Raw genomic sequence first — 51,530 nt, 5'->3', positions numbered from 1 at the left:
TGTGGTAAATACATGAGGGGACACTGTGCCTGTATATACCCTGAGGTAATATTGCAGTATGACGAAGGCTAGCGTCGAAACGCGCGTCGGGTTGCCGGGTTGGCGCCTTCCCCACTTGTCTCTCCTACACTCTCATACAGCATGGGTGAGTAACTTTGGATGTGCAGCTTTTTTCAGTGCATATATTGCCAATACAAACTATGTGAGTCTATCCATTTAATCTCCCTGGTGTGTTATAGCAATTTAATATATGGGATACAATTCTTAGGTGTGTATATAGCCACATTACTATATGGCTGGTTTCTGAAATTCCAGTGATGTGAGTGTATACAATAGTAGCACTTTCTTTGCCTTTATAATAATCCCTATATGTCCCTATTCACACCATACTCTTGCCATCACAGTTTTTGCACGTTGGGTCCAATTCTTGGAGATTTAAATTACCACCTGGTTCACATATAGATCTACATTGCCACCTTGTGGCGCTTTGTATGTAGTACATTCCCATTACATTGTGTTTTGGTGAGTTACATGTGGGTTTATTTTGTATACTCTGTTTTTCCATTTGTAAAATAGTTTTTGTACATTTAATATACTCCAATCCTGGCCCATCGGGATAGTGTGTTTTTGTACTTTTTGAGTGGTTTTGCTTATCTCAAAAGCTGGTTTCCACTTTTTTTGTGCATTCACGTTTTCCAAGTACTAGTCTTTTTGTTTTTATTGTTTGTGTGTTAAAGGGGCTCTGTCAGCAAAATCATGCTGCTAGAGCCCCACATATGCGTGCATAGCCTTTAAAAAGGCTATTCAGGCACTGTAAATGTTATATTAAACTACCCCCCTGTTTTAAAATAATAACCTAAAAAAGAATGTGCTCTACTTACCGAACGTGCACCCTGGGCGGGCATTCAGGGTGTGTCTTCATCTTCATCCCCGCCTCTTCTTCCTCCGATGTCCTCCGGTCCCGTCTTCCACCAGCGCTCGCGAACGGGCAGTGATAGCCGGGGCGCATGCGCAGTAGCCGTACTAGAAGCCGCATGCTACTGCCCATGCGCCCAGGCCGTTTTTTCATATCAGTGTCCGCGAGCGAGACACTGGTCTATGCAGACCAGTCTAGGCTGGTCTATGCAGCCTGCAAAAGAAAGGCAGATTTTTTGCAATGCATTAGCATTGTAATGCATTGCATTAGTGATCAGACCCCTTGGGGTTCAACACCCCTAAGGAGGTCTAATAAATGCAAAAAACAAACAAAAAAAAAAAACACATATAAAAGTAGTTCAAAACTGTGAAACCCATACATGTTAGGTATCCCAGTGTCCGAAATCGCCCGCTCTACAAATCTATGAAAATATTTTTCCTGTTCGGTAAACGCCGTAGCGGGAAAAATAGCCAAAAGTGCCAAACCGCCGTTTTTTTACTGTTTTGATTCGGATAAAAATTTGAATAAAAAGTGATCAAAGCAAGAACATTTCCCGAAAATGGTAGAACTAAAAAGTAGACCTGGCCCCGCAAAAAAGACGCCCTATGCATCCCCGTACACTTATGTATAAAAAAGTTACGGCCGTCGGAATATGGCGACTTTTAGAAAAAAAAATTTTTTAACACAGTTTTGGATTTTTTTTAAGGGGTCAAAATGTAAATAAAACCATAAAAATTTGGTATCCCTGGAACCGTACCGAAACACAGAATATAGGGGACATGTCATTTTGGCTGCACAGTGAACGCCGTAAAACCGAAGCCCGTAAGAAAGTCGCAGAAATGCATTTTTTCTTCAAATTAACCCCATTCTGAATTTTTTTTCCTGCTTCCCAGTACATTATATAGAATAATTAATGGTGGCATCATGAAGAAAAATTTGTCCCTCAAAAATTAAGACCTCATATGGCTCTGGGAGCAGAGAAATAAAAATGTTATGGGGTTTAGAAGGAGGGGAGTCAAAAACGAAAAACGAAAATCAAAAAATGCCATCGGCAGGAAGGGGTTAAAAAACATATTTAATGTCAATATTACGAATTATAATGCACAACAATAGCTATAGTTTAGGATTATATTTAAGCTAAAGTATTAAGAAAACACATTAGTAAATAACTATATTACATTCTGTTATACATGTTTGAAGAAGAAGTGGCAAAGAAAAAAAAAAAAACTTGTTAGTATATCGCAAACCACCTGTTACATAGTGGCTTGGAAGCACTTGTATCCGTCCCACTCCTAAGCAATCATATCATTTAGAGTTACATAATAAGGCAAGGCCAGTGACAGTAACAAAGTAAAACACTGGCCTAAAAATTGGAGCCCCAGACACACAAGGTCCTCTCTTCTACTCGTACTAGATCACTCAGCTAGTTAGACATGTATGTACAGTATTGTACTTATGCTGGGACTATGCATGAAAATCCCTATATATATATATATACTGTATATAATATATATATATATATATATATATATATATATATATATATATATATATCAGCATGAAATTAAAGGTGCTCTAAAAGAAACAATAACTTACATGGCTCACCCTAAATACTGTACAAGCAATAATACTAAGTCATACCAGCTCCAGAATAATCCAGAGTTATGTAGGTAATAAGGAAAGCCCTAGCAGCTGTCAGTGAGTACATTACACTGTTATAGGACCCCACTGAGAGATATCCCATCACATAGTATATGCCATAGTAATGGGGCCGGCTGCATTATATGATGTAACATAATGGTGATCCATATACTTATCTGGATACAGACTGTACATGCTCTTAAGACACCGGCTACATGCAGACTAAGAAATAGAATAATCCGGTGCAGTATTTGTCTGATATCCATTGTCTAAGTGTGTTGGGCCCTAATACAGAGGTCATCAATAGATCAGTAGACGCCAAATAAAGTAATAATAACACAAGCTCTTAATTTTTCCGGATACAAACCCCTTCCTCTTGAAGGGCAGGTCCTTGGAGCTACAAAAATCTGTTCCACCACACCAAATTACCCCCAGCCACAAGCACTGGCTCAGGGGCCCCAAACACCCAGAATGGCAGTTTTCCATATATAATAAGCCACTCCCCGGGACACCCCCAGCAAGAGCCCAAAGACCAGGCAGACCAAGAGAAATAATCCTAGGGGAAACTAACCACCATGTTTCCCCACTGTTTACAATTTCAACCAGCTCCAAGAACCCCTTACCAATTAAAAATAACCTGTATACAGTATAGCTAGTATATACAGTATGACCTGTATACAGTATAGCTAGTATATACAGTATGACCTGTATACAGTATAGCCAGTATATACAGTATGACCTGTATACAGTATAGCCAGTATATACAGTATGACCTGTATACAGTATAGCTAGTATATACAGTATGACCTGTATACAGTATAGCTAGTATATACAGTATGACCTGTATACAGTATAGCCAGTATATACAGTATGACCTGTATACAGTATAGCCAGTATATACAGTATGACCTGTATACAGTATAGCCAGTATATACAGTATGACCTGTATACAGACCTGAGAAATTACATAGAAATGATTAACTTTAACTTATTCCCAGCATGGTCAGTATTATCAGAGCTGGAGGTGTATACAGGGAGTATCAGTGCGGCCGCCATTACCCTCACCACACTGTACCAGGCTGTCCCTCTCTCACCACAGGACCTCCATTACATGTGTCCTCTCAGCTCCACCATAGAGTCACCCTCAGTCCCCAGGAACAGTCTGTATTATATAGTAGTATTTATGAGATATCAACTATGTCTGCTGTGTGAGGTAAATACATGAGGGCACTCTGTGACTGTATATATCCTGAGGTAATACTGCAGTATATATGATATATCAGCCAGTTGTGTGAGGTAAATACATGAGGGGATTCTGTGACTGTATATACCCTGAGGTAATATTGTAGTATATATGATATATCAGCAGTGTGTGAAGTAAATACATTATTATACATTAGTATAAGTAAATACATTATGTATTTACTTCACACACTGCTGATATATGATATATACTACAATATTACCTCAGGATATATACAGTCACAAAGTCCCCACATGTATTTACCTCACACATGGCTGATATATCATATATACTACAATATTACCTCAGGATATATACAGCTACAGAGTCCTCTCATGTATTTGCCATAGACACTGCAGACATGGCTGAGTCCCCTCATGTATTTACTTCACACACTGCTGACAGTTTATCAGTCTTTTATCTCAAACCGTCGATAAACTCTTGTCACAGCTGTCTCATTCACATGGGTTTATGAACAGAGATTGTTGTTAGAGATGAGCGAACGCTGTTCGTTCGAATAGGTATTCGATCGAATATCATGGCGTTCGATGTATTCTTTCACAATCGAATACCAGGCCGCATATGCAGTAAAAATTTGTATCCCCTCCCACCTTCCCTGACACGTTTTTTGCACCAATAACTGTGCAGGGGAGGTGGGACAGGAACTACGACAACGGAGGCAGTGAAAAAAATAGAAAACACCCATTGTCTGCCGAAAACATGTGACCTCCCATTCATAAGAACGGCCGCCGCCCTATTCATGTCATTTCAGTTTTAGAGTGATAGAGAGAGTGTGGTGTCAGACTGTCAGTGCAATACAGGGCTTTGGTTAGGCAGCAATTGACAATAATAACAGCTCTTTTCAGAGCTCAATAATAGCTAGCTAGAAAATCATGCAACGTGGGCGAGGACGTGGACGTGCATACCCAGCTGGGTGTGTAATCCACAGTCCAGGTACTGGAGAGGGGCTGCCAGCAGTGTCCTTCGTCATTATGAGCAGGGGACGTGGGCTAGGATGTGAATACCCAGCTGTATATCCACTCCACAGTCCAGGTACTGGAGAGGGGCTGCCAGCAGCAGCAGGAGACATGGGTGCGGACGTGCATACCCAGCTGGGTGTCTAGTCCACAGTCCAGGTACTGGAGAGTACAACACTGCTGCTGCATGGCTCTAGTCACCCCAAGGGCATAAAACACTGCTTTATAAAGGCTCTACTCACCCAAAGGGCCAACAAATCTCTGCTGGTGCAAGGCTGAACTAAGTTAAAGGGCCTAAAACTCTGCAGGTAGAGGCTGAAGTCACCTAAAGGGCCTCAATCTCTGCTGGTAGCTCAGCTTAAGGGCCTGTAACTTAATTTGGAAGGGCTCATGCTAAGGGCTAGAAAAGTGAATTTTGGAAGGTCTTACCACATCACACACACACACACACACACACACACAATGACAGTTGAGGGTGGGTACTGTTGGATTTCCCATTGCCTATTCCATCTGTGGTTGTCATGGGCAAAGTGATTTAAAGGGGTGCTTGTTAATGTTTATTTAGCTTAAATTGGGGTTTGTGTCCATCCATTTTGGGAGTAAAGAAGGTTTCCAGATATTTTCCCACTTTGGTAGAGGTTTTTTGAGTGTGGAAAGTGTGTAGTTGTTAGGCTGTGATAGTGGGGTAATACAGGGACTTTGGTGTGTTAGATGCCCCCAGACATGCTTCCCCTGCTGTCCCAGTTACATTTTAGAGGTGTAGGCATAATTTGCTGAGGTTTCATAGTGGACTTGGTGACTCTCCTGAGTCGAATGGTGGGATCCCCTGAAACGAAGCATTTTCTCCCATAGACTATAATGGGGTTCGATATTCGTTCAAATAGTAGAATATTGAGATGCTATTTTACTGTTCGCTCATCTCTAATTGTTGTAACAAGTGGTCGTCATGCCAGAAGTAGTATGGTAACATTGTAACATGCCGGAAGTAATATGGTAACATTGTAATGGTAAAGCAGGGTTTGCACAGAGTCCACAGGTGTTGAAATAGGGTGCCCACCTGAACAAAAATGTAGTATCAATGAATATTAATGCGTCCTAGGAGGGTTATGACTTATCTTCATTCTCAAGTAGTAAGTAGAGGTGAGGTAATCAAAAAAGATTAATTTAAGGTTTGGGTCCAACAAGTTCAGTATGATGCGCACCTACTAAGAACTATCTATATAAAACATAGTGTAGAACACTCTTACAGCTTGTTAGGACAGTGCGGCAGCTGCGGCCGAGGGGTCAGGTCACAATCCGCTCCTCAGTTGTTGCGTTTTGCCAGCTGTCACATTCCCTTGCATCAGCTGGGCGTGGTTGGTTGTCTGACTGACCAGGGTGTTAGCCAATGTGCGCCCGGCGTGGGCAGCTGGGCTGGATGGTAGGGACCGCCCTTTCCCTATTTAAGGAGCCACGTCGCTCAGCCTGCTGCCCTAGTCTCATTCCAGATCCTCATTTCTGTGTGTGTGAATGGGTTCCAGGCTCCTCAGTTGACCTTAGCTAGAATTGCCCCTGAGATAGAATCACACGGTTAGTTGGGCAGTAAGCTGCCTTATTCTGAATGCTCTGGTAGCAAACACTGTGTACTAGTCTCTGTCTAGCTCAGAGGTTCTGACTAGAAAGTCTTGTTTGCTGTAGCGGCTGCTCTGAGCTGCACAGGCCGCATCTGTGATTTAACATAGCACACCCGGTTGGTGTAGTGATCTGGCAGTGACACTTACTGCCAGACCTTGTTCACACCAGGCTGTTCCTGAAGTTCAGAGCCCCATTGGGCTCCTCAGGGATTTTGTTTATTAGGATTTTTTTAATAACCCTGCTGACCATAACACAGCTCCTAGGAACCTATCTATAAAACATAGTGTAGAATACTGTCAGGACTCCTAGGAACCTATCTATAAAACAGTGTAGAATACTGTCAGGACTCCTAGGAACCTATCTATAAAACATAGTGTAGAATACTGTCAGGGCTCCTAGGAACCTATCTATAAAACAGTGTAGAATACTGTCAGGACTCCTAGGAACCTATCTATAAAACATAGTGTAGAATACTGTCAGGGCTCCTAGGAACCTATCTATAAAACATAGTGTAGAATACTGTCAGGGCTCCTAGGAACCTATCTATAAAACATAGTGTAGAATACTGTCAGGGCTCCTAGGAGCCTATCTATAAAACATAGTGTAGAATACTGTCAGGACTCCTAGGAGCCTATCTATAAAACATAGTGTAGAATACTGTCAGGGCTCCTAGGAACCTATCTATAAAACATAGTGTAGAATACTGTCAGGGCTCCTAGGAACCTATCTATAAAACAGTGTAGAATACTGTCAGGACTCCTAGGAACCTATCTATAAAACATAGTGTAGAATACTGTCAGGGCTCCTAGGAGCCTATCTATAAAGCATAGTGTAGAACAGTGTCAGGGCTCCTAGGAACCTATCTATAAAACATAGTGTAGAATACTGTCAGGACTCCTAGGAACCTATCTATAAAACATAGTGTAGAATACTGTCAGGACTCCTAGGAACCTATCTATAAAACATAGTGTAGAATACTGTCAGGGCTCCTAGGAACCTATCTATAAAACATAGTGTAGAACACTGTCAGGGCTCCTAGGAACCTATCTATAAAACATAGTGTAGAATACTGTTATACATCCGCCCGGAATGAGGGATGGACTGAATGTTCCCTGAACCCCACCTTAGGAAGATAGCTTACAATTAAAGCTTACTTCCAGTTATACAATACATGAATAATATGGGGGAATATAAGAAACTTTGTAATACATTTTAAGAAATATTTTTCCCTTCAAGTTCCGCTTCACATACAGATGTAGCCAAATGTAACTTGACTCTTGATATGTTAAATAAATAAGAATAAAGAAACAGTTTTCTTCTCATCAAGGAACTTATTGGCATATTGTTTCCCAGAATTCCCAGTAAAGAATATATGACCTGTCCGACTCTGCACACCTGAAATGTGGCCGACAAAGGAATTCTCCTTACAGAGACTTAGTATTCCCCCTGACCCAGGTAACGGGAATCGGAATATTGTCTATTGTGACTGCAGGTTTATAGGATATTAACAGCGAGGTAAAGCACAAATCATCTGGGATTTCGGTGCATTTGTTATTCCAATGTCAGGTGTCATGTCCACCTCAGTGACCCCTGGGGGGAAGGAGAAGGTGAATTTCTGCAGAAGGATTGTGAAAAAGATGAGAAGCTCCATTCTTGCAAGTGTCTCTCCGGCACAGGCTCTACGACCTAAAGCACAAACATGACAGATGTAGCATAGACAAAAAAAATGTACAAATGATGTAAAAACCTACAAACCATATTAGATGTGTGTACATATTACATATACATACAAGGGGTTGGCCAAATAAGGAAACAATATTTACTAAAAGCCCCAAAACTCTTTGTTCAGTCCCAAACAGCCATCATATGTTTCCTCCATCACCCAGATGAAGACTCCTGATTCCCCATCTTTGGGCTGTATAAGCACAACAAGCTGCGCTATCAATATTAATACTGTGAATGGCCGCCATGTGATTCACCCATGTGCTCACTTTTCTAATGTGTCACCAGTAACAACTTGGCCAATCCCACTATAGTCTATAGGTCCGTGGGTGTCTGTGGGTAACCGTTTTTTTAAGCAGACAGGACCCTCCATCTTTCAGACATAGGAATACATAATGTCTATGTGTTACACTATATTTATGTATTTTATATGTAGTCTAGGCAAAGGGGGAGGGGGATTTATATTTGTAATTATTTTGCATTTTATTTATTTGTCATTGTTAGACGCTCTTGGGGTCTTGAATCCCAGGGAGTCTTCTGATCATTAATACAAATCCTGTATACTGTATGTGTATATTCCATATTCAGTATATGTTTGCATATCTTCCATAAGTGTGTATATTCTATAGATGTGTGTGTATATTTACAAATTTAAGTAAATTCAAAGTGAGTGAACCCTTAATATTTACCCAAAATTGGCAGATTGCATGAAAGAAAGAATAGATTCTGAAGAAGCAAAGCATTATAATATAAGGAATAATATACCGCCAGCTATACATTATACGGAATATGAGAGTCACCTGCAGATCTATATGGTCACATAACTCCACTGAGCTCTATTAGACTTCTAGTTCACAGGAGGGAATATATTGTCCCATATACTGAAATATTTTTATTTAATTTTTTTTTGCACACACACACACACACACACACAGTCACATGACCTTACTTCTGTGATGTCATAAAACTAGGCTCTGCTTACCTATTATGTGAGGTTCTGTTCACATTTGCATATGATGATGTCATAATGCACATATTTGCATATGATGATGTCATAATGCACATATTTGCATATGATGATGTCATAACGGAACCCTGAGGGTATATAAACCCTGAGCGCTGTGACATCACAGCCATTTCTTGAGTTGATGCTTTTGCTGACACTTCACTTTGGTTCTGGAAGAGCGAACTAGTTTGTACTACATATCTAGTGATTACTTCCATTCATTCTTACTGATCTTTGATCAGGGCCCAGTAATATCGGAGCCACCTGAGAACTTAGTTCTCTAATATTTCATCAGATCCGCCTTGGTAACTAAGCCATGAGCGCCCGAGAGCTGCGTCAGCTGATAGCTGACAATGATACATGGCTGCGCCGACCGGAGAATCAAGGTAAGTGAATTGTTCAGGAAGAGAGAGACAATATTCCCCCCACCCTAGAGGAGATTTCCTGGGAGGAGTTATCCCTGGGGTCTGCTGAGCAATGTTTCAGGGTAAACAGCACATTTTCCATTCCTAGTCGTTTGGGGTGGGTTTTACTTTCCTCCGAATTCCACCCCTGCCCATGATAGAAAACAGAAGTTCTTTATTCAGGCAATTTGACAAACTGGGCCCCATAATCACAAAACAATAACCCGTCTAAAACATAACTGTTATTCCCAATAAATCAATAAAAGAAATCCCAACAACGTTAAACCCCCCACTCTAACGGTATGTTCACACGGAGGAAAAGGTCACGGAACATTCCGCAACAGGAAAAGACAAAAGGATATATCCAGCACTCGGAATCCGGCCTAATAAAAATAAACTTAACTTTTATTAAGAATTGGTCAGTCTTCCATTAAAAAATTTTTGATCATTAGGGGGGGGTAAGCTAATGCCCCTTGTATGATCATAATTTGTTAATGGAAGAATGACCATTTCTAAATAAAAGTTAAGTTTTATTTTTATTAGGCCGGATTCCGAGTGCTGGATATATCCTTTTGTCTTTTCCTGTCGCTGCATTTTGGCTTAGCCGAGAGAGCCATTATCCGTGCACCGATCTTTTGGAATCCTGCTACAACGCTGACGGCTCTGACACGTGAGTAGTGCACTTCTAAATTATTATCATTTTTTCTATATTAAGAGCTGTGACCTTCATATCTTTTTCACGGAACATTCCATTTGAACATTCCGCGACGAAATGCCGATGCAGCATCAGCTTTCTATCGCGGCAACCCACTTCTGTGTAGGCCCGAATAAATGGTCAAACCATGGAATTCACGGCTGATTCTGCGCAGATAGGGCATGTCGCTTATTTTTTCTGCTACTAGCTAGCGTTCGGTCCAGTTTCTTCATATCTCCCATCACTACCTTGTTCAGAAAAGAAACTGCCACCCCCCAGACCCTTAAAGAGGACCTTTCACCGATTTGGGCGTAGGCAGTTCTATATACTGCTGGAACGCTGACAATGATCTGAATTCAGCGCACTGTCGGCTTTCCCAATCTGTGCCCCGGGTAAAGAACTATCGGCCCTGGTACCGTAGCTCTTTACAGTCAGAAGGGCGTTCCTGACAGTCACTCAGGTACATCCTTCTCCACAGCAGTGCCTATTGCGCTGTACTGGGTGAGCTGGGAGGAACGCCCCCTCCCACCAGATAATATTTGTCTATGGACAAGCACTGTCAGCTTTCCAGCAGTATATAGAACTGCCTGTGCCCAAATCGGTGAAACGTCCTCTTTAAAAGGGGCATCCTGAAGGGGGGCAGTTCCTCTGTATACAGAGTAACTGTTCAAGCATACATCAATATGATCAGCAAAGTGAGTTTTTGCTGAATAGATTTCTGGCGAGAGGTTACCCTCTTTGAACGGGCACCGGAACAAACAAGGCTAACCCCGAGAGAAACTGCTGCTATTATTATACCCTGGGGTCTTTTCAGACCCCGGAGTATAATAATCAGAGACTCAGGGGAGGTGAAGAAGCATAATAAACAGTGTAACTCACCTCTCCGGGATCCATTGTTACTCCTAGCACAGCCTTCAGGAATTTAGGGCAATGTCCCAGACGTGACGTCCCCACGTGACATCTGGGACATTACTGCTCAGATCTGTTTTCAGGGCATCCTGTCTTGGGCTGGTTAAGAGAAAAAATAAGGAAAAAAATAAACTGGTAAAATTGCCGCCCCTTTGAAAGTGCTGCCTGAGGCGGCTGCGTGTCCTCGCCTCAGAGGTGCGGCCCTGGTTGGGGGAAAGCTAGCGCTCACCTGTGTGGAGAGGGAACTTATGGGCTTTAATCCTTGGTGGCCAGCGCACATACAAGTCTATGACAGGGAGAGGCTGTTGCTTGTGTTTCCAGTTAATTTAGGGAACTAACAGCCCATTGGGGTTAGTGTTTACTGGGGAGAGTGCCTTCTATGCCTCCCTGTTGTTCTTAATGGCATATGCTATGGACATGCATTAATCCCCGCAATTATCAGGTTGGGCAATTATATCTCCCAAAGATCTTTGTTTGGCATTAGATTAGGCTTCTAATAATCTCTATAAATCCCCATTAGATTATTATTGTTTTGGTCCCTGTATGATTACTATACACTATGAGCAGCGGGACCGTTAGGGCTGGTTCACACGGGGGGCAATGAGGCAGATTTTGACAGCAGATTTCGCCTCAAAACCTGCCTCCATACAATGGTGGTCTATGGAGACTGCTAGCTTTCGTTTTTCTGCTAGCAGTTTTTTGCTGCTAGCGGAAAAAAGAAGCGGCATGACCTTTCTTCAGGCGGATTCCACCTGAGGAAAGCAATAGAAGTGAATGGGAGGCGAAAAACGTCTAGCATTTTTTTTTGCAAAACAAAATCCAGACCGAAAACGCCTAGCGTTTTTTTTTTTTTTACAGTCTATTCACTTTAGGAAGCGTTTTTTTTTCGGGACCAAAATAAGCCAGGCGGTTTTTACGTGTGAACTAGCCCTTAGCATTGGGGATTTAACATTGCTGGGAGTTCTTTTATTTATTTATTGGGAATAAAAAAAAAAATTCAGACGACTTATTGTTTTGTGATTATGGGGCCCAGTTTGTCCAATATTAGTTGATGGCGTCCCTTCATCCAGTGAATGATATATATCTTTATTCAGGTTACTGTTAAACTTAACTATACTGGGGTCTCTTCTCCTCAAAACCCTTAGCAATAACAGGATCCATTCCTATGGGCTAAATGTGTTACCTTTATATATTTACAGGTCAGGCAGCAATTGTCCATAGACTGAGGTCATCCCAAGGACATCGTGGAGAACCTTCTACTGGACATCAAAGAAGCAGGAATCCTATCACTGCGAGGACAGGGAGACGCGACAGAGCTCCTCCACAGCACAGAGGACTAGAAGAGAGCAGGGAAAGAAGCCGCTCTCCATTAAGACCCGCCCCTGCAGAGCCCTCCAGAATAATAGGAGAGAGTAGCAGTGATAACAACCGTCCAGCAAGTGGATCCACAGCTGACACCACTGAATTTCAAGGGCCAAATCCGGTTCCACCCCCTGAAGATCCAATTCCAAGCAGATCTCCTGTATACTCCTACCCTGCAACCCGTGCATTCAGTAGATTCATTCAGCTGCTGGACATGGGTGGGATGACCCCAACGTCACCGGCAATGCCACAGGGGCAACCACTTGAACCACATGCACAATATCTACTTTGGCACGAGAGACGGCAGGAGAGACGGCAGCGTCCGCCCAGCAGGAGAACTCTGCAAATTCAGAACTTACCCACTAGAGAGGTAATACCTCAGGAGGAGGCCCAGTCATGTGTAATCTGCATGACTGAATATGACATCGGAGAGCAAGTCACAGAGCTTCCCTGTACTCATAACTTTCATCAGGGTTGCATCTCGACCTGGCTCCGCTCTCACTCTCAGTGCCCCCTGTGCCGTAACCACTGCTTCCAATGAAGCCCCATGAAGGGCTATAAACAGAGACATCCCAAAATAATGGAAGGTAAGCCATCTATATTTCATCTTTTCCCTCCGCCCTATCAGATGTATGTGACATGTAACATAGAAATAATAACATTTTATCTTTTTCTATCCAGAAAGAATATCCAAGCCTGGAAAAAGAACAGCCTGAACTACAATCCGTTACAGGACACGGCAGCTCCAGACCCGGATGGTGCCATATATTTTATTCCATGGCAAATTCTTCCTAAAAAAAAAAAATGTAAATAAAAAAAAAAAAAAAAAAAAAAGATTGTGTAAATTGTTTTTCCTTTTTTTACTGTATATAATAATATTTTGTGATCTAGGAGCCTATAATGATAAGTAAGACAGAGGTAGCAGTTACACCAAATACACGACCGCACCAACAGATATACATGGGCCTAAGTGCACAAGGAGGCTCAAGGCCCCTCTGTTATTCTCCAACTCTCTCAAAACACCTGGGAGGGGCCCTCAGAAAGGTTGACTGCCTGGACTCCCAGGGTGGACAAGTGTCCTCAGCCCAGCAGAATAACATAACATGAGCACTCTATGTGCCAGTCATATCAGAAAAGCAATGTGACTGACACATTTAGCATTAATGTCACAAAAATGGGGAGTCATCTGCAAAAAGGGGGTCTTCTCCCAAAAGGGTTCGGGCCGCCGGACAATTTTTACAAAACGCTTTGTGCACCAGGTCTCCCAGAGGCCAATATGTCAAATTTAGCAAGTGTTTGTATATGTAGACACAAGTATAATAAATGGCACATGGTAGGTGGGGCCCTGTTTCAGATTTTGAAACTGGTCCCAAAAACTGCCTGTATGATGGTGAAGAGGGGACTAGAACACATTCACATTCAGACACTACAGACTTACACAATTCTGGACTCCTAAAAATCTGTTACAATCGTTCACCCCCTTCTGCTGCTCATACAGATGCTCCAGCATGTTTAAGGGGGAGTTTCATAAAATCAGAAGATGGCAGATAAGCCAGTCCAAGAGCAGATTATTTGTCACTGCTAGAGATGAGCAAACAGTAAAATATTCCATGTTCGTTATTCGTTACGAATAGCATCTCAATATTTGACTATTCGAACGAATATCGAACCCCATTATAGTCTATGGGAGAAAATGCTTTGTTTCAGGGGATCCCACCATTCGATGCCAACACGTCTGCAATGCAACTGGGACAGCAGGGGAAGCATGTCTGGGGACATCTAACACACCAAAGTCCCTCTATTACCCCACTATCACAGCCTAACAACTACACACTTTGCACATTCAAAAAAACCTCTATCAAAGTGGGAAAATATCTGGAAACCTTCTTTACTCCCCAAATGAATGGACAAAAACCCAAATTTAAGCTAAATAAACATTAACAAGCACCCCTTTAAATCACGTTGCCCATGACAATCACAGATGGAATAGGCAATGGGAAATCCAACAGTACCCACCCTCAACTGTCATTGTGGATGTGTGTGTGTGTGTGTGTGTGTGTGTGTGTGTGTGTGTGATGTGGTAAGACCTTTTAAAATTCACTTTTCTAGCCCTTAACATGAGCCCTTCCAAATTAGCTTACAGGTAGGGTTGAGCGATCGTGTTCGGAAAGATCTGATTCCGATCAGCAATAGAGAAAATTTCACGATCACCATCGGAATTCCGATCACGATCTATTTATGTGGGATCGAGATCGATGAACTTTTCCCACAATGCTTTGCTTTGCCTTCACACTGAGTATACGCTGTATACTCAGTGTGAAGGCTCCGCTACAGTTCCATAGGATTGAATGGAAGCAGCCGGCACACAGCCTTAACCCCCTGCGCGCCGGCTGCCTCCATTCGTTCGAATGGGAGGCTAAACTAAACATTTCTAGCAGCTACTTACCTCTAGAGATGGCTGCTCCGGTGCCCTCCTTCTTCTTGCCTCGCTGCCCCGCCTCCCAGGTTAGTGTTTAAAGTGCTAGGTAGGCAGGGCTTGCGACTTAGGAGAGTGTGGGCAGGTACAGGGTGGGGAGACTTGATGTCTTCCTTCCCAGTACCCGCCCACACTCTCCTAACCTGGCAGGGAGGGGGCAGTGAAGGGAGAAGAGCAGCGTGGAGCGGCAGCGAGGCAAGGAACAAGGAAGGCACCGGACCAGCCATCTCTGGAGGTAAGTGGACACCAGGGGGGAGTAAGTTCACCATCATCATCCTGCTGAGATGGAGCCACTAAACGAACCCTTGCCTTCAAAGGCATGTCCTGGAGCTGCGACTGAGCCAAATCTAAACACAGAGTCTTTTGGAACTGAACAAAATTCAAAGTGTCCAAAGACTTTAGAGACTGTTGAAAGTAATGGGATCCAGAATGAGGAGTTCATCACAAGGCTGACAGACACAACTCCACATGCTGCAGCACAAGCAACCAGCAGTCAGACTAAGATGGTCTCTTCTTCGAGCAAAACACAAGATTCTTTGGCAGCCTGCTTTGTCTCCCCGCCCAATATTCCTGGCAGGAGTGCTGAAACACCACTCTCTTCCTCCTCCGCCGTTGAATCGACCTCAGCTACTGGCGTGGGGAGACGTCAGCAGGCCGCGCTGAAGCTCATCAGCTTGGGGGACAGACAGCACACTGCCTTCAAGGTCAGGGATGCCATCCTGGCTGAGATGGAAATGTGTTTTTCCCTGCTGCACCTGGGGCCAGGCATGTTTGTCATGTGTGATAACGGCAGGAACCTGGTAGCGGCTCTGGAGTTTGCCAGCCTCCAACATGTTCCATGCCTGGCCCACGTCTAACTTAGTGGTGCAACGTTTTTTGAAAACATATCCAAATGTACACGAGCTACTGGTCAAAGTGCAGCGGTTGTGCGCCCACTTTCGCAAGTGTACAGGAGCTTCTGCTAGCCTCCGAAGCCTCCAGCAATGCCTCCATCTGCCAGAATAGAGTGTGTGAGCAGCAGAGACCTTTGATGGAGTACCATGTCCAAAACCCAAAGGTTCCTCAGAGTCAGCTCTCCCAGTTTCTGCACCATGAGTTTCCATGGGTGGCAGACTTATGTGAAATCCTTTCCCATCCTTTCCACTGGACACAAAACATTAGCATGCGCTCATCACAACTCCGGATATGGCAGCTGCGTTAAGCAGGGTGTAGGGTACAACGCAGACCAGGCCTGAGCTGTGGTTATGTTAGGGAACCCTGGAACGAGGACACAAGAGACAGTGAGCCCTAAGCTTATGCCCCCATCTGTCCCTTCCTATTGCCAGGCCCTATTCTAAGTAATAGGCGACAACCACGAAGACAGACCCTCCCTGAGTATGTGACACACAAAACGCAGACAAGACAAACAACAACAATGGGAAGTCAACTTAGCCAAGGGTCAGTAACGAACGAGCGATGCAGTACCAAATCAGAGTCCAAAAACAGAAGTCAGTGAGGAAAGCCAAAGGTCAAGTATAATAGAGTAATCAAAACAGAGACAGTAAGAGCAGGTATGCGCACGGCAATAGCAAGCACTGGTGTGAATAGGAACCAAGGTTAAATAGGGAGGAAGAACCCACCCCTGGAGTTGACAGGAAGGCAGCTGTCAATCACAGGGCAAGGCCAGATTAACCTCTAGAGGATCAGAGCAAGGTGAAGGAGATGGGTGCGGTGGAAAATCAATTACCAAGGTGAAAGAATAGGGCAGTGTTCAGACAGTGCAAGGAGAACCAAACGGAACAAATCACAACCAAACACATCTCCTGCGCTGCAGCATGCGGCCGGATGTTACAGTACCCCCCCCTTTTACGAGGGGCCTCCGGACCCTCGCCAGATGGACCAGGTTTCGAGGGATTTTGGCGATGAAAAAGTTTGACCAAACGTGGCGCATGGAGATCCACACCAGAAACTCAAGTCCGCTCCTCTGGACCATACCCCTTCCAATGTACGAGGTATTGGACTGAATTCTGCACTCGACGGGGGTCTAGAATTTTTTCTACTTCATATTCTAGTTCCCCTTGAATCACCACAGGCACAGGTGGACTGGACAAAGGAAGGACGGGCGAAACATATTTTTTCAAGAGTGACTTATGAAAGACATTGTAGATACAGAAAGTATTAGGAAGTTGTAATTTAAAAGAAACTGGATTAATACGTTCTGTGATGACATAAGGCCCAATATAACTCGGCGCAAATTTCCCTGAGGGAACTCTAAGATGCAAATTCTTGGAGGATAACCAAACTCGATCTCCCACCCTGTATTCTGGACCAGGTAAGCGTCTTTTATTAGCCTGACGTTTTTGGTATTCTTGGGCTTTTACCAGGCTCAGGCGAGCCTGGGCCCAGACTGTGCACAGTCGTTGATAAATCTGCTCAGCATTGGGATTAACAGACTCAGTACTATAGAGAGAGGAGTACCTAGGGTTAAAACCATAATTACAATAGAACGGCGACATTTTAGTGGTGGCATTAACCCTGTTGTTTATTGCAAACTCTGCTAGAGGAAGAAAGGCTCTCCATTTTTCCTGAGCATCAGACACAAAACACCTTAGATATTGCTCCAAGGTTTGGTTGAATCTCTCCGTCTGACCATTTGTCTCAGGATGGAATGCTGATGAAAAAGACAGAGAGATTCCCAAACGACCACAAAATTCTCTCCAAAACTTAGATACAAATTGCACACCACGATCAGATACAATATTTTCAGGGAAGCCGTGTAGGCGGAATATGTGATCAATGAAGTGCGAGGCTAGACGTGGAGCACTTGGGATTTTCTTGAGCAGTACAAAGTGACACTTTTTTGAGAATCTATCCACAACCACCCAAATCGCAGTTTTCCCTTGGGAACAGAGCAAATCAGTAATAAAATCCATTGACAGATGGGACCACGGTCTGCTAGGTACAGGAAGAGGATGAAGAAGGCCCTCTGGTAACCTTCTAGGTACCTTCATCCTAGCGCATATCTCACAGGCTGTTACAAACTCCTGTACATCCCGGGACCAACTAGGCCACCAGTATGAGCGAGAGAGCAAATACTTGGTACCAGAGATGCCAGGATGTCCTGCTAAAGGGGAGCAGTGAATCTCCTCCAACACACGGAGACGAAGGTTGGGGGGTACAAATAGTTTCCCAGTCGGCGTATTTCTGGGAGCCAGATCTTGCAAATTAACCACAGACGTAGCAAGATCAGGGTTTATAGTGGCCATTACCACACCAGGGGACAGGATTTTTTCTGGCACAATCTCTTGGTCCCCACTGGGACAAAAACTACGGGAAAGAGCATCAGCTCGCACATTTTTTGTACCAGGACGATAAGTTACAACAAAATTAAAACGCATGAAGAACAAGGCCCATCGAGCCTGTCTAGGGGAAAGTCGTTTAGCCCCATCCAAATACAACAGATTCTTGTGATCAGTAATTACTGTAATTTTATGTTTAGCCCCTTCAAGGAAGTGTCTCCATTCTTCGAACGCCCATTTGATGGCTAAAAGTTCGCGATTTCCTACATCATAATTGCACTCTGCAGGGGAGAACTTCCTGGAGAAAAATGCCACAGGTTGCAAACATGTGAGAGTCTCTGGACCCTGGGACAAAACCGCACCAACCCCCACTTCTGATGCATCAACCTCCACCATAAAGGGTTGCTCCAGGTCTGGTGGCACTAAGACCGGAGCTTCCGCAAAACATGACTTTAATCGTTCAAATGCCTGTTCTGCCCCCAAAGACCAGTTGGTCAAGTCTGCACCCTTTTTTGTTAAATCCGTTAATGGCTTGGCAATTATAGAAAAGTTTTTTATAAATTTTCGGTAGTAGTTGGAAAAGCCCAGGAAACGTTGCAGTGCCTTCAGACTAGAAGGGCGTTCCTACTTTTTTATTGCCATGACCTTAAGTGGGTCCATACAGAATGAATCAGGGGTAATGACATAACCCAGGAAGGTGACTTTTTGGACTCCGAACAGACATTTGGATAATTTAGCAAACAGATTGTTTTGGCATAATAGCAACATAACATTCCTGACGTGTTCCACATGTGTAGCCCAATCTGGAGAAAAGACCAAGATGTCATCCAGCTAGACCACCACATAACGACCTAAGAGATCTCTGAAAACATCATTCATAAAATGCTGGAACACTGCTGGGGCATTACACAGACCGAAGGGCATAACCAGATACTCAAAATGCCCCTCCGGAGTGTTGAATGCAGTTTTCCACTCATCTCCCTCCTTGATCCTGATCAGATTATATGCCCCCCCGGAGATCTACCTTAGAAAACCAGCGGGCACCCACAATCTGATTAAATAGGTCTGGAATCAGTGGAAGTGGATACTGGTTTCTAACAGTAATTTTGTTTAGTTCGCGATAATCTATGCATGGTCGTAAACCCCCATCTTTTTTATCCACAAAAAAGAAACCAGCTCCCATGGGAGAATTAGATGGACGAATGTGACCTTTCAGAAGGCTTTCCTGGATGTATTCCCGCATAGCCTTACGTTCAGGGGCAGAGAGATTGAAAATCCTTCCCTTTGGGTATTTAGAATTCGGAAGGAGCTCAATCGCACAGTCATACGGTCTATGCAGGGGTAACACCTCAGCAGATTTAGCATCAAATACATCACAGAAGTCAGACAGGAATTCAGGAATAACCGTCTCCTCACTGAGACAATTGGAGGTACACAAAGCTATGCAATGAGAAGAGCATTGATTTCCCCACTTTACCAATTCTTTAGTGGCCCAATCGAAGGTAGGGTTATGGAGACTTAACCAGGGAAGCCCTAAGATAATGTCAGATGACAAATTCTCCATAACAAAGAAGCTTATGATCTCAGTGTGTATTGAGCCCACTTGTAATGAGATCAGTGGTGTTTTAAAACGAATTTTACCCCTGGCCAGGGGAGTAAAATCCGCTCCAGTCACCACTAGGGGAGTGTCTAATGGCACAAGATCAAGACACACAGCAGAAATAAATGAAAGTTTAACAAAGTTAGTGGCCGCCCCAGAGTCTACCAGGGCCTGCCCAGACACAGATCTGTCACCACAGGACAGAGAAACAGGTAATGTCAATTTATGAGAGTATTCAGAAGATACCTGGTTGCCTGAGTGGTTCTCCCGATTACCACTCAGGCCCTGAAGTTTTTCCGCCGGCGTGCGTGGTTTGACGGAACTGTCTCGGACGAAATGACCTGGTTTACCACAATACAGACAGAGGTTATTCTGGACACGATATTCCCGTCTAGCCTTGGTATTCAGCGCTCCCAGCTGCATAGGCTCGTCCCCAGGGGTGACAGGAGAAGAATTAGAATTTTTAACAGGAAGAGAGTGGTAGACAGAAGGCTTAACAGAATCAGACCCTACCCTCTCTTTACGTCTGTCCTGGAGTCTCCGGTCAATGCGAACAGCTAGGGTCATGGCCTGTTCTAAGGTGGGGGGATCCGGGTGACCTACCCAAACATCTTTAACTGAGTCATTGAGACCTTGTTTAAAGAGAGCCCTCAATGCTGCATCACACCAACCTGTGGTTATACTAAGTTTCCAAAACTCAGAGCAATACAGTTCAGCGGAGTGTTTACCCTGCCGGAGGGTAAGAAGTTGTCCAATTTGGTTCGGCTCTGCGTAAAGATTTGAAAATTTTTTCCATGTCTGTCCACTCCTCTGCCTCGGGGGGAAGTTTAAGGGCCCAAGTCTGTGGATCCCCCTGTAAGAGAGAGAGATGACCACCCCCACCATCTGAGACTGAGATGCATGAGGATTGACACGAAAGTATAACATGCATGACTCCCGAAATGTCTCAAACTTCCCTCGGTCCCCAGAAAACCGATCCGGGAGTAACATTTTAACCCTGGGAAGGGAAATTACGTTAGTAGGTGTAGCAGCAGCCTCTGCTTGTTTTTGGGAGAGGTTGTGCACCTGATTAGCCAGTTCAGACACCAAACCTGCTAAACCCTCCATCCGAGATACCAGGTTTTGCACAAAAGCCATAGTAGGAGGGGAACCCCCCCCCCTTTTTTTTTTTTTTTTTTTTTTTTTTTATGGGCTTGCTATTATGTTAGGCAGTGTTAGGGAACCCTGGAACGGGAACACAAGAGACAGTGAGCCTTAAGCTTATGCCCCCTACTGTCCCTTCCTATTGCCAGGCCCTATCCTACGTAATAGGCGGCAACCACGAAGACAGTCCCTCCCTGAGTATGTGACACACAAAACGCAGACAAGACGAACAACAACAATGGGAAGTCAACTTAGCCAAGGGTCAGTAACAGTCGGGCAATACAGTACCAAATCAGAGTCCAAAAAGAGAAGTCAGTGAGGAAAGCCAAAGGTCAAGTATAATAGAGTAATCAAAACAGAGACAGTAAGAGCAGGTATGCGCACGGCAATAGCAAGCACTGGTCTGAATGGGAACCAAGGCTATATAGGGAGGAAGAACCCGCCCATGGAGTTGAAAGGAAGGCGGCTGTCAATCACAGGACACGGCCAGATTAACCCTTAGAGGAGCAGAGCAAACTGAAGGTGAAGGAGGTGGGTGTGGTGGAAAATCAATTACCACGGTAAAGAATAGGGCAGTGTTCAGACACAGTGTTCAGTGCAAGGAGAAACCAACGGAATAAATTACAACCGAACACGACTCCTGCGCTGCAGCGTGCGGCCGGATGATGGCACCAACACCCGGATGGGCAAAGATGTTACAGTATCACACTTAGCTTTTGGGGGTAGACCCTTAAAAATTGGATTGAGCTGATATAGCGTGACTGAATTTCTGGGTCTCCCACCTAGGTTTTTGGGGTACACACCCTGAATATCTGGATTGAGCGTACATAGCCTGAACTAATTGCTCTGTATCCTTGTTTTGGGGTTACACAGCCTGAAAAGCTGCTTAGCACGTATGTAGCAAGAAGTAACTGCTGTGGATTGCTGCTATGTTTCAGGCCCCCCAAAAAAATTCAAGGCTTTTTCCAGCTTTATGAACTTGTAATTGCTGTGGATTGCTGCTATGTTTCAGGCCACCCCCCAAAAAAAAAAAAAAAAAATGCAGGGCTTTTTTCATCTCTATATGAATTAGTCACTGCTATGGATTCCGGCTATTCTGTGTGCGGACAGCTAAAAATGAAAGCTGTTTCTCCGCTATATATGAAGTTGTATCTGTTGTGTATCCCTGTTTTCCACCGTCCAGGGAAAGCTGGACTGATGTCCCTACAGTGTATAGCTCTGAGAAGAGCTGTTGGCTTTCTTCATTACTTCTTGCCTGCCTATCTGAAGCTAATTGCTATCTAGCCCTCATCAGATATGTTTCTCTCCATATATCTGACGGCAAAAATGTCGAATAGGGCGGCGGCCGTTCTTATGAATGGGAGGGCACATGTTTTCGGCAGACAATGGGTGTTTTCTATTTTTTTTCACTGCCTCCATTGTCGTAGTTTCTGCCCCACCTCCCCTGCACAGTTATTGGTGCAAAAAACATGCCAGGGAAAGTGGGAGGGGATACAAATTTTTACTGCGTATGCGGCCTGGTATTCGATTGTTAAAGAATACATCGAACGCCATGATATTCGATCGAACGGCATTTGCTCATCTCTAATCTTCAGGAAAAGTTTCGAAGCTTACCAACAGTGACTATTTGCATGAAAGAACTCATAACGTTCATAGATAACTGATTACAGCATAAACAGATTCAACAGTCGCTTAAAACATTTAGAATAATCGATCTGCCATTGTAAACTCACCTTGATTCAGCATCGCAGGAAATGACAGAAGTTGGTGTACGGTTCTTTTGCAAAGTTCTAAAGAGTTTTCAAACGATGAAGCCAAATTTGCAAATTTTGTAGAATTCCGTAATCAACACATGCAATGGCGATCACTCAAAAGCTTACGACAGTTCTGTTAACTTGTGTAACTGCAGTTTCCGGCTACAATATTGTGTTCCATGCAGACACATGCTTTTAATGAGAGAAACCGAATCAATCCCTTTGTATGATAGGAACTGCTTCCACAAAAATACTGGGAAAATTTGCAAATTGAGCCTAGTTTTGAAGACACAGAATTTGATTTATATTGTGCTGTGGAAGAACAAGAGACTATTGACGAAGAACCACGCAGTAGTACTGCTAAGTACAATCTGGCGTTACAATCCCTATCTCAGTTGGCGGATATTTTATCTAATGACGGAACTTCAACCTTTCTAAACTACTTGGAAGAAATCAAGGTTATCCAAAACAATGCCAGACGAGGTTCTTCGTTATTACAACCCAGCTTGTCATAGAACCAGTCTGTACATCAAGATGTTGCAGGTGCTGGGACTTCAAATGTTCCGGATATAGTTGATAGAAATACACCACCTTCTACAAGCTGCAAATCTTCATCTGCGCGTCCGCAGGTAGTTGTGCCTTTTCAGGTTATAGGCAAAGATATGCATTTCACATCTAAAATTAGAGTAAAAGGTCGTCCTAAGAAAAAGACCAAACAATTAACATTCAACAAGAAGGAAATTGACCATACACCTAAAAATTCTTCAAACAAACGCCCCTTAGAAGGTAACAAAGTGCAGAAGGTATCCACAAAGAGGAGAAAAAGGGAAACAACCAAAACACACAAAAAATTGCAAGGAAAAGGAGAAATGTCTGATTTGCCACTTTGATTTGGGGAAAAAGTCTAAAAAATTGACAACTTGTTTTTCTTGTTGTTCCACACTACATGAAGATTGTTATAGAGTGGATGGATGTCCGCAGTGCGAGGAAGATTAGCCATTGTAACATAAATGTCCTAATAAAGTGAAAATTTACTGGGATAAATATGATACATCTGCAGTTCATTTAAGTTTATAGGCACGGTACACGGATGGTACCTAAAAATAGCCAGGAGTTCATAGGTACGGTACCTAGAAATAGCCACATCCAGATTTTAATTCAAATTATTATTATTATTTTTTTTTTTTTGCACACACACACACACAGTCACATGACCTTACTTCTGTGATCTCATAAAACTAGGATCTGCTTACCTATTATGTGAGGTTCTGTTCACATTTGCATATGATGATGTCATAATGCACATATTTGCATATGATGATGTCATAATGCACATATTTGCATATGATGATGTCATAACGGAACCTTGAGGGTATATAAACCCTGAGCGCTGTGACATCTCAGCCATTTCTTGAGTTGATGCTTTTGCTGACACTTCACTTTGGTTCTGGAAGAGCGAACTAGTTTGTACTACATATCTAGTGATTACTTCCATTCATTCTTACTGATCTTTGATCAGGGCCCAGTAATATCGGAGCCACCTGAGAACTTAGTTCTCTAATATTTCATCAGCTCCGCCTTGGTAACTAAGCCATGAGCGCCCGAGAGCTGCGTCAGCTGATAGCTGACAATGATACATGGCTGCGCCGACCGGAGAATCAAGGTAAGTGAATTGTTCAGGAAGAGAGAGACAATATTCCCCCCACCCTAGAGGAGATTTCCTGGGAGGAGTTATCCCTGGGGTCTGCTGAGCAATGTTTCAGGGTAAACAGCACATTTTCCATTCCTAGTCGTTTGGGGTGGGTTTTACTTTCCTCCGAATTCCACCCCTGCCCATGATAGAAAACAGAAGTTCTTTATTCAGGCAATTTGACAAACTGGGCCCCATAATCACAAAACAATAACCTGTCTAAAACATAACTGTTATTCCCAATAAATCAATAAAAGAAATCCCAACAACGTTAAACCCCCCACTCTAAGGGTATGTTCACACGGAGGAAAAGGTCACGGAACATTCCGCAACAGGAAAAGACAAAAGGATATATCCAGCACTCGGAATCCGGCCTAATAAAAATAAACTTAACTTTTATTAAGAATTGGTCATTCTTCCATTAAAATGTTTTGATCATACGAGGGGTAAGCTAATGTCCCTTGTATGATCATAATTTTTTAATGGAAGAATGACCATTTCTTAATAAAAGTTAAGTTTTATTTTTATTAGGCCGGATTCCGAGTGCTGGATATATCCTTTTGTCTTTTCCTGTTGCTACATTTTGGCTTAGCCGAGAGAGCCATTATCCGTGCACCGATCTTTTGGAATCCTGCTACAACGCTGACGGCTCTGACACGTGAGTAGTGCACTTCTAAATTATTATCATTTTTTCTATATTAAGAGCTGTGACCTTCATATCTTTTTCACGGAACATTCCATATGAACATTCCGCGACGAAATGCCGATGCAGCATCAGCTTTCTATCGCGGCAACCCACTCCTGTGTAGGCCCGAATAAATGGTCAAACCATGGAATTCACGGCTGATTCTGCTCAGATAGGGCATGTCGCTTCTTTTTCCGCTACTAGCTACCGTTCGGTCCAGTTTCTTCATATCTCCCATCACTACCTTGTTCAGAAAAGAAACTGCCACCCCCCAGACCCATAAAGAGGACCTTTCACTGATTTGGGCGTAGGCAGTTCTATATACTGCTGGAACGCTGACAATGATCTGAATTCAGTGCACTGTCGGCTTTCCCAATCTGTGCCCCGGGTAAAGAACTATCGGCCCTGGTACCGTAGCTCTTTACAGTCAGAAGGGCGTTCCTGACAGTCACTCAGGTACATCCTTCTCCGCAGCAGTGCCTATTGTGCTGTACTGGGTGAGCTGGGAGGAACGCCCCCTCCCACCAGATAATATTTGTCTATGGACAAGCACTGTCAGCTTTCCAGCAGTATATAGAACTGCCTGTGCCCAAATCGGTGAAACGTCCTCTTTAAAAGGGGCATCCCGAAGGGGGGCAGTTCCTCTGTATACAGAGTAACTGTTCAAGCATACATGAATATGATCAGCAAAGTGAGTTTTTGCTGAATAGATTTCTGGCGAGAGGTTACCCTCTTTGAACGGGCACCGGAACAAACAAGGCTAACCCCGAGAGAAACTGCCGCTATTATTATACCCTGGGGTCTTTTCAGACCCCGGAGTATAATAATCAGAGACTCAGGGGAGGTGAAGAAGCATAATAAACAGTGTAACTCACCTCTCTGGGATCCATTGTTACTCCTAGCACAGCCTTCAGGAATTTAGGGCAATGTCCCAGACGTGACGTCCCCACGCGACATCTGGGACATTACTGTTCAGATCTGTTTTCAGGGCATCCTGTCTTGGGCTGGTTAAGAGAAAAAATAAGGAAAAAAATAAACTGGTAAAATTGCCGCCCCTTTGAAAGTGCTGCCTGAGGCGGCTGCGTGACCTCGCCTCAGAGGCGCGGCCCTGGTTGGGGGAAAGCTAGCGCTCACCTGTGTGGAGAGGGAACTTATGGGCTTTAATCCTTGGTGGCCAGCGCACATACAAGTCTATGACAGGGAGAGGCTGTTGCTTGTGTTTCCAGTTAATTTAGGGAACTACCAGCCCATTGGGGTTAGTGTTTACTGGGGAGAGTGCCTTCTATGCCTCCCTGTTGTTCTTAATGGCATATGCTATGGACATGCATTAATCCCCGCAATTATCAGGTTGGGCAATTATATCTCCCAAAGATCTTTGTTTGGCATTAGATTAGGCTTCTAATAATCTCTATAAATCCCCATTAGATTATTATTCTTTTGGTCCCTGTATGATTACTATACACTATGAGCAGCGGGACCATTAGGGCTAGTTCACACGGGGGGCAATGAGGCAGATTTTGACAGCAGATTTCGCCTCAGATTTCGCCTGCTAGCGGAAAAAAGAAGCGGCATGACCTTTCTTAAGGCGGATTCCACCTGAGGAAAGCAATAGAAGTGAATGGGAGGCGAAAAACGTCTAGCATTTTTTTTGCAAAACAAAATCTAGACCGAAAACGCCTAGCGTTTTTTTTTTTTTTTTTTTACAGTCTATTCACTTTAGGAAGCGTTTTTTTTTTCGGGACCAAAATAAGCCAGGCGGTTTTTACGTGTGAACTAGCCCTTAGCATTGGGGATTTAACATTGCTGGGAGTTCTTTTATTTATTTATTTATTGGGAATAAAAAAAAAAAAATTTCAGACGACTTACTGTTTTGTGATTATGGGGCCCAGTTTGTCCAATATTAGTTGATGGCGTCCCTTCATCCAGTGAATGATATATATCTTTATTCAGGTTACTGTTAAACTTAACTATACTGGGGTCTCTTCTCCTCAAAACCCTTAGCAATAACAGGATCCATTCCCATGGGCTAAATGTGTTACCTTTATATATTTACAGGTCAGGCAGCAATTGTCCATAGACTGAGGTCATCCCAAGGACATCGTGGAGAACCTTCTACTGGACATCAAAGAAGCAGGAATCCTATCACTGCGAGGACAGGGAGACGCGACAGAGCTCCTCCACAGCACAGAGGACTAGAAGAGAGCAGGGAAAGAAGCCGCTCTCCATTAAGACCCGCCCCTGCAGAGCCCTCCAGAATAATAGGAGAGAGTAGCATTGATAACAACCGTCCAGCAAGTGGATCCACAGCTGATACAACTGAATTTCAACGGCCAAATCCGATTCCACCCCCTGAGGATCCAATTCCAAGCAGATCTCCTGTATACTCCTACCCTGCAACCCGTGCATTCAGTAGATTCATTCAGCTGCTGGACATGGGTGGGATGACCCCAACGTCACCGGCAATGCCACAGGGGCAACCACTTGAACCACATGCACAATATCTACTTTGGCATGAGAGACGGCGGCGTCCGCCCAGCAGGAGAACTCTGCAGATTCAGAACTTACCCACTAGAGAGGTAATACCTCAGGAGGAGGCCCAGTCATGTGTAATCTGCATGACTGAATATGAGATCGGAGAGCAAGTCACAGAGCTTCCCTGTACTCATAACTTTCATCAGGGTTGCATCTCGACCTGGCTCCGCTCTCACTCTCAGTGCCCCCTGTGCCGTAACCACTGCTTCCAATGAAGCCCCATGAAGGGCTATGAACAGAGACATCCCAAAATAATGGAAGGTAAGCCATCTATATTTCATCTTTTCCCTCCGCCCTATCAGATGTATGTGACATGTAACATAGAAATAATAACATTTTATCTTTTTCTATCCAGAAAGAATATCCAAGCCTGGAAAAAGAACAGCCTGAACTACAATCCGTTACAGGACACGGCAGCTCCAGACCCGGATGGTGCCATATACTTTATTCCATGGCAAATTCTTCCTAAAAAAAAAAAGTAAATAAAAAAAAAAAAAAAAAAAAAAAAGATTGTGTAAATTGTTTTTCTTTTTTTACTGTATATAATAATATTTTGTGATCTAGGAGCCTATAATGATAAGTAAGACAGAGGTAGCAGTTACACCAAATACACGACCGCACCAACACATGCTCCAATATATGGCAGATATATGTAAATGTGTATATTGTGTAATGAGGAGATCATAGCTCCAGGGGCTGCGGGGACGGCAGATATACATGGGCCTAAGTGCACAAGGAGGCTCAAGGCCCCTCTGTTATTCTCCAACTCTCTCAAAACATCTGGAAGGGGCCCCTGGATATGATAAGGTGGTATAGGTGAACTGTCTGGCGGTATTATATGAGCAGGGAATACAGGGCCGCATTAAATATAGGGCATATGGTGCACTCCTATCTTTTTTGATTGATTATTATGTAACACAAAACATCGAGATGCCGGGGATTGAACCGAGGGCCTCATACATGCAAAGCATGCGCTCTACCAGTGAGCTACATCCCCTCATACACAGTGTGAAAACGCTCATATTTCTGAGACTACATACCACCTATATGGCAGTATTACATTGGTATTATTATTATTATGGGCAGGTATATGGCACTTATATATGCTGGTACTATTCTGTCTACATTTCAGGTCTGTTATCAGGGGTTGTAACTAGCAAAGACTGGGCCCCATAGTAAACACTGACTGGGCCCCCACAGCACCTACGGGGTATAGTGCACATAGAACATATAGGGGGTTAAAAAGGGTCTCAGACCCCACAACATTGTATATTCATGATCTTTTCTTAGGACAGAACATCAATATTTTAGTCTCTGAAAAATGACATGAAAGTGTTTTTTTACGTGTACTGCGTGGTAGCACTACTAATGTGTATAGTATGGGAGTATTATCCGTGTGCACTATATGGTGGTATTATTGTTTTGCACAGTGTGGCAGTATCATTTATATGCACTCTATGTTTTTACTATTTATTAGTATGACAGTGTTATTTCGGTGTGCTGTATGTGGGCGCTGTATGGCTACATTATATCTATATGGCGGTATTATTATTATTGGAGTATTTTCAGAAGTTTTCCTTAGGGGATGTAGCTCAGTGGTAGAGCGCATGGTTTGCATGTATGAGGCCCCGGGTTCAATCCCCGGCATCTCCATGTTTTGTGATAAACAACTACAAAAACATCAAAGATCCATAAAACTGATAAATGTGCCGGAATTCAGAAAACATCTGCCTGTCTGTATTATAAAGGCTGAATATTATCTGTCCACCATTTTAGAATCCTATGTCGATAGTGACCACTAGGGGCGGTGTAGCTGACACAATACATGTATAGAAATACATGGCCAGTGATGTAATAAATAGTCCTCCTTATCTCTATAGCGCCATCCTATGCCATTGTGGTTTCCAGCTCAACTCTAGGAGCCTATATATAGAAAGAAAGCTAATAAACTGTTACACTGGAGCCTTCACACCCCACTGTCAGTATGAGTGCCCTGGATATGATACGGTGGTATAGGTGAACTGTCTGGCGGTATTATATGAGCAGGGAATACAGGGCTGCATTAAATATAGGGCATATGGTGCACTCCTACTGGGCCCTATGGTAGCGGGGGCCTCTTGGGACACCAGGACAGTCCCAGTTTACATCTGCTGTGAGGCATTAGGAGGCAGATTGCTGAATCCAGGAGGGGCAGCACTGAGAGCATTTGTTGGGGGAACCTTGCGAGATTTGTCTCATGAGATCTCCCGGTGGTTTCGTCCAGACCGGAAATGTGCAAAATGGAACTGCTGTACATGTCACTGAGCTGTTAGTGTCCTTGTGAATATGATATAGACTGGTGCCCCTTCTATAGGGGATGTAGCTCAGTGGTAGAGCGCATGCTTTGCATGTATGAGGCCCTGGGTTCAATCCCCGGCATCTCCATGTTTTGTACAGATTATCTACATACAATACAGATGCTACATTTCAGAGCTCAGGTGTCTGGATGATCCTCAAACAACTGGATTCTGTCAAAAAATAAGCTTCAAAATAAAAAAACATTGTATCGTTCACCATCATATAATGTGGAAACATAAGCGCATGGTGGACAGTAGGGGGCAGTCAACTCAAACACAAAAACATCCATGTACGCACTTCAACTTGTAGGGACATATTGGATACGGATCCTTGTAGACCAGGGCTCGGCTCCACAGTGACAGGAGGCGCAAGATGTCGGGCACATGACAATTTATACAGGATTTCTGGCATATCACGTTCGTGGTAGGATGTGAAGTCACCAGGTGCTGCAGGGTCACCGGCAATGTATTACTGTACATGTATTGTGTGGACTAGACTGCCCCCTAGTGTCCATCATTTTCTCTACAGACAAAAGGTTATGCTCTTTTACATTAAATTCCGTCTTCGTATTATCCCCGAACATATTTCGTGAGACTTCATGCCTGTATATCAGTTTTACTGTCCTTGTTTTGTAGTTGTTTGTCTCAAAGGGTGGAGATGCCGGGGATTGAACCCGGGGCCTCATACATGCAAAGCATGCGCTCTACCACTGAGCTACATCCCCTATAGAATATTCTTACCAATGCTCCCAATGCATCTGGGAAAAATAGTCTTGGTATCCATCATTCGCTTACACTTCAGCCCTCCAGGGGGCCCTGTACGTTGCATACCACGTTGCTGCCAACCACATCCTGACACTGTTCAGCCTCAGCTACATAATATGAGACGTATGGGGCCCCCTAGAGGACTGAAATGTAAGGAAAGGTGGCTGTGGGCAGCGGCAGGGATCGGTAACTAAACAGGGCCTAATACCTGCTGGGGTTATTTCCCCTCAGTACAGGAGGTCAATGGAACGTGTTGTTTCATCTCAGAATTGGGAACATTAATAGAACAATTATATAGGGGATGTAGCTCAGTGGTAGAGCGCATGCTGTGCATGTATGAGGCCCCGGGTTCAATCCCCAGCATCTCCATGTCATGTGATTAACACGTACAAAAACATCAAAGATCAAAAAAACTGATAAACATTCAGGAAACATCTTCCCGTATCCTATTAATATTATAAAGGTGAAAATTTGTGAGTTTGGATGTTTGTGGGTTTGTGTATTTGGATGTTCCTCAATCACAGCCAAACGGCTGAATGGATTTTGGGGAAATTAAACACACACACACATATTTGCCAGGAAAAGGTAGTAGGCTACTTAAAATGTGGCATATATGAAGCAGAGCACGGCCCGGCGTCATAGCACCCTGACGCCGGGGCCTCGCTCTGCCTCATATAGGACACACACAGGCAGAAGCCCGAGAACTATATGCACTGAGCGAGCAGAGAGAGCGGCGGGGGAGCGTGGCCAAGGTGAGTGCTACTACACTGGGGCCGATGTAGGAGGGGGACATGAAGCTGGGGGCAGAGATGGAGGGGGGACATGAAGCTGGGGGCAGAGATGGAGGGACAAGAAACTGGGGGCAGAGATGGGGGGACAAGAAACTGGGGCAGAGATGGGGGGCAAGAAACTGGGGCAGAGATGGGGGGACAAGAAACTGGGGGCAGAGATGGGGGGACAAGAAACTGGGGCAGATATGGAGGGACAAGAAACTGGGGGCACAGATGGGGGGACATGAAGCTGGGGGCAGAGATAGAGGGACAAGAAACTGAGGGCAGAGATGGGGGTACAAGAAACTGGGGGCAGTTATGGGGGGACAAGAAACTGGGGGCAGAGATGGGGAGGGACAATAAACTGGGGGCAGAGATGGAGGGACAAGAAACTGGGGGCAGAGATGGGGGGACAAGAAACTGCGGGCAGAGATGGTGGGACAAGAAACTGGGGGCATTTATGGGGGGACAAGAAACTGAGGACAGAGATGGAGGGACAAGAAACTGGGGGTACAGATGGGGGGACATGAAGCTGGGGGCATTTATGGGGGGACAAGAAACTGAGGGCAGAGATGGGGGGACAAGAAACTGGGGCCAGAGATGGGGGTACAAGAAACTGGAGGAACAAGAAACTGGGGGCAGAGATGGGGGAACAAGAAACTGGGGGCAGAGATGGGGGGACAAGAAACTGGGGCCATAGATGGGGGTACAAGAAACTGGAGGAACAAGAAACTGGGGGCAGAGATGGGGGAACAAGAAACTGGGGGCAGAGATGGGGGGACAAGAAACTGGGGGCACATAATGATATCCAGTAGTATCAACACAATAGGGCTACACGTAGTATATTGTCTCAGGAATTGGAGTATTTGTAAAGGTTTCCTATAGGGGATGTAGCTCAGTGGTAGAGCGCATGCTTTGCATGTATGAGGCCCCGGGTTCAATCCCCGGCATCTCCATGTTTTGTGATAAACAACGACAAAAACATCAAAGATCCATAAAACTGATAAATGTGCAGGAATTCAGGAAACATCTGCCCGTCTGTATTATAAAGGCTGAATATTATCTGTTCACCATTTTAGAATCCTATGTCGATAGTGACCACTAGGGGGCGGTGTAGCTAACACAATACATGTACACTCACCGGCCACTTTATTAGGTACACCATGCTAGTAACGGGTTGGACCCCCTTTTGCCTTCAGAACTGACTCAATTCTTCGTGGCATAGATACAACAAGGTGCTGGAAGCATTCCTCAGAGATTTTGGTCCATATTGACATGATGGCATCACACAGTTGCCGCAGATTTGTCGGCTGCACATCCATGATGCGAATCTCCCGTTCCACCACATCCCAAAGATGCTCTATTGGATTGAGATCTGGTGACTGTGGAGGCCATTGGAGTACAGTGAACTGATTGTCATGTTCAAGAAACCAGTCTGAGATGATTCCAGCTTTATGACATGGCGCATTATCCTGCTGAAAGTAGCCATCAGATGTTGGGTACATTGTGGTCATAAAGGGATGGACATGGTCAGCAACAATACTCAGGTAGGCTTTGGCGTTGCAACGATGCTCAATTGGTACCAAGGGGCCCAAAGAGTGCCAAGAAAATATTCCCCACACCATGACATCACCACCACCAGCCTGAACCGTTGATACAAGGCAGGATGGATCCATGCTTTCATGTTGTTGACGCCAAATTCTGACCCTACCATCCGAATGTCGTAGCAGAAATCGAGACTCATCAGACCAGGCAACGTTTTTCCAATCTTCAATTGTCCAATTTCAATGAGCTTGTGCAAATTGTAGCCTCAGTTTCCTGTTCTTAGCTGAAAGGAGTGGCACCCGGTGTGGTCTTCTGCTGCTGTAGCCCATCTGCCTCAAAGTTCGACATACTGTGCGTTCAGAGATGCTCTTCTGGCTACCTTGGTTGTAACGGGTGGCTATTTGAGTCACTGTTGCCTTTCTATCAGCTCGAACCAGTCTGGCCATTCTCCTCTGACCTCTGGCATCAACAACGCATTTCCGCCCACAGAACTGCCACTCACTGGATGTTTTTTCTTTTTCGGACCATTCTCTGTAAACCCTAGAGATGGTTGTGCGTGAAAATCCCAGTAGATCAGCAGTTTCTGAAATACTCAGACCAGCCCTTCTGGCACCAACAACCATGCCACGTTCAAAGGCACTCAAATCACCTTTCTTCCCCATACTGATGCTCGGTTTGAACTGCAGGAGATTGTCTTGACCATGTCTACATGCCTAAATGCACTGAGTTGCCGCCATGTGATTGGCTGATTAGAAATTAAGTGTTAATGAGCAGTTGGACAGGTTTACCTAATAAAGTGGCCGGTGAGTGTATAGAAATACATGGCCAGTGATGTAATAAATAGTCCTCCTTATCTCTATAGCGCCATCCTATATCATTGTGTCACCGGCAATGTAATCCTTTACATGTATTGTGCAGACTAGACTGCCCCCTAGCGTCCATCATTTTCTCTACAGACAAAAGGTTAAGCTCGTTTACATTAAATTCCGTCTTCGTATTATCCCCAAACATATTTTGTGTGCCTTCCTGCCTGTACATCAGTTTTACTGACCTTTGATGTTTTGTAGCTGTTTGTCTCAAAAGGTGGAGATGCTGGGGATTGAACCCTGGGCCTCATCCATGCAAAGCATGCGCTCTACCACTGAGCTACATCCCCTATACCATGTCTCTATTAATGCTCCCAATGCATCTGAGAAAAATAGTCGTGGTACCTATCATTCGCTTACACTTCAGCCCTCCAGGGGGCCCTGTGCATTGCATACCACATTGCTGTCAACAACGTCCTGACACTGTTCAGCCTCAGCTACATGATATGAGACGTATGGGGCCCCCTAGAGGACTGAAACGTAAGCAAAGGTGGCTGTGGGCAGTGGCAGGGACCGGTAACTAAATAGGGCCTAATACCTGCTGGGGTTATTTCCCCTCAGTACAGGAGGTCAATGGAACGTATTGTTTCATGTCAGAATTGGGAACATTAATAGAATTGCTATATAGGGGATGTAGCTCAGTGGTAGAGCGCATGCTTTGCATGTATGAGGCCCCGGGTTCAATCCCCGGCATCTCCATGTTTTGTACAGGTTTATCTAAATACAATAAAAATGCTAAAATTTAGAGCTCAGGTGTCTGGATGATCCTCAAACTACTGGATTTTGTCAAAAAATAAGCTTCAAAATAAAAAGATTGTATCGTTCACCATCATATAATGTGGAAACATAAGCGCATGGTGGACAGTAGGGGGCAGTCAACTGAAACACAAAAACATCCATGTACGCACTTCAACTTGTTGAAACACAAAAGTGTTTTTTTACGTGTACTGCGTGGTAGCACTACTAATGTGTATAGTATGGGAGTATTATCCGTGTGCACTATATGGTGGTATTATTGTTTTGCACAGTGTGACAGTATCATTTATATGCACTCTATGTTTTTAGTATTTATTTGTACGACAGTGTTATTTCGGTGTACTGTATGTGGGCGCTGTATGGCTACATTATATCTATATGGCGGTATTATTATTATATATTTCCACTTTACTAATCACATAATGATATCCAGTAGTATCAGCACAATAGGGCTACACGTAGTATATTGTCTCAGGAATTGGAGTATTTGAAGAGGTTTCCTGTAGGGGATGTAGCTCAGTGGTAGAGCGCATGCTTCGCATGTTTGAGGCCCCGGGTTCAATCCCCGGCATCTCCATGTTTTGTCTTACATAATAATTTGTTCAAGTTTAAGCAGAAATATCTGGATGTGATCCAAGAAACTGTAATATCTGATAAAGCAAGTATCAAAATATCCTTCACTGTCATGTGCAGTATTCCTAAAGATGTATACATAATGTGGCCAGTAGGTGGCAGTGCGCTCATACACAGAAACATCCAGGTATCTCCATGTTATGTGATAAACAACTACAAAAACATCAAAGATCCATAAAACTGATAAATGTGCAGGAATCCACAAGATGTCTGTCTGGACGTAACACAAAGGACGGATTCAACTATCAAAATGTCATCCTGCATTTACGAATCCCCAGTACAGTCAGTGATGGACACTAGGGGGCATTATAGTCAGCACAATACACTGCCTGTGGTATAATGAACAGGCATTTTTTATTTATATAGGGCCCATCATATTCCTCCATATAACATTGACAGCCCTGCTGCCTCCACTTCTGCTTCAGCCCTCCAGGGGACCCCGTCTGCCCCACATGATGTCAATGTTTCCTATTGGGCCCAGTCTTTACCAGTTCTGTCCATGGTTACAGACCTAAAATGTAGACAGAATTTTTTTCTGCCCTTTTGTATTTGGAGATGCTGGATCTGTGTATGTAGATATAGATATATCTGAAGACGGATACTGAGTGCGACATCTATAAAATAATACCGCCAATATAATAGAATAAATTAATCAAAAGTTACAGAAGGAGACGTAACAAGGAAATCCAGTATAAAATAACACGTGTCAGACATCTTGCACCGAGCCCCGGTCTACAAGGATCTGTGCCCAATATGTCCATATAGAAGCTGATCTCATCCTTGTGTGTTTCTGTTTATGAGCAGACCTACTGGACACTTTATGCCTATATCTCTACAATCTAGTGTATGGTGTGAAGGATATTTTGATACTTGGTTTATCAGTTAATACAGTTTCTTGGATCACATCCGGATATTTCTGCTCTGAAGTTGAGCAAATTTATCTTTTTTTACTGCCTATGTAGGCACACACTCTCCCTGATGTGGACGAGTGTCCCCAAACCCTGGTCTATAGTCTTTCACTCTGCCAATCAGTATCCCTACGCTATGCTGAGGATGGCCCAATAGGCCGAAACAGCGCTGTCCATAGCTGGGAATCTGTTCCTTTTGGGACAGAAATACTGATTTGGCAATTAAATCCACATGATGATTAAAAGACTTTATAACTGAGTCATTCATGATGTTAAGGATGCTGCCCTCTATAGAGTGGTGTACAGAGTGCACTCTGTTCTCCTAATTCCATCCAGGAGAATAGATTTGCATATTTTTTACCCAACTTCCTTTGGGATCTCAGAGGAGGTGGCCTCAGTGCCGAGAAACACATCTGAGTCCCCTTAGCAATATGCATTAAGAGAACCGTGAAGCAACCAAGTGTAGTCAGCTAGCATAGCATCGAGCATGGCTAAATGCAGAGAAAGACGTTGTACCACTTTCAGTGATGGTAACTTCAGTGCTGCAGTTGGCAATGGACGGTGTAACGGGATTAGCTGAAGGATCGCTGTCTTGACCACTTTTTGGCACAAAATGAAAGTCCAATCAAGCCAAGTATGGTGCAAGGATATGATGCAAGGACACCTACACATCTGTCTCTGACACATTGGGGAGTTGACGCTGATCCGCCCTTTTGGCCTGCACCATCATGCGCTTCTTCCCAGCCACTCCCCATCTCCCAGGCGTTTCATTGCAGGCAGAAGTACAGTGCAAGCCACCCACATGCCCAAGCCTTTAATGGCGTCATCAAAAAACTGCAGGCCCTGGAGATGTTGACGTTTATGCTTCTGGATACCCAGGCCTTCCGTCACCAGATGGCAGCTGGGGCACCTCCCTATGCTGGGCCTAGCCATTACTACTTCTCTTGGTTTGCTATCCCTGCTTTGCGCCTGCACGTGTCCCATAACATCAGTCGGGCCCAGAGCTCCGCGCTTTGCTGCAAGGTCCACTTGACCACCGATGCATGGACAAGCGCCTGTGGTCAGGGATGCTGCTTATCTTTAATGACAGGAAGGGTGAATGTAGGGGAGTCTGGGTGTGCAAACTGGGATGGCCTATCTCCTCTCCCAGCCCAAAATTCATGCCACAGGTTATCTGAAAGCCTACTGCGCTGCAACCTCCACCCCAGCTACAAGCTGGAAACGCTGTAACACTGGCGTGGGGAGATGTCAGCAGGACATGCTGAAGCTCATCAGCTTGGGGGACAGACAGCACACTGCCTCCAAGGTCAGGGATGCCATCCTGGCTGAGATGGCAATGTGTTTTTCCCTGCTGCACCTAGGGCCAGGCATTTTTGCGTACAGTGGGGCAAAAAAGTATTTAGTCAGTCACCAATAGTGCAAGTTCCACCACTTAAAAAGATGAGAGGCGTCTGTAATTTACATCATAGGTAGACCTCAACTATGAGAGACAAAATGAGAAAACAAATCCAGAAAATCACATTGTCTGATTTTGTAAGAATTTATTTGCAAATTATGGTGGAAAATAAGTATTTGGTCACCTACAAACAATCAAGATTTCTGGCTCTCACAGACCTGTAACTTCTTCTTTAAGAGTCTCCTCTTTCCTCCACTCATTACCTGTAGTAATGGCACCTGTTTAAACTTGTTATCAGTATAAAAAGACACCTGTGCACACCCTCAAACAGTCAGACTCCAAACTCCACTATGTTGAAGACCAAAGAGCTGTTAAAGGACACCAGAAACAAAATTGTAGCCCTGCACCAGGCTGGGAACACTGAATCTGCAATAGGCAACCAGCTTGGATTGAAGAAATCAACTGTGGGAGCAATAATTAGAAAATGGAAGACATACAAGACCACTGATAATCTCCCTCGATCTGGGGCTCCACGCAAAATCTCACCCCGTGGGGTCAAAATGATCACAAGAACGGTGTGCAAAAATCCCAGAACCACGCGGGGGGACCTAGTGAATGAACTGCAGAGAGCTGGGACCAATGTAACAAAGCCTACCATCAGTAACACACTACGCCGCCAGGGACTCAGATCCTGCAGTGCCAGACGTGTCCCACTGCTTAAGCCAGTACATGTCCGGGCCCGTCTGAAGTTTGCTAGAGAGCATTTGGATGATCCAAAAGAGTATTGGGAGAATGTCCTATGGTCTGATGAAACCAAACTGGAACTGTTTGGTAGAAACACCACTTTACGTGTTTGGAGGAAAAAGAATACTGAGTTGCATCCATCAAACACCATACCTACTGTAAAGCATGGGGGTGGAAACATCATGCTTTGGGGCTGTTCTCTGCAAAGGGGCCAGGACGACTGATCCGGGTACATGAAAGAATGAATGGGGCCATGTACCGTGAGATTTTGAGTGCAAACCTCCTTCCATCAGCAAGGGCATTGAAGATGAAATGTGGCTGGGTCTTTCAACATGACAATGATCCAAAGCACACTGCCAGGGCAACGAAGGAGTGGCTTTTTAAGAAGTATTTCAAGGTCCTGGAGTGGCCTAGCCAGTCTCCAGATCTCAACCCTATAGAAAACCTTTGGAGGGAGTTGAAAATCCGTGTTGCCAAGTGACAGCCCCAAAACATCACTGCTCTAGAGGAGATCTGCATGGAGGAATGGGCCAACATAGCAACAACAGTGTGTGCCAACCTTGTGAAGACTTACAGAAAACGTTTGACCTCTCTCATTGCCAACAAAGGATATATAACAAAGTATTAAGATGAAATTTTGTTAGTGACCAAATACGTACTTATTTTCCACCATAAGTTGAAAATAAATTATTACAAAATCAGACAATGTGATTTTCTGGATTTGTATTCTCATTTTGTCTCTCATAGTTGAGGTCTACCTATGATGTAAATTACAGACGCCTCTCATCTTTTTAAGTGATGGAACTTGCACTATTGGTGACTGACTAAATACTTTTTTGCCCCACTGTATGTGATAATGGCCGGAACCTTGTAGCAGATCTGGAGCTTGCCAGACTCAAACACGGTCCACACATGGCCCATGTTTTCAACTTGTTGGTGCAAAGGTTCTTTGAAACCTACACCATTGTGCCTGATATACTGGTCAAACTGCGACCATTTTCGTAAGTGAGAAGTAGCCTCTACTAGGCAGAAAACATTCATAGCGCACTCCTGTCATCTTCGCACCGTTGGCTGGTGGAGGAAGATGAGGGGGATGAAGTGGCATTTCATGTCACTGTCCCACACAAGGCTTGAGGGTGCACTTTAGTGCATCCCATTGCTTCAGCACGGATGGTGTGAAGGGGAGTGAAAAAGGGAGGAAATAGAGAGTGACCCTTACAGTTGGGGGTAGCAAAGTCATGCCAAGTAACACACTGGCACACATGGCTGATTTCATGTTGGGTTGCATTTCAAGAGACAAAGGCATAGTTCACATCATGGAGAGCAAACAATACTGGATTGAAAAAAAAAATTGGATTGAGCTGATATAGCGTGACTGAATTTCTGGGTCTCCCACCTAGGTTTTGGGGTACACACCCTGAATATCTGAATTGAGCGTACATAGCCTGAACTAATTGCTCTGTATCCTTGTTTTGGGGTTACACAGCCTGAAAAGCTGCTTAGCACGTATGTAGCAAGAAGTAACTGCTGTGGATTGCTGCTATGTTTCAGGCCCCCCCAAAATTCAAGGCTTTTTCCAGCTATATGAACTTGTAATTGCTGTGGAATGATGCAATGTTTCAGGCCCCCCAAAAAAATTCAAGGCTTTTTCCAGCTTTATGAACTTGTAATTGCTGTGGATTGCTGCTATGATTCAGGCCCCCCCCAAAAAAAAAAAAAAAAATTCAGGGCTTTTTTCATCTCTATATCAATTAGTCACTGCTATGGATTCCGGCTATTCTGTGTGCGGACAACTAAAAATGAAAGCTGTTTCTCCGCTATATATGAAGTTGTATCTGTTGTGTATCCCTGTTTTCCACCGTCCAGGGAAAGCTGGACTGATGTCCCTACAGTGTATAGCTCTGAGAAGAGCTGTTGGCTTTCTTCATTACTTCTTCCCTGCCTATCTGAAGCTAATTGCTATCTAGCCCTCATCAGATATGTTTCTCTCCATATATCTGACGGCAAAAATGTCAAATAGGGCGGCGGCCGTTCTTATGAATGGGAGGGCACATGTTTTCGGCAGACAATGGGTGTTTTCTATTTTTTTCACTGCCTCCATTGTCGTAGTTTCTGTCCCACCTCCCCTGCACAGTTATCGGTGCAAAAAACACGCCAGGGAAAGTGGGAGGGGATACAAATTTTTACTGCGTATGCGGCCTGGTATTCGATTGTTAAAGAATACATCGAACGCCATGATATTCGATCGAAGAATTATTCGATCGAACGGCATTTGCTCATCTTTAATCTTCAGGAAAAGTTTTGAAGCTTACCAACAGTGACTATTTGCATGAAAGAACTCATAACGTTCATAGATAACTGATTACAGCATAAACAGATTCAACAGTCGCTTAAAACATTTGAATAATCGATCCGCCATTGCAAACTCACCTTGATTCAGCATCGCAGGAAATTACAGAAGTTGGTGTACGGTTCTTTTGCAAAGTTCTAAAGAGTTTTCAAACGATGAAGCCAAATTTGCAAATTTTGTAGAATTCCGTAATCGAAACATGCAATGGCGATCACTCAAAAGCTTACGACAGTTCTGTTAACTTGTGTAACTGCAGTTTCCGGCTACAATATTGTGTTCCATGCAGACACATGCTTTTAATGAGAGAAACCGAATCAATCCCTTTGTATGATAGGAACTGCTTCCACAAAAAATACTGGGAAAATTTGCAAATTGAGCCTAGTTTTGAAGACACAGAATTTGATTTATATTGTGCTGTGGAAGAACAAGAGACTATTGACGAAGAACCACTCAGTAGTACTGCTAAGTACAATCTGGCGTTCCAATCCCTAACTCAGTTGGCGGATATTTTATCTAATCATGGAACTTCAACCTTTCTAAACTACTTGGAAGAAATCAAGGTTATCCAAAACAATGCCAGACGAGGTTCTTCGTTATTACAACCCAGCTTGTCATATAACCAGTCTGTACATCAAGATGTTGCAGGTGCTGGGACTTCAAATGTTCCGGATATAGTTGATGGAAATACGCCACCTTCTACAAGCTGCAAATCTTCATCTGCGCGTCCGCAGGTAGTTGTGCCTTTTCAGGTTATAGGCAAAGATATGCATTTCACATCTAAAATTAGAGTAAAAGGTCGTCCTAAGAAAAAGACCAAACAATTAACATTCAACAAGAAGGAAATTGACCATACACCTAAAAATTCTTCAAACAAACGCCCCTAGGAAGGTAACAAAGTGCAGAAGGTATCCACAAAGAGGAGAAAAAGGGAAACAACCAAAACACAAAAAAAATTGCAAGAAAATGGAGAAATGTCTGATTTGCCACTTTCATTTGGGGAATAAGTCTAAAAAATTGACAACTTGTTTTTCTTGTTGTTCCACACTACATGAAGATTGTTATAGAGTGGATGGATGTCCGCAGTGCGAGGAAGATTAGCCATTGTAACATAAATGTCCTAATAAAGTGAAAATTTACTGGGATAAATATGATACATCTGCAGTTCATTTAAGTTTATAGGCACGGTACACGGATGGTACCTAAAAATAGCCAGGAGTTCATAGGTACGGTACCTAGAAATAGCCACATCCAGATTTTAATTCAAATTATTATTATTATTTTTTTTTTTTTTTTTTTTTTTTGCACACACACACACACACACAGTCACATGACCTTACTTCTGTGATGTCATAAAACTAGGATCTGCTTACCTATTATGTGAGGTTCTGTTCACATTTGCATATGATGATGTCATAATGCACATATTTGCATATGATGATGTCATAATGCACATATTTGCATATGATGATGTCATAACGGAACCCTGAGGGTATATAAACCCTGAGCGCTGTGACATCACAGCCATTTCTTGAGTTGATGCTTTTGCTGACACTTCACTTTGGTTCTGGAAGAGCGAACTAGTTTGTACTACATATCTAGTGATTACTTCCATTCATTCTTACTGATCTTTGATCAGGGCCCAGTAATATCGGAGCCACCTGAGAACTTAGTTCTCTAATATTTCATCAGATCCGCCTTGGTAACTAAGCCATGAGCGCCCGAGAGCTGCGTCAGCTGATAGCTGACAATGATACATGGCTGCGCCGACCGGAGAATCAAGGTAAGTGAATTGTTCAGGAAGAGAGAGACAATATTCCCCCCACCCTAGAGGAGATTTCCTGGGAGGAGTTATCCCTGGGGTCTGCTGAGCAATGTTTCAGGGTAAACAGCACATTTTCCATTCCTAGTCGTTTGGGGTGGGTTTTACTTTCCTCCGAATTCCACCCCTGCCCATGATAGAAAACAGAAGTTCTTTATTCAGGCAATTTGACAAACTGGGCCCCATAATCACAAAACAATAACCCGTCTAAAACATAACTGTTATTCCCAATAACTCAATAAAAGAAATCCCAACAAACCCCCCACTCTAAGGGTATGTTCACACGGAGGAAAAGGTCACGGAACATTCCGCAACAGGAAAAGACAAAAGGATATATCCAGCACTCGGAATCCGGCCTAATAAAAATAAACTTAACTTTTATTAAGAATTGGTCATTCTTCCATTAAAATTTTTTGATCATACGAGGGGTAAGCTAATGTCCCTTGTATGATCATAATTTTTTAATGGAAGAATGACCATTTCCTAATAAAAGTTAAGTTTTATCTTTATTAGGCCGGATTCCGAGTGCTGGATATATCCTTTTGCCTTTTCCTGTTGCTGCATTTTGGCTTAGCCGAGAGAGCCATTATCCGTGCACCGATCTTTTGGAATCCTGCTACAACGCTGACGGCTCTGACACGTGAGTAGTGCACTTCTAAATTATTATCATTTTTTCTGTATTAAGAGCTGTGACCTTCATATCTTTTTCACGGAACATTCCATTTGAACATTCCGCGATGAAATGCCGATGCAGCATCAGCTTTCTGTCGCGGCAACCCACTCCTGTGTAGGCCCGAATAAATGGTCAAACCATGGAATTCACGGCTGATTCTGCTCAGATAGGGCATGTCGCTTCTTTTTTCCGCTACTAGCTAGCGTTCGGTCCAGTTTCTTCATATCTCCCATCACTACCTTGTTCAGAAAAGAAACTGCCACCCCCCAGACCCTTAAAGAGGACCTTTCACTGATTTGGGCGTAGGCAGTTCTATATACTGCTGGAACGCTGACAATGATCTGAATTCAGTGCACTGTCGGCTTTCCCAATCTGTGCCCCGGGTAAAGAACTATCGGCCCTGGTACCATAGCTCTTTACAGTCAGAAGGGCGTTCCTGACAGTCACTCAGGTACATCCTTCTCCACAGCAGTGCCTATTGCGCTGTACTGGGTGAGCTGGGAGGAACGCCCCCTCCCACCAGATAATATTTGTCTATGGACAAGCACTGTCAGCTTTCCAGCAGTATATAGAACTGCCTGTGCCCAAATCGGTGAAACGTCCTCTTTAAAAGGGGCATCCTGAAGGGGGGCAGTTCCTCTGTATACAGAGTAACTGTTCAAGCATACATCAATATGATCAGCAAAGTGAGTTTTTGCTGAATAGATTTCTGGCGAGAGGTTACCCTCTTTGAACGGGCACCGGAACAAACAAGGCTAACCCCGAGAGAAACTGCCGCTATTATTATACCCTGGGGTCTTTTCAGACCCCGGAGTATAATAATCAGAGACTCAGGGGAGGTGAAGAAGCATAATAAATAGTGTAACTCACCTCTCCGGGATCCATTGTTACTCCTAGCACAGGCTTCAGGAATTTATGGCAATGTCCCAAACGTGACATCCCCACGTGACATCTGGGACATTACTGCTCAGATCTGTTTTCAGGGCATCCTGTCTTGGGCTGGTTAAGAGAAAAAATAAGGAAAAAAATAAACTGGTAAAATTGCCGCCCCTTTGAAAGTGCTGCCTGAGGCGGCTGCGTGACCTCGCCTCAGAGGCGCGGCCCTGGTTGGGGGAAAGCTAGCGCTCACCTGTGTGGAGAGGGAACTTATGGGCTTTAATCCTTGGTGGCCAGCGCACATACAAGTCTATGACAGGGAGAGGCTGTTGCTTGTGTTTCCAGTTAATTTAGGGAACTAACAGCCCATTGGGGTTAGTGTTTACTGGGGAGAGTGCCTTCTATGCCTCCCTGTTGTTCTTAATAGCATATGCTATGGACATGCATTAATCCCCACAATTATCAGGTTGGGCAATTATATCTCCCAAAGATCTTTGTTTGGCATTAGATTAGGCTTAGAGCAGCGGGACCGTTAGGGCTAGTTCACACGGGGGGCAATGAGGCAGATTTTGACAGCAGATTTCGCCTCAAAACCTGCCTCCATACAATGGTGGTCTATGGAGACTGCTAGCTTTCATTTTTCTGCTAGCAGTTTTTTGCTGCTAGCGGAAAAAAGAAGTGGCATGACCTTTCTTCAGGCAGATTCCACCTGAGGAAAGCAATAGAAGTGAATGGGGGGCGAAAAACGTCTAGCATTTTTTTTAAAAAAAGAAATCCAGACCGAAAACGTCTAGCGTTTTTTTTTTTTTTACATTCTAATTACTTTAGGGGAGGGGAAAACCGCCTGTCATATTCTGAAAAAACTGCTCCAAAAAACGCCTCAAGGTAAAAAAAAAACGCTTCCTAATTAGGAAGCGTTATTTTTCGGGACCAAAATAAGCCAGGCGGTTTTTACGTGTGAACTAGCCCTTAGCATTGGGGATTTAACATTGCTGGGAGTTCTTTTATTTATTTATTGGGAATAAAAAAAAAAAAAAATTCAGACGACTTATTGTTTTGTGATTATGGGGCCCAGTTTGTCCAATATTAGTTGATGGCGTCCCTTCATCCAGTGAATGATATATATCTTTATTCAGGTTACTGTTAAACTTAACTATACTGGGGTCTCTTCTCCTCAAAACCCTTAGCAATAACAGGATCCATTCCTATGGGCTAAATGTGTTACCTTTATATATTTACAGGTCAGGCAGCAATTGTCCATAGACTGAGGTCATCCCAAGGACATCGTGGAGAACCTTCTACTGGACATCAAAGAAGCAGGAATCCTATCACTGCGAGGACAGGGAGACGCGACAGAGCTCCTCCACAGCACAGAGGACTAGAAGAGAGCAGGGAAAGAAGCCGCTCTCCATTAAGACCCGCCCCTGCAGAGCCCTCCAGAATAATAGGAGAGAGTAGCAGTGATAACAGTCGTCCAGCAAGTGGACCCACAGCTGACACCACTGAATTTCAACGGCCAAATCCGGTTCCTGCAGAGCCCTTCAGAATAATAGGAGAGAGTAGCAGTGATAGCAGCCGACCAGCAAGTGGATCCACAGCTGACACCACTGAATTTCAACGGCCAAATCCGGTTCCACCGCCTGAGGATCCAATTCCAAGCAGATCTCCTGTATACTCCTACCCTGCAACCCGTGCATTCAGTAGATTCATTCAGCTGCTGGACATGGGTGGGATGACCCCAACGTCACCGGCAATGCCACAGGGGCAACCACTTGAACCACATGCACAATATCTACTTTGGCACGAGAGACGGCAGGAGAGACGGCAGCGTCCGCCCAGCAGGAGAACTCTGCAAATTCAGAACTTACCCACTAGAGAGGTAATACCTCAGGAGGAGGCCCAGTCATGTGTAATCTGCATGACTGAATATGAGATTGGAGAGCAAGTCACAGAGCTTCCCTGTACTCATAACTTTCATCAGGGTTGCATCTCGACCTGGCTCCGCTCTCACTCTCAGTGCCCCCTGTGCCGTACCCACTGCTTCCAATGAAGCGCCATGAAGGGCTATGAACAGAGACATCCCAAAATAATGGAAGGTAAGCCATCTATATTTCATCTTTTCCCTCCGCCCTATCAGATGTATGTGACATGTAACATAGAAATAATAACATTTTATCTTTTGCTATCCAGAAAGAATATCCAAGCCTGGAAAAAGAACAGCCTGAACTACAATCCGTTACAGGACACGGCAGCTCCAGACCCGGATGGTGCCATATACTTTATTCCATGGCAAATTCTTCCTAAAAAAAAAAAAAAAATTAAAAAAAAAAAAAAAAAAAAAAAGATTGTGTAAATTGTTTTTACTTTTTTTTACTGTATATAATAATATTTTGTGATCTAGCAGCGTATCATGATAAGTAAGACAGAGGTATCAGTTACACCAAATACACGACCGCACCAACAGATATACATGGGCCTAAGTGCACAAGGAGGCTCAAGGCCCCTCTGTTATTCTCCAACTCTCTCAAAACACCTGGGAGGGGCCCTCAGAAAGGTTGACTGCCTGGACTCCCAGGGTGGACAAGTGTCCTCAGCCCAGCAGAATAACATAACATGAGCACTCTATGTGCCAGTCATATCAGAAAAGCAATGTGACTGACACATTTAGCATTAATGTCACAAAAATGGGGAGTGATCTGCAAAAAGGGGGTGTTCTCCCAAAAGGGTTTGGGCCGCCGGACAATTTTTACAAAACGCTTTGTGCACCAGGTCTCCCAGAGGCCAATATGTCAAATTTAGCAAGTGTTTGTATATGTAGACACAAGTATAATAAATGGCACATGGTAGGTGGGGCCCTGTTTCAGATTTTGAAACTGGTCCCAAAAACTGCCTGTATGATGGTGAAGAGGGGACTAGAACACATTCACATTCAGACACTACAGACTTACACAATTCTGGACACCTAAAAATTAGAGATGCGCAAACAGTGTTCTATGGAACACATGTTCGATCGGATATCAAGCTGTTCGAGATGTTCAATTCCATAAGGACACCACGTGGCAAACTCCCAAAAAATTTGATTCCCCTCCCACCTTCCCTGGCGCTTTTTTTGCACCAATAACAGCGCAGGGGAGGTGGGACAGGAACTACGACAACGGGGGCATTGAAAAAAATCAGAAAAAGTCATTGGCTGCCGAAATCAGGTGACCTCCATTTTAGACGAATAGTGGATTTCAAATCCGGGTCATATGAGACTGTGAACTTTGTGACTATGAGACAGGGATAGCTGTACTGGCAGGGATAGCTAGGGATAACCTTTATTTATGTGGGAATGTTATTAAAAATAACTTTTTGGGGCTCTATCGGGTGTGTAATTGTGTTTTTTGTGAGATAAACTTTTTCCCATTGGATTGCATTGAGCAGCGTTGATTGGCCGAATGAGATACAGAAGACGTGCAGAGAATCAGCAGTGTTGAGCCAGTTCTGCTCAACTACACCGTGTGCCGGTCAGCACTGCTGTGCGAGCTCGGCACACACTCAGCTCTGCATCACCGCTGGCATTGGCCAGTATACAGAATCAGTATACAGAATCAGCAAAGCTGAGTGTGTGCTGAGCTCGCACAGCAGAGCCGACCAGCACACCGTGTAGTTGAGCAGAACTGGCTCAATACAGCAGAGGTGAGTGTGTGCACTCGCTCGGCTGCATCACCGCATACCCATAGGAAAGCAATGGCCAGTCTCCAGCCAATCAGCGCTGGCTCTGCCGGAGGAGCCGGAGTCTAAGGGCGGACCTGAATGGAGACTGGTGTGGAGCGATCTTAGACTCCGCCTCCTCCGGCAGAGCCAGCGCTGATTGGCCGAAGGCTGGCCAATCAACGCTGGCCAATGCATTCCTATGGGTATGCGGTGATGCAGCAGAGCTGAGCGAGTACACACATTCACCTCTGCTGTGCAGAGACTCAGCAGTGTTGAGCCAGTTCTGCTCAACTACACCGTGTGCCGGTCAGCACTGCTGTGCGAGCTCGGCACACACTCAGCTCTGCATCCCCGCTGGCATTGGCTACCGTTAATTGGCCAGTATACAGAATCAGTATACAGAATCAGCAGAGCTGGGTGTGTGCCGAGCTCGCACAGCAGAGCCGACCGGCACACAGTGTAGTTGAGCAGAACTGGCTCAACACAGCAGAGGTGAGTGTGTGCACTCGCTCAGCTCGACTGCATCACTGCATACCCATAGGAATGCATTGGCCAGTCTCCAGCCAATCAGCGCTGGCTCTGCCGGAGGAGGCAGAGTCTAAGGTCGGACCTGAATGGAGACTGGTGTGGAGCGATCTTAGACTCCGCCTCCTCCGGCAGAGCCAGCGCTGATTGGCCGAATTCTGAAGACTGGCCAATCAACGCTGGCCAATGCATTCCTATGGGAAAAAGTTAGCTTGCGAAAATTGCAAGCTGACAGGGATTTCCATGTAATAAAGTGACTTATATGCCCCCAGACATGCTTCCCCTGCCGTCCCAGTGTCATTCCAGGGTGTTGGTATCATTTCCTGTGGTGTCATAGTGGACTTGGTGACCCTCCTGAGATGGATTTGGGTTTCCCCCTTAACGAGTATATGTTCCCCATAGATTATAATGGGGTTCGAAACCCGTTCGAACAGTCGAACAGTGAGCGGCTGTTCGAATCGGATTTCAAACTTCGAACATTTGGGTGTTCGCTCATCTCTACTAAAAATCTGTTACAATCGTTCACCCCCTTCTGCTGCTCATACAGATGCTCCAGCATGTTTAAGGGGGAGTTTCATTAAATTGGAAGATGGCAGATAAGCCAGTCCAAGAGCAGACCATTTGACACTGCAAATCGAGAAGTGTGTTGTTTGCAACGTAAGAACGGCTGGAATGCACAGAGATATTTCAGACCATGAGGAGCAGCTCTTTTAAGCCACTATACAGGTCAATAAAATGCCGAACCACCTGCTTAACCACTTCCGGACCGCCCATACACTACATATGTCCGGGAAGTGGTTGTCTAGTTCTGCCAGGACGTACCTGTACGTCCACCAGAACACAGCAGCTGCACGGACATCGTGTAGCTGCTTTCAATAGGAGCCGGCTGTAACTTCAGCCGGAGCTCCTAGAGAGAAGACAGGGCAGATTTATTACCTCCCCTGCCTTCTCCATCGCTGTGTATACAGCGCTCAATGAGCGCTGTATACACAGCTATGGACGCAGCCATAAATCAGCTGCCCTCTGACCAGGCAGACACGTGATCCGCTGGGAGCAGTGTCCTGCCAGAGCTGCTGGGTCCTACAGGACTCAGATCAGCTCTGCATACTGTTTATACAGTGTGCAGGAGTCTGTATTCCTCCTGTAACTGAGGTTAAATGTAGCAGCCCCAGTTATAGGAGAAATCAGCCTCACTAACAAAAAAAAAAGTGATCAGATGTCCCCAAAGGTCTCTTAGCACCTTATGGGGACACAATCTGAAAAAATAAAATAAAATAAAAATATAATAAAAAAGTTTTAAAAAATGTAAATAAAATAATAATAAAAAATAAATAAATAATACGCTAATAAAACGCCATTATTAAAGGTTATAGCCCCGCCCCCGACGGTACCATACAAAATAAAAATTACCGTAACGGAGAGGAAAAACTATTTTGTAAAGTTTTTCAGTGGCACTTTGTGTTATTAAATTAAAAAAAATATATAAATTGAAAACCAGACACAATTTCCCTCCTATTTTGTTTATATTTTCCTGGATATAAAAAAAATTAAAACACATTTGAAAATAAAGATAACATAAAAATAAAGCCCTATGTGTCCCCGAAAAAAGACGCAAAAATTAGTTGACTGAGACATACGAGAAAATTTTTACAGACCTCAAAACCGCACATACAAAATAAACCTAAAATGTGTCTGGTCCTGGACCACAAATTGGCCCGGTACTGAAGTGGTTAAGGACATACACCATACAAGACATACATATTTGGTTTATTGCAGCATAGCAACAATATTGGCGCCATTATCACTGGCAAAACTGTCCAGTTGGAGTTGGCGGAGAGCCATCCAGTAGGATACTTGCTGCAGGATACAGTGAAGCAGCTCCTCTGTGTGGCTCCTCTGACCCAGGTTTATTACTTACAGAACTGTATGGCAGAACGAAACGGTCCAGAGAGAAGGATGGGCCCTGCATAGTGTGGGAACTGGGCCTGAACAATCAGGGTAGAACTATCACTTGGCCTTGCTGCGTTTTTCCATTGTGGCCGCTGAGAACATATGGCTCTTGTCCATAATTACTGCTCCACATGGCCAGTGAGATTGAACGCATGCCATCAGATACAAGCACAGTCAGTTGTACAAAAGTGGAAGATACATGAAATAGTCTACAAAGTCCTATACAAAGGACTCTTGTACACAGCAGCTATCCAGCACAGGTCGTCCTCAGGGTCAGGGGTTAGCAGATTTGGCCAGGCCTGACCTTTGGATACAACTTCTTTATAAACACCTTAGCCGGGACTACTGGAGAAGACTTTACAGCTGAACAATGCAGTGGAGGTGCAGGGTAGTAGTCTGAGGGGCTCATCTCCTGAGGGGAGACATGAGGAGGTGATGTTCCCCTGTTTTAGGACAGGCCCCAACTCACTAGTGCAGGAGCCGCACACTCTCCTAGGAGGGGGGAGGGCTAATCTAGCAGATTCTAGAACCCTCAGAGTCATCAGCAGATGCCATTGGCTGGCAGGATCATGTGACGGACTTATGGCACGTCCCATTACAAGCAAGTAATAAACCAATATTTATGCGGACAGAGCAATATGTCATTTTGAGCATTAGGTGGCAGCAAGACAATAAACCTAATGTGAGCTAATGTAGTCTAATGTAATGCCAATAGGAATGCTATGCTGGGACTATGGATGAAAATCCTACATATATATATATATATATATATATATATATATATATATATATACACACACAACAGCATGAAATTAAAAGTTCTCTAAAAGAAACAATAACTTACACGGCTCACCCTAAATACTGTACAAGCAATAATACTAAGTCGTACCATCTCCAGAATAATCCAGAGTCATGTAGGTAATAAGGAAAGACCTAGCAGCTGTCAGTGAGTACATTACACTGTTATAGGACCCCACTGAGAAATATCCCATCACATAGTATATGCCATAGTAATGGGGCCGGCTGCATTATATGATGTAACATAATGGGGATCCATATACTTATCTGGATACAGACTGTAAATGCTCTTAAGACACCGGCTACATGAAGACTAAGGGCTCGTTCACATCTGCGTTCATCGGTCCTTATTGCAGGTTTCCGTTTCCTGCATAAAACAGATGCAGGAGACGGAAGCCTGCAGGAGACTTTCTCACCCATTCATTTGAATGGGTGAGAAAGCTGTCCGGCCGTTCGCGGCAGTGAGCGTTTTGCGCTC

General features: G+C 44.2%; 8 non-coding genes across 8 annotated transcripts; 6 read left to right on the top strand and 2 right to left on the bottom strand.

Moving 5' to 3' along the window:
* The first annotated feature begins 29,227 nt into the window (after positions 1 to 29,227).
* TRNAA-UGC (transfer RNA alanine (anticodon UGC)) lies at positions 29,228 to 29,299 on the top strand. Its single transcript has one exon. It is a non-coding gene; the product is annotated as a tRNA-Ala (tRNA).
* Positions 29,300 to 29,998: 699 nt separating this feature from the next.
* Positions 29,999 to 30,070, top strand: TRNAA-UGC (transfer RNA alanine (anticodon UGC)). The gene has a single exon. It is a non-coding gene; the product is annotated as a tRNA-Ala (tRNA).
* Positions 30,071 to 30,635: 565 nt separating this feature from the next.
* Positions 30,636 to 30,707, bottom strand: TRNAA-UGC (transfer RNA alanine (anticodon UGC)). Its single transcript has one exon. It is a non-coding gene; the product is annotated as a tRNA-Ala (tRNA).
* Positions 30,708 to 31,044: 337 nt separating this feature from the next.
* On the top strand, positions 31,045 to 31,116 carry TRNAA-UGC (transfer RNA alanine (anticodon UGC)). The gene has a single exon. It is a non-coding gene; the product is annotated as a tRNA-Ala (tRNA).
* A 1,285-nt stretch (positions 31,117 to 32,401) lies between these two features.
* TRNAA-UGC (transfer RNA alanine (anticodon UGC)) lies at positions 32,402 to 32,473 on the top strand. Its single transcript has one exon. It is a non-coding gene; the product is annotated as a tRNA-Ala (tRNA).
* Positions 32,474 to 34,146: 1,673 nt separating this feature from the next.
* TRNAA-UGC (transfer RNA alanine (anticodon UGC)) lies at positions 34,147 to 34,218 on the bottom strand. The gene has a single exon. It is a non-coding gene; the product is annotated as a tRNA-Ala (tRNA).
* Positions 34,219 to 34,555: 337 nt separating this feature from the next.
* On the top strand, positions 34,556 to 34,627 carry TRNAA-UGC (transfer RNA alanine (anticodon UGC)). Its single transcript has one exon. It is a non-coding gene; the product is annotated as a tRNA-Ala (tRNA).
* Positions 34,628 to 35,189: 562 nt separating this feature from the next.
* Positions 35,190 to 35,261, top strand: TRNAA-CGC (transfer RNA alanine (anticodon CGC)). The gene has a single exon. It is a non-coding gene; the product is annotated as a tRNA-Ala (tRNA).
* The last annotated feature ends 16,269 nt before the right edge of the window (positions 35,262 to 51,530 follow it).

The sequence above is a fragment of the Leptodactylus fuscus genome, chromosome 3 (genome assembly GCF_031893055.1).
Source record: "Leptodactylus fuscus isolate aLepFus1 chromosome 3, aLepFus1.hap2, whole genome shotgun sequence".
In the NCBI taxonomy this organism is placed as follows: domain Eukaryota; kingdom Metazoa; phylum Chordata; class Amphibia; order Anura; family Leptodactylidae; genus Leptodactylus; species Leptodactylus fuscus.
This window is presented reverse-complemented; position numbering and strand designations above follow the sequence as displayed.